The 72,089-nt window shown below is 40.8% G+C and overlaps 1 protein-coding gene across 12 annotated transcripts; it reads left to right on the top strand.

Moving 5' to 3' along the window:
• The first annotated feature begins 27,239 nt into the window (after window positions 1–27,239).
• Window positions 27,240–45,489, top strand: tle3a (TLE family member 3, transcriptional corepressor a). Of its 12 annotated transcripts, none has more exons than XM_037978297.1 (22): window positions 27,240–27,708; window positions 28,285–28,461; window positions 28,987–29,087; window positions 29,266–29,329; window positions 30,639–30,683; window positions 34,776–34,838; window positions 35,054–35,128; window positions 36,678–36,704; window positions 38,280–38,481; window positions 38,869–38,876; window positions 40,299–40,421; window positions 40,784–40,834; window positions 40,914–41,066; window positions 41,537–41,669; window positions 41,770–41,945; window positions 42,056–42,129; window positions 42,231–42,480; window positions 42,774–43,021; window positions 43,150–43,297; window positions 43,405–43,555; window positions 43,760–43,836; window positions 44,132–45,489. In XM_037978297.1, exons 2-22 carry the CDS (start codon window positions 28,438–28,440, stop codon window positions 44,237–44,239), a joined length of 2,301 nt encoding a protein of 766 aa, XP_037834225.1. In that variant the 5' UTR covers window positions 27,240–27,708; window positions 28,285–28,437; the 3' UTR covers window positions 44,240–45,489. The 12 variants fall into 12 exon arrangements, with proteins under 12 accessions (XP_037834225.1, XP_017261529.1, XP_037834224.1 ...); XM_017406040.3 differs by having other exon boundaries at window positions 38,277–38,481; XM_037978296.1 differs by having other exon boundaries at window positions 36,675–36,704.
• Window positions 45,490–72,089: the final 26,600 nt, after the last annotated feature.

Below are 72,089 nucleotides of genomic sequence, written 5' to 3'. Positions count from 1 at the left end.
GCTCAGCGCCCGCTTCACAAATTCAAGGAACATTCCCTCGCTTCAAAGGTTTCTCCTGTGCTTTTTCATCTGTGTGTGTGCACCAGCCCACGGCCAGAACCACAGATTAATATTTCAAAACATGTTTCTTGCTTCCAAACCCACCTCCTCCTCCTCTTCCTCCCTTTGCCCTCCATCACCCGCGACCCCCTCCCTCCCAGCATCATCTCTTTCACATGCAGCCCATTCCCTGTTCACCACTTATTTTCCTCTCTCAGCCCCCACCACCCAACCCCTCCCCCACCTGCTTGCACGCTCGCCAAAACGTGTGATGTTTTCCCACATCTCGTGCTTTGCTGCTCCGCTGCTCTCTTCAATCCAATCACCAAGACAGTATGTTTTATGGATTAATAAGAAATGATCCTGCAAGGTCCAGTCAGGCAGCCGAGGCGCCAAAAGCAGAAGGATGAAGCAATGAAATACAAGGAGGGGGGGTAGAGGGGCAGGGGGCCGTCTGCAGTCGAATTTTAATGAGTACCAAGGGGAATATCCTTTTTTTTTGTGGGGTATCCTTCTGGTACACCGCTCTAAATCACTGTCACACAAACAAGGTATTCCCATCATGCCTCTGGTTTGGCTTGGTAACTGTGTCATCCTGTGGCACAGCCACCTCACCAGCACACCTGCTCTGCTACCCTAATTGAACAGATGATCTGCCAATTTGTCATGTTTATCTTCAGAGGCGTTCTGGCGTCAATGCCCTGCTCTGCTCAGCCCCCTCTGAACACAGTGCAGATGTTAGCAGGGCTTTTTTTTTCCTCCTTTTTTTTTTCCATGACAGATCTTGTAGTCATTACTGAATAATTCATTGCTGCATTAATGTCTTTAGATAGCATCTCCAGCATCTTGCTCTGCTTTTTTGGCTCACTCTCTCCTTTTTCTCCTCCAGCTCCTCACAAGGGAAATCTTTATTATTCTCTCCTCAGACAGCAAAATATGCGGATAAAAGATAATTGCCTGGCTTGACTTAGCCATTGATATGAAAATAGGATTGAAATTATTCACTGAGGTTTAAAGGTTAGTTGAAGGTTATTATTCAGGAAAAGGTGTTGCAGAAAAAAATTGCCTTTGTGCAGCCTGGGAGTGGGCCTGACAAGACATTTCTGAGAGGCTAATATGGTGTGCATGCTGCAAAGGCCATTCAGTAAATAAACAGAAAAAGGACTCGTGAGATTTTAACTCTAGCGAAGTCAATTATTCTGGAGCAAATTAGGGCTCACTCTGTGCATAAATACAATATGCTCCAAATAGGATTGTGAGCTTGATTTTTGAGCACACTTCAGTGTCTTTTATTCAGCTTTTTTTTTAAATTATTATTCAGTTTGTCCTTTTATTCAGCCTTCCATGCATGATGGAATGCAATATGTATGCTGTAATGAAGAAGGAGAGGCAGCTTAATGTCTTCGATCCGTTGCATGCTTATAGGCTTGTTATGGTTCAGATGGACTTTGAGTACAGGCTTAATAAATTACCTCCGCCAGCAGTCGTCTGATATTTCTGCTTAACAGCTGCTCTGATGTCTGTGGTTGGCCCGTCGCTACTTACGCCAGTCTCCATTACCATGGCAACTGGAGGGGACGTATGCAGGTAGCATGCTGGAAGCTAGAATCTGGAAGAAGTCATGGTGAGCTGTTTGATAGCAGAGAGGCAGACAGTTGTCAGGCACATCTGCTCCTGCACCATACGCTGAGGCAGCGGAGTGGAAATTCTGTCAGACTCATGGTTTTTATAGATTTACAGGCTTTGTTTGTTGTTTCGATGTGTTTCCATACATACTTGGTAGACAACTGTGTTTGAGTATATGGCAAACTCTTCAAGTACAGATATTATGTTGCATTATTACCATCATATACTAACAAAGTGATGCAAACCAAGAAATCTTTGTCTACGTCACATTCATTTTCAGGCTTCTGCCTTCGTCTGGGTCTTGTGAGTCTGACTGGGTGATACTTTCATGTAAATACACCAAAGAAGAAGTGAGATGAGAGGCAGATAAGATCACACTCCATGTGGGAGGATGCTGAAGTTCACACCTCCTCTTCACCTGCTTCCTCATGCTCTCATTTGATCCTTTTTTTTGTCAGCTGAGGTTGGCTGTCTTCATCCAAAGATGCAGGTGGGATCACTCATGCGTTCACAGTTAGTCGAAACTAAACCTTTTCTGCTTTAAAAATAGACTTTATTCAAATTTACATCATTATAAATGCAATGTGTTTCTTCAAATTCAAGTTAGTCAAAATCATTCAGAACCATCACGTTTAAAAATACACATCATTAAGCAAAGCTCAAAGATATTTTTCTTTGAAAACAGGACACACAAATGTCTGGAACTCTGGCTTTGCATTTTGTCAGATTTTATTTGTAAGTACTATTGCTTTGTACTTGTCCTTTGACATTTTTGGCACTTGATTCTGATCTCAGGTGACCAAAGGAGAAAACTGTGAAGATTAGTTATTATTATTATTTATTGTGGGCTAAAACATTCAGCAGTGGTTCAGTATATCTGGCTAAAACAGGGGCAAGTCATGGCCTCCATTGCCAATAATAGACAACATGCTGTCAGTTACTGTCTTCTCTTCTGCTTCAGGTCTGTAGTAAAGATCCCTGACACCATATCTCTTTCTCTCCTTTGGTCCCTGGAAAGAAATTGGATCTTGTTCTCAAAGCTAAGCACTTCAGGATGAAGTTTTTTAGAAGCCAAAACGGCTTGTGTGATTACAGACAGATCGATACCTTGTGGTGTCTCCAGCCAGCTCACCCTGCTGGCACGGGAAATGATGCGATCCATGCAGCTCTGACATTGACAAGCCCCAGGGAGGCAACAGCTTCACTTACCAGAAAAATTCTCTCCTTTAGCTCGGCTGAGTAGCTCTGTCCTGTCGTTGTTATGCTAGCGAAACGGTGACATTTGTGTTATGCTGATGGCAAATGCCTTTCTAATCACTTGCCTCAAGCAAAATCTGAATTTTCATCAACTTTGATGGACAGCTCCTGAGGAATTATCATCGAGAAAATGAAATCTTTCCTGACCTCAAATGCCACGACTGCTGCCTCGCCCTGACAGTGTCCCACAGTGCTGGTGACAAAAGCTGCAGACACTCACATAGTGTCCCCCCTCCACTCCCAGGCTGTTGCCCTTTAGCTGTTGTGTTGCAGTTCGGAGGTTAAACCTCCTGACTTTTCTCATAGATGTGGGGAGGCCTGGTGATGGACCACATCCTCCCCCAAAACCTTGACAACACAGACACAATCCACCCAGGAAGTGGTGCTTATATCCATGTCAGAGAACAGCAGCACTTCAGGGCAGTGTGTTTTTTTTTGTATGGCTGAGCCAGCTACTTTTAAACCCAAGCACTTGTATTGACCCACCTCCCATGTCTCTACCTCTCTGCCTTCATCTCCCACTGTTTCCTTGTTTGAAACAATATAGCCTGCCTGTTGTTATTGATTCCAGAAGATTGGACCCTAGTAAGTGCTCCTTCGGGTTTTGTGTTATATTAAGCAATTGTTCCAACAGCAGATGACAGGGCTGAGAAAGTTTTAGCTGACTCTAAAAGGAGATTTCAACAGTTAAATAAACACTAATCTAAAACATTAACATGACAACTAAGTACATATTTTGGTACCAACCACATAAAATATACAAATAAAAACATGACTTTTAAAGCAATAATTCAGACTTTATGAGATCAAATTTATTTCAGACCAGATTGTTGAGCTAACAACTAGTCTGAGGGAGACCAAAACATGTAGTGGCAGTAGCAGTTAGTTGTAGCACTTCCAACCAACAAACTGGCAGCAAAATAAAAGTTATTAAAATGCCATTTGCATATACAACTATCTTATTTTTGAGACTGGCATTGTTTTAGGACATCACCAATCCACATCATTCAATAAGCTATCTTCAACAGGTAAGATTGTAATTGTTCATCATTTCGACAGAGCTCCACTTCAAAATATCTAATAGGTACAATTAAAACAATTTAAGTTGCGTACTCCTAGACTCACAGCAGATCTGTCCATGCTATGAGTTTTGTTGGAATTACTGAAGCCTAACCCCATCCACTCAGCCATGCTGAGTGTATTTGTTCAAGTGTCTTACCTGCACAGTCAGTAGCAAGACATTGTCAGCAGTGCAGGGGTAGTATTGCATGGAAGGCTGTTTTATGGACGTAAATGCTCCATTCATCCTGTCTGCCAGCACCGGCCTTCATTTCCTCTTCTGTCACACGCGTGGTTAAGACCAGCTTGAAGCATTTATCACAAGGCCAGTACCTGGAGGGAGTTGGGCAGGGTGGGGGTGAACAGTCGGGTGGTGGAGCTCAAGAAAAAGAAAAACTTGCTTTTTGGTTCGCTCACAACAAAACCTCTATAATGCTTTTAAAAAAACATCAGCTTTGGAAATCCCCCTTCAGACCTGCTGTCAGACCTGCAAAACAAATTTTGATGTTCATGTAAGTGATGACATTAGTTTGACAACTATAATGCATCATGCGTCCAATTCCATTAGCAGTGAGCAATAGTCCGTTGTTTTCTATAGATTTTGTGTATATGCATGTGTGTCTGTGTTATTTTGGTCAAGTGAATCCCATTTGATTCCATTTATAATAACAACAGGTCATGCTGCAGTTGCATTTCAGCTGAGAGGTAATTTACTTACGGCATGCCCCTTATTAGAAAGCAATTATAATTAATAATAAGTGGGTGATTCAAGAGCTGATTTAGTCCTTAAAGCACCCCATTTCTGCTTCAAGTGGCCAGTGTAAGAGTGTGTATCTGGTGTGTGTCAATGTCTGTGCTGTCTTTTTCAGAGTTGATTGTCAGCCGCACACCATCGCCCTCACCTCCCACTGGCCTGCTGCCAAGCAGCGACATTGTCATTATCAGTGTGCCAGAGGCTGGGTAAATGTCATTATTGTAGCTTGTGGATTCCTCCCGGGAATCAGCAGCTACCCGTTTAATTTCTCTAACAGCCTGGGAAATATTTGTTGCATCAGTAGCCTGGTTCATGGCAAACATCTATCGCCGCCACGCTATTAACAACATAGATCATTTACATAGTCACAGAGCTAATTTTCATAATGCTCCCTTTATTATCAGAGGAAGAAATTAACCCAGGAATTTATTTACACACCCACTGCAAATGGTAACAGTGTGCTAATTGGCTGTTAGATGATTAATAAGCTTATAGCACATGCTAATGAATGGTGCACTCACAGTTTCAGAGGTGCTCAGGCTCTGTGCTTGTGTTTTGGCAGCTTAATTAGACAGATAATTATGTACTTGTTGCTTTTACTTTCAAGCAAATGCCATCAAACATTTAAAAAGATTAAATTGGCTCGTGTGGCTAAGCTTGTGTTGGTTCTCAAAGTGATATTTTGCTGAAAGTGGCTACTAACATCAAGGTTTGTTAAATTTCTGCTTGGTATATATGGAAACAGTTGACTTTGACAACTTTAATGCTTGAATGAGAAAAAAATAATGAAGAAATTACGCATTATAACCAAAAGAGAGTGGTAATTCATTGCTTTGGGAATACTTTAGGAATGCATTGCATTGTGGGATTCATTGGTCATCTGGGTAACGACATCTTGGTAGGCCTTGTGAGCGGTGCTGGAGCCTATTGATGCAAATAGTTCAAGACTCGCAAACCTATTGAGTCTGCAGTTTGCAGATGGATGGATGCGAGTTACAAATTTTCATGCTGCCAAACTTTGCGAACACAGTAATTCAGATAATGGAAAGTGGAAAACAACTTGTCATGTCCCTGTCTATATGTGTTTTTAGCAAGCCTGGCTCACTTACGCTGTTACGCTAATGTGCAAAGAAACTATTAATAAAATTTAGATAAAGAGGAGAGTGACTGATTTAAAACAGTGAGCTCTCAGATCAGCATCTCTGTTAGGCAATGCCTAATAAAGCTGTTCTTAAAAACTGTGATGAATGATTATAATATTGTCTCACACTATCAATAGATAAATAGCAGAAGAAACACTTTTATTACTGTATAAACAAATAAAAAACAATCAGTCTTTCCAGTCTTAGATTCACACATGAGCAATTATTTCTTTCTTACACACAAAAGGAATGGGAGTACAAAGCTGTCTTGTTTTTGTATTGTTGCACTTTGCCACAAAACAACATTTTAGCCTGATTACATGTCTAAATAACTAGAAATATAATTGATAATAACAGAAAGCAGATCAAATCAGCTACTTGCATCTAATTTTTACCTCAAGGCATGAATAAATTGAACAAAACAATAAAGCCTTTTGTTTTGCATGCTGAGTTTTAATGTCATGTTCTCACGCTCTATAATTAAAGCAGGTGTTCTTGTGTTTCCATAAAAAAATAATGATAAAGCACTAAAATCCCTTGCATTTAACACAAGCCGTTTCTGCTACTCGCTGCAAACAAATTAAGGACTAGCCAAAGTCATCTATCACTCTAATCTCTGAAACATTTTTACAATTTTCCAACAATAATTCATTATTCATGCTGCTGTTGAACCTAGAAGCTTGTTTCCACTTATTTAGAAGGAATCATAAAGCAAAGACCAAACACTTTCTGTTGCAAGGGCTGAGCTTGTCTCAAGAGGCTCTTTTCACGGCATTATACTGTCGGGTAACAATCTTTAACGTGCTGTTTGCTTGTCTTCCTAAACCAGGATGGCATGAAAAGCCTTATTTTATATTTAAATGTGTGTTTTCTTAAAACATAAAGGAAAATTGCTGCAGTTTGCAACTTCTATGTGAGATCCAGTCTGAATCACCTCAATTTTTTTTGTCTAATCTGTACAGAATAAAAGTCTGAACCTGTCTGTGTAGAAGCAGGGAAACTGGCAATAATACTTGATTTAAATAATTTTTTAAAGAATCTACCTCTGCCACAGGTCAGAGCAGGAATTCTCTGTTATAATCACAGATTAAAAGAACTATTCACAAACAATTCCACTGATTACCTCTCTTTGTACGTTATGTGTTCACCATTGAGTCAAATTCAGGCACAGGCACTAAAGAGAGCCCCCTGTAGGAAGAGCAGAGCTGTGAAAACACTGACGTTAATGTGGCTCAACTGTTTTGAGCACCAAGTATCCTGATTGTTTCAGCTCACTGTTTTCCTGACTTGGCCTGAATCATGTTGTGCATAAGCACAAACTGAAAGATACATTTCCATGATTTGCAGCTGATTTGTTTTATTATGATTTTTATGCTGGGTTAACACTGTATGTTATCCAGCAGACACAAAATTTAGTCTATATATTAGTTACATTATAAAAACACAAACAATTCATATATTATTTGGCTGCATTTAAGTTCATATTCATTAAACTGCAGTTTTTATTACTTTTTCTCATACATAAGCATTTGACCTTTACTCAGAGTTCATGCAATGCTAATCTGAATGCTGATTGAAGACTCCAATATACTGCCTCATTCCTTTTGCAAAGAAAGATGAATACTTCAGCTGCAAGCCAACAGTGTTTCAATAGGCTTTTGGCCTGCTGTCAAACCTCCATTTGTGAGTTTAAACGATTGGTGAATTTCATCTTAATTACAACAAAGTCGATCCAAGCCCAGAGTTCATCCTCATCTTGTTCGGTTTGCCAATTATGGATGTGGCTGGCAACACCGTGGCTTCCACTTCTCATTTCTCAAACTCACATTGTCCCTGGAGCAGAGAAGATTGCTACGTGCCCGGCGTCTTACCGCTTTGCTCAGAATGAAGCAGATGAGATTACTCTGTGTGCATGAAGAAGGTTTCACCTAATATCAACCATAAGCCTGCCCCATGCATACTAATCACGTGGTTATGCTCTTTCATATGAACTAGCTCTCACCTTCATTAGAGTATAAAATGAAACATACTTTTTTCACTTGATTGATATTCAGGGGAAGTGAGAGACTTCTGAGACTGACAAATGTGGCAAAGCTCGTCTCCCCACCTTCGGTGCTGTCAGCAGTGAAGAAAACGCTCACAACAGAGCACATTAATACACAAGAAGTCTGGCCAGAGAGTCAGATTTGCTTGAATTCAGTTGCAGTGAGAACTGTTAATTCATATATTCCCATATCAGATTAAATTTGCTTTCTTCATGCATGTTGCTGAAGATAATCTGTTCCAGAGCTCAGAGTTATGATTATCCCGGTGGCAAGGACAGAAATGCAGACCGGCTATAGCAGCCCCGAGTAATTAAATTAGCCCTGAATGGCTAATTGGATCAATTTAGTAGGCAGACACTGTCGAGGATAAGAGTAATCATCTATGCAATAGCAATTTTTTATTGCTCAGACACATCTTGTAGAAAGACAAGGTGTGATCCAGAAGGTTAATGTAATTACTGTCCAATTCTCTCACTCACTGTGCACAATAATGCTAATTAAACTAGGATCTCTGGACTATAATGAAGCGTGACAACCCAGGTAATGCTGATTATAGTTTTAAGGACATGACTGAATGGTCTTCCTTAATTCTTCATCCTAGGCTTGGTGATAATGCTGCACATAGCCTCTTATTAACCACACTTTCACAACTCTACAGGCTTCAAAGCGTTCGATTTGCTGCAAGCTGAGTATATTTTGTTCTTACCTGCGTGCCATTTTAGTATGATGCGTTTTAGCCCAATAAACCAGTGATTTACATTTTATTCAAGGCGAGTTCTCCTGGCTCAGCGAAGTGTAAAGCAATGTAATGAGAGAGAGAGACTTGGCTTATTCGTATTCATTAGCAGCAGACATTAACATATGATGCCCATGACAGATCTGTGATGCATGTTTTATGAATGCAGTTAATGGCACACTGACAGCACGGCGGGCCATAAAGGACCAGAGCAATCCACCAAATGAAAGCCACAGAGCAGTAGGACGATTATTGATTCTCCCCTGTGTCCTATTGATCTCTGACGTTTTCATCTGGCACAGAGCTGCTAATCTGCTGTGTATTAGAGAGACACCCACAGTGCAGCCCATTGACTCTGCTATCACTAGGCACAAAGCTGGATATCATTAAATCCTCATCACTTTGTTTCCCCGAGCCAGCCGCCACCGACAACTGAGTACTCTGCATGACCTCTGAATAACCACTGTCCACTGGCTTGTTTATGGCCTCAGCCTCTGGTGCCTGACATTTACAGCCTCTTTTTTTAATAGGCCTGTGTAACAGCTTTGCTGTACACAGATCTGATATTGACCGCTGCCTCAAAGAGTGTGACTGGGCATGGTTTTACCCAATCAACTGAGCACATATAGTGAGCCACCCACCAGCAAAGGGAAAATACACTCTTGTTTTGTCAGCAGACAAGAGCTATAAGTGCCAAGGCAAATGCAGAAAACAGACTGCAAGCTTGTAGAGGACAAAAGGGCTGAATCTTTTTCTAGACGTACACATTTTCACTCCTACACAGCAGTAAAATTAGTAAAACAATGTCTTCTTAGCGAACAGCTATTGTTGAAAGAAAATCAGCAGCCTTTTAAACTAAAATGTCTGAAGCTGATGTCACATGTATGCCTATGTTTTACAAACACCTAAGAGATAAATATAGCCACTGTGAGATCACTTAGTTTATAGACTTCAGATGTGAAGCCTTGAGGTTTTAATTTTTTTGTGATTTAGGAAACAAACACTGGTGCAAAAGATGGCTCTAAGGATCATAAAGCATAAATCAAAAACCTTTTTATGCACTACTTTATGATTTAATGTATTAAAAAGAGTGAGTTTTATCAGCAATATTCTTTTGTAATATTAAATGTGTTTTGAAGGTTCAACTCACTTTCAAAGCAATGATCAACCTGACATTTTTTTTAAATGCATACATATTGTCTTCGTATTTTAACTATGAAGTTGCTTCTTCCATGCAACTGTGTGTAAGGTGTAAGTTTGTAACAATTTTGTAGCATAGTTTGCAAAGTAAAATGTTGGCATATTTTTGTGTCTAGAAAACATTGACGGAAATGTTCTCACCAATCCTTAACCAACAGTCTCAAGTCCACCTCATGGAAAACTGACCATTGCACAACTTGAAATGTTTTGTTAAGTTGTATTTTACAATAACCTATGCTCTTTTCTTTAACCTAATTGAATAGTATTTTTAGTAAACCTAACCAAACAATAAATAATGTAGGAAAATAAAAAAATAAAAAGATTGTCCCAATGGATCTTGATTTATAAGGCACACATTCTTGCAACAGTAATTTTGACAAAAATGTTAAGATATCACTAGGCCTAGGTTTTTAAAAACCTAAATAGACACTTTTTACTGGTGGGTGAATTTTACTTTACTAACAGAGTTGTTTGGTTATTTAATTCTCCTCCTGAAAATGAGTTTAAATGTTCTAAATGATGACTTTCTTGTTGCGGCAAAAAGCAATACATGAGACTCAAAACTCAACTTGTACGTTTTTGTATTTATTATTGATCAAACCTGATGAGGTGAGACATTCTCACCACCAGCATTTGATGGTGGAAAGACCTTTAAAAAGGGAAATGTTAAAACGTTTGTCAAGGGAAGGCCACCAGCTATAGTCAGAGAACAGGTTTAAAACAGAAAATGTGCAAACATCTGGACCAGTGAACAGGCAACATGATCTCAGTTCAGATTTTATTTTCCATAACACCTATCACAAATGCACTATGTTTACAATTTTTGCTTTCAAAATTATAAATTAAAATATTATTTGCAACTCTTAAGAGATAAGGATCCGCTTAAAGACGTGGAAAGTCAGAGCATGAAATTCTAACTCTTGATGTTTCCAAGCTGCAGGATGGGAGGAGTATCAGAGAAGGCTAAAAAAACAACGTTGTGCTCACACTACAGGAGGATCCACTCTCCTCCAGAGCAGCAGGACAAGGACGGTTGACATAAGGATCGATGATGCTTAAGGTGCGGGGGGAGGGGTGACAAGGACAGGTGCAGGGGAGCACCCTACCATGGTCCATTAGAGAAGGAGTCTTCCTGCTGAGGGCAGACAGCATGATAAACAGCTTCAGCTCTGATAATACTCCAGCTGATCAATAGCCGGCCCGTTCGCCCTCCCTAAGGGACAGGCAGAAGTAGCAGCCATGACAGCTGACCCTCAGGTCATATGTCTGAGTCTGTTTCTCTGCGTTTGGGATTGTGTCAGGACCAAGCTGCTCACACACGGCACACAGACATGGTAAATGGCGAAAAGACATCACTGATACGGATGGAGCATCACACTGACCTCCTGACCTTTCTGCCTAACCTTATCTTTATACAGCAATAAAATCCACCAAGCATGTCCAATTAGTATATGCATGTCCTTCACTTAAGCTCTAATGGTTTATTCATCGATATAGATAGCAGACATTTTCCCATTCTGGTCTGCCATTTGCACATAAGTACTTTGTCCCACCTGCTTCTGTCCAGCTTCAACAGTTACCATCATTTAGAGCAAGACCTGAAGTGATTGGTAATTAATTTAAAACTGATTAATCATTTCAGTCGTGTAACTAAAAATATTTTGAATGGATATTTTTTTAATATTTTATAAATAAATCGTAAATGATCAAAAAGCAGAACAATTACCAAATTCATTTGTAATAAAATAATTATGAGGATCACTATGTTGAAGTGAACTAGAAAGTAGGTGAATTACAAGATGTCACTTTTCATGCCAGAGTTTTAGACTGAGATCATCTTATGTTGAGAAACGAAAACATTGTAGGAGTTTTGGTCAAACCTTTAAAATAATGTTGCACACTGTGCACTGTTAGCTCTAAAATGTAATCTGTTGTAGATGTACAACCAATATTAATTTCCTAAAAGTTTCGTTAAAATCCTCCCAGTAATTCATGAAATACAGTATTTTGCTAACAGACATGCAGAGTTGACTCCAAACAGTTAATGACAAAACTTTAAACAAAGATCTCGTGCAATCTGTTATCAATTAGAACTTGTGTTGGTGATCATTCTCATTTACTATCACAGTTATAGCCATTTTTGTGTTTTTAAGGTCAGTTTGGTTGTGGCAGCCATCTTGAATTAGGTTGACTCCAAACATTAGTCAGTTGTAGATGTACAACCAATACTTACTTACTTTGTTATAATAACTTTTGTTGTCACTATGAGTCTCGATGCTGGATTTTTGTTTTAATATAAAATTGGCAAAAAAAAAGAAGACAAAATTGAACTGGTTTAGTAATTTTCTTTGCAATACTGCTGCACTGTATTGTTCCTCTTCTTAACAAAGCTTTACTGCTTCTTAAACCTAACTGCAGTAGTTATTTGCCTAAATCTAGCCAAACAGCAACAGGAAGTGAATGTAAAGAGTACATTAAAGTAAAAGACATGGAACAGAATCACCATTGTGCTTGGTTGAAGGCCTTGCATTAATACTGCTACATGACTATTACCTCCTGGGCCAACAGAGCACTTCTTTTGGCTCAAGATATTCTGAGCAAGTGCAGCCATGATCACCTGAGAATTTGTGTTCCCACCATGAGACACCCACTAACTTTCTGTTTGCATTGTTACTGCGATGCCATCTAATCATTTTAACACAATGTTTGCCATCAACACTTGAGACCATGTCAAAGAGGTTAATTCAACTAGATCAAGTTGCAGCAGAACTAATTGCTCTCAGGTATATTGTGAATGATACCTCCAGTACTATTAACCCCAGTACACTGGATCAAGTGTGTGTCCTAAGACTGAACTAAGTCTGTATGGTGCCCAAATTCGTGCCACCACAAGTGATGCTAAATCAGTCAAAACGCTGGAACTATTTCCAAGTCTCAACCCTAACTGACCATCCAGACGCAGAAAGTCTATCTAAACCTGGCAAATATTACTGGTCTAAAATTGGCTCAGGTGTAAACACAGCTGAGTGTGCAGACACCTCAGTCATCTAAATTTATCCGATTACTTGGATTCCCGTAACTAAAGAAAATACTGACTTGCCTAATTAATTTATTGTCAAAATAAAAATAACATTAAAATGTTTTGACATAAGAACATGTCAAGTGTATAATCTTATAGTAATCTGCCTCTTTTGGGGTAAAAACAAGCATGTAAAAAAACAAGAAGAGGAAGAAGTGTTTGAGCAAGTGGTTGCAGTGCTGCATCAGTTGAAAGATGTAGATAAACAACACGATCTGAGGCACATGCACGCATATACACACACAAACTGTCACTCAGTGAGTCAAGACTCCACGTCTGCTCTAAAGTTCTTTCTTCTTGATGTGCTTGTGTTATCTCACAGCTACAGTTGTGGCTTCAATGGTGGTGAGACATCCTGACTTGGAAAGTGAGACTCCATATCTTAAGCAACCCCACAAGCCATAAACCACAGGCAGCAGCTTCTGCAACCAAGCTCGCTGTGACTTCAAACGCTAACAAGCTGGAATAACATTTTGCTTGGGGTGGCTTCCCTTGACGGCTTCCAGCTGCTGGAAAGTTGATGGAAGAAAGACGAGAATTATTTCAGGCTTTGTCGCGTTTGGATAAAACCTAACCACACTGTATAGAAGCTGTGGGATCACAGAATTCGTTGTTGCTGCTTGTTTCTCTGTAGATCAGCACGAAATCTGTGGTGAAATCAATCTGCTGGAAAATCAATACCCATGCCTGAGTCCACATCCTGCTGTCAGTGGTTCTTGAAAGCTGCGTGAGGAATTAAAAAAGACACTTTAGGAGGAATGTGAATTGGTTTATTAAGAATGGTTTGATTAAAACGATGCAACAAAAATGAGCAACAATGCTCCAGAGCCAATTTTTTTTTTTACAATTTAACATAAAAATGTTGTCCCAAAGAGTTTCTGCCCTTGTGATTTGCTAAGATCTGTTTCACTATGTGTAGGGTGCGATTTCAAAACAGGAAGTGTGGGGTGATGATGAACTTGCAGTGTGACCCAAAAACATCCTCTTTGCAGCCATACTGAAGTGCAAATGGAAAGACAAACTTTAAATAAAATGCAAATATATGGACACCAAAGGCTCTTTCTGCTGAATCACCCACTCACAAATGAACACTAAATATGTAAAAGTGACATTTTCCTGAACTCAACAAGTCTGAACAGATTGTGCTGTCACAGGTACAGTGTTACTTCACACCTGTAAGATGAGGAAGTGAAAACACAAGTGAGCAATGGCGTTTCACCACGGAAAAACAAGAAGTGGGTGGAAAAAAAGTATATGAGAAGATTTTCGCTCAGAATAAGAGTTTGTGAGCTGTCAGCAGCACTGCTGTTTAAAGGTCAAGTAGAGTGAGTGTGAGGGTGTGTGTGTGTGCGTGTGTGTGTGTTTACTGTGTCTACACTTGCTAAGACGTCAGCTCCGCTCGGCTGTGAAAGCTCCAGCAGAACAAATCTATCACAGATGCACCAGCGGACAATCTGCTCAGGGCTGCGATGAAACTCTAACCCTGCCTCCATCTTGCCGTATTATTTTTTACAACCGTTTTGGCCTTTCTCACCTCGAGATCAGTGTGTAATTCAACGCTGAACCAGATCAAGTTGCGCTGGGGCTTTCAGCCACACGTCAAAATTAAACATAGGTTGTCAAGTTTGTAATTAAACTATAATTCTGTGGTTTCCTTAAAACAAAACAATAGGATTGTACGACACATGCTGTCTATCCTCATGAGAAATGAACACGAGACCACCCACCTCGACATGAAAATGAGGCAGGAGGGCTGTGGTAGCAGCCCAACGAGACCCCTCTAACCAGATAAATCTGCTTTCATAAACCACATGAGAAGGGCCTACATCTGCAGAACATTTCAGACGACATTTGAAGTTTGTGCAGCTTACAATTTAGACATCAGAGAGCTGTAAAGAGGTGGAAATTAGGGATTTGGGTTTGGGTGATGGAAAGTTTTGTGGTTACAAGAAAAACAGGATGAGTGAAACATGGTCATTCATCTGGGCTGGGAGGATTAAACAGAACACCTGTCTGTGTGTCGTTCCTCTGTCTGTCTGTCTCCCTGTATCACAGTGCAACAATCTGGAAGACAAATTGTGATGTTTGATCTCAAACCGAGCTTGTCTTCATCAATAAACACGCGCCTTGAGTATGCAGAGTGTTGGTGGTGAATCATCTTTCGCGTGTCTTCCAGACAGTTTGAATTAAGTTAAGAAGGCTGATGCTGGTGTTTTTCGTTTTGTTTTGTTTTTTTTCTTCTCTCCACATGGTTTTGATTTATAACTGCAGGTCAGACTGCATTGCACTAAAAATAACAGAGGAGCAGAGGCAGCACTCGCAGCTCTGTGATTGTATTGATTTTGATAGCTAACCGTAGTGTTTGTGTGGCTCAGGGCGTATTTTATCGAGAGCGGTAAAATAACAAAGGAGATGGGCTGGAAGTTCTCTATGTATACCAATCAGAATTTATAAATTGCTCCATTACCTTTATTTCCCTTGGTTACTCTGGGAACATTAGCAATCATTCTCTCGTGGGCTTGGCTCATAAAACTAATAATCTGGTGATTTAGTGCCTCATGGCATTGTGCACCCAGTCTAGCCCACTCTAATCCATTCATCTTGCCACCTATTAGTTTTATTTTGGAGGGGCAAATTGCTTTCCAAGAGAAAATAGGTCAATAGGTGTCCTTTATTAGAAATTGCTAACAATGTAACTGTTTTTTTTTTCTCTTTTTGTGCATGTGCTTGGTAGAGTAGTGAGCCTGATTATCATTCTATTTGCATACTGGGAGGTTGCCTCAATTATCTTCTCCGGGCTGCATGACAAATTGCGAATAGCCAAGGTTATATATGCAATACTTAATTTATTCTGCATTTGCTTCAGTGAAAGTGTGCGTGCGTATATTGCTCTGTGCCTGTGCCTGCACATGTATACATACAGTTGGGTGTGCAGCAAAATGACAACATTGTGACTGTCAGCATTGTTCTTTTTCCTCCTGATGTGTGATTGTGCAGACGGGTGTCAGTGCTGTGAGCTGTGAGAACTTCTGCTGCATGGTATGGTGGCTTCAACCCACTGTCCCATTAGCAGCTCCCAGGGGAGAGAAAGACCTAGAATCTGGGGAGACAGACCCAGATTAGCTCACAAATCAATGCCCCTGGGACTGAGGCAAAATAGTGACTTCATCACTCTGAAACTTCCTGTCCTGTGATCCGGCTGACGGTGCAGTTCAGCCACATTCACTTTCAGCTAATATGAGTTGGCAGCTGACTGGGGCACAACGCAGTCCAACCAAAACTGCCTCGGTTATTCAGCATCTGTATCACTACAGTGAGTTTGTCATTTCAGTGACTTAATATGTTTAATTTGTCTACGAAGCAGCATCTAAGCTATTGTCTTCAATAAAGCTTTAAAAACAAGATATGCTTGTTTGATATGATATAAAGGCATACAATAAATTACATATGATATGATATGATATGATATGATATGATATGATATGATATGATATGATATGATATGATATAATATGATATGATATGATATGATATGATATGATATGATATGATATAATACACTTTAATGTACCATTGGGGATTATTTTCTTTCTTTTACTCAGTACTGTCTCAATAGCACAAAAATCTAACAATAAAATATTAAAGCTGATACATAACACAAACATAATCCACCAGTAGGACACGATGTCCAGATGTTCAAAAATATATAAAGTTTTGCATGAACCCTACTGCAGTATCAAAAAACACTTCACATTTTATTTAAGACTTGGAAACATTATTTAACATTTTGATGAAGTGGGGGATTTTTTTTTAAATGATTCCATCTGCATTTAAAATTAATTTAATTTGACACTTCTAGTAACACACAGGCATTCATTCTTACACTGTAACAGAACAAATCCTGCTCTGTTTGCTGCTTCTACTCAGTGGCTGCTGCTAGCTTTGAGGTAGTTGTTTGTGAGGCTGACGCTGGGTCTGTAATAAGGCCTCTGGATGCCTCCCTCCATCCCTCAGAGGTCTGTGGTCACACAGCTGGCCTCATCTGGCCAACCACGGCAACCTCACCACTTCCCCTCCCTGGGTGGGATGACAGTGAAGGGAAGGACGGGCGAGGGCCTTCACCAGATGTGGCCTGTCTGTCTGTCTCTCTGTCTGTCTGTGTGGCAGGAATGTGGTGTACATACATGGATAGGGAGGCTTTTGGACAAACAGAGGAGGTGTGTTTATGTATCCTAAAATGAACCTCATACAGTCATATGGCATCTTGGTCCACAGAGGGCCTACATTTCAGCTGCTTCTGTCAGAACATACACCTCCACACAGCTGCTGTATAGACTTTGATTCAAAGTGAGACATGCTGTCCACTAATATCAATATCTGTGGACACATCGTGCAGCTAACAGTAAAAACAATGCTCAGAGGGGGGAACTCTTAGATTAAACAAAAGATGACAGTTTTAATTCTGGCTCCTCTAGGGACTCACTCTTTCCCACAGTGTACCCTGATCCTGCTTTGTTAGTCTATGAAGGGTGGAGGGGGATGCATTTGTCGCATGAAGGGAGTCGTCACAGTCCCCCAGCTGCCGGCCTCTGTCCCTCGCAGGCTCTGCTGATGTAATCAGCCAGACTGAAACTTACATCTACACAGGAAGCACAGATGAGATATAAGGCCCCAAAGGCAGGCTTATCTGCTGCTATCAGAGGGAGAGGAGCCAAACCACCTTTCCTTCTCCTCCTCTCCCTCCCTGTGTCCTACAGCACAAGCCTGTTGCTCTGTCAGACTTCGGCAGATTTGTGTAATGACATCAGAGGGAGACTGAGGCCTGGCGACAGTGGCCCAGAGGCGCCCAAACCATAAACCTAATTGGTGGCTGTCACAAGTTAACTGCATAGCAAATTTCCACATTCTCTCTTTGCTGCTTCATTATTTGAATGGTTGTGAGTTGTGAATAGATGTTTAAAACAACTTGCATCATTTGTTAACAGATTCTGGAGAGCTATAGAAAAGGTAATTTAAGTCCTATAGGAACAATTGACCTTTATTTCCTACTAAGTGTAGCTCAGCCTTTTCACAGCTTGTTGGATAGTTACCTTTATCTCGAAGTGTTGATTTTTATGAAGATGAGCGCAGGTGAGAAGAACATAAAGGAAGTGTGAAAAATATTTGCCTTTTTTTGCTTGAGGACCCATTATAGCAAGGCTGTCAGGATTTCATTGATATATATTCACTGTATGCAACCAGAGTATCTCTGTCACAGGGGCCCCTCACTACACCGCCACATTCAGAAATACTGCGTTTGGCCCAGCAAATCAGCCAGCTCATCAGACCAGGCTTAAATGGCTTCCTGACCTCAAAGCAATAGGGGTCAACGTGGAGGAAAAACATCACACAAGAGCCACAATTGCAGCCCTCAAACATGAAAAGTCTCTTTTTATTTTTGACAGGCTTCCCACTTTTAATGGCTGAGTCTACGTGCTGCATAAACAAACAGTGAGGCTCGGTCTGTGCAGGCGGCCAGCACCGGTGGCTTCGGTGGTGAGTTGGATTACAGGCTGCGATGGAGCTGTGGTTAATATGGCACTCGCTGAGCTCTGACTCCAACTCTGTGACAGTCAATCGAGCACTCTCCCACTTTCTAACAGCTCAGTGGTGAATGCCACATTTCCAGATGTCAGAGCTGTGGCTTCTGCAGCAGCCAATCCGCTCTTTATGTTCACTTAGGTGTAAAATATTTCCTGCATAAGCTGTTTAACATAAACAGTGATTTTATGTATTTAGACACCAGAAGACTAATGCATTATGTTCTATTCATGTAATCCACACCTTCACATCAATCTTTTTCCTGTAGAAAGTCATATTTGTGTTGAAAGAAACAAGCCTCTGTTTATTCAGTTCAGCCTAAAAGAGAATTTGTGTCTTCCCGTAAAAGCTGAACACAAAATTTGAAATTCCCTGCAATAAAATTGTATTCACATCCACCACATACAGCTCCTGTTTGTGTTGGTGGGTGTGCTGCAGCTGTGATGAATTTCCCAGCGTTAGCTCCACCCATTTCGGAGGCAGTGCATCCTCTTTCCAGCAGTGCTAATGACAGCAAGCTTAATTAGTGCCAGCAGATCCCCCCACTAACTGTAACTTCATTATCTGTTGTCAACAGGCCAAGCAACACTGCACATAAACAGAGCTCATTATGTCTCTGCACTATCTTTTGTCTCCTCCCTGCTCCAGAATCTGACGCTATTTATCTTGATATCTCTCTCTCTCTCTCTCTCTCTCTCTCTCTCTCTCTTTCTCTGTGTCTCTGCATTTGCATATATAAATCTTGCGCCATAATGAGGGTCCTCCAGATGGGATGGATGGGAAGCCGTAAGGTCATTTTTCACTCTCTGCACAGACTGTAAAGCTGCTAAGTAAGCCAAACTGTGGCTTTCTTTAAGCATCCAGTTGAAAAAAAAATACAGATGACACAGCTGTGAAATAAAATTTGGCAGTTTTTACTCAAACATTGAATGCTATGGGTACAATAAATGGATAGCTCAGATGTTTTGAAGTGGGGCTCTGAGAAAACATTATGAACAATTAATATCTTACCTGTTGTAGATAGCTTCTTGAATGTGCAGTAACAACCAAATCGCAGTTTACAAAGGTATAATTTATGAGGCAAAAGCTTCCATAACTACATTTTCCTCTCTCTCGTAGTATGACTTCTGTGTAAGATTATTTGTGTTGTCATACATCCTTCATGCATATATTATTTTGCTCCAAGCTCTGTTAGGTTGCAGACAGAGAGTTAACCCGAAGCACTGTTAGATTCTTGACAGGCGTAGTTTGTCAGTCTGAGTTCTGAGACTTCCCTAGTCAAAAAAAAGGGCCTCTTGAAGCGAGCCAGTGAAATCTGCAGGAGCTATCGCCATCAAAAGCCTTTCATGTATTCTGGCTAAAGGAAGAGAACGGGAAGAGGAGAAATCTTAACCAGGTACATTGTGCTCTTTGTTTACCCTTTCTCTTACCAATCTGGTGCACAGATGGCCAACAATTATTCCTCTGTGTGTTCACTGCCGCTGGCGAGCCATCAGCTTTTCAGATTGGTGTAATCCTTTATTATTTATGATTGTCTGGGATTTTTTGGATCAAGATTGAGCACAATCTGTTGAATAACCGAGACTAGCAGAAGAGGGAGGGGCGAGCTGAGAGAAATGAAACGCAAACAAAGAATGTGGAAACTGAGAAGTCGGGGCATACATAATGAAGATGTGATGCTCACTGTTAGCAGAACTGCTCCTGAATCCTGCACACTTTAATCCCATTAACACTGACTAAATATACCATTTGTTTTAAGCTTGCCAGTGGTGGTGTTTATGCTAATAGCCTGGCTTCTCCAGGCGATTTCAGAAGACTTTTGGAGGGCACTGGCTAATAATTAGATTCAATAAGGAAGTCAATTTCTATCCTCATTTGAAATAAAAATAAGAGGCTTAGTCTCTCATAGGACAGTCTTTAATTTGTTGATTTGGTCTCACTTTCTCTCTCGGGGCTTTTCTTTCTATAATTCTTTAACCCATTTATGTCCTTTTGAACAGGACAAATAATGAATAAACAGAGTGAAAGCAGCATTCTGAATCATATAATTTTAAAACTTTGCTCGCTCATTCTTCTCTGTTTGAAGGTTGCTGAATGATGAATATCAGTGGACACATCTGAAGTAAAGCACAAGCTTTTCAAACATGGGTTTAAAGATGGGAAATATCATCCTTAAAGTACCTCCTAATTTACAGTGTGGTTTTATTCTTTTCCTGAAGCTCAATATTTGAACTTCCTTGTGTCAAATCACATATTTCCCAGTTTGACAAGACAGAAGATTTTTCTTTTATTAATAGGAATGTAATTTTTTTCTCTCTGTGCTTTTTGAAAATTTAATGCCAAGAGATAAGCCTGTGAGCTTGATTTGTGAAATCACAGTCAGTCTGTCCCGGTCCAATCTTCAGGCTTTTCTGACGCGATATGAAGATATTAAGCATTAAATTCACAAAGAATGGACTTTACAGTAAGGTATGAAACATCTTGTGTCTAGATATTAAACTTGAAATAAAATCATCATCCATCTACATTCTGATTCAGTTTTCATTAAACAAAAAGGAGTTTTTTAAAGGAATAATAGTTTTTTTTCCTGAAGTGGGCTTTGATGGAGTGCATATCAGTAGTTAGTATCTTACCTACAGCAGCTGGCAAGCTGAGCAAGTTCACTCTAGAGAGTCAGGTTGGAAAACTCATGGAGGAGTCAGGCTAAAACTACTCAGAATATTATCTGTTCAAAATCAAATTTGCTCCATTTAAACAACTCAAAGTAAACTGAAACTCTTATTTTTTCTCTTATTGTTTAACCTCTTAAAAACACAACTACTCATCTATAGCCTAGACTACATACTATTACATAATAATACATTTTTAAACGAACATGATTCCTTGTGTTTGTTCTAAACAAAACAGTATTTATTAAGAAATAAAACAAGAAAATCACTGCCATACGCATGTCAAACCAATAGGTGGCAATAATGTTGAAATTAACATTTTAAAATCATAGGCTGTAAAATTGTCCAGTCTCTTAAAGACAGAATACTGTGAGCATTCTGTAACTTTTTTATTACATCATTTACCATTTACTTTCAGTAAAAATCATTTTCAGTCCACAACCAAAGTTTAATGGTGACAGAGTCAAGATAAGTCTACATAGAAATAGTGGTAAAAAAAGGAGAAAAAAAAAACAGATCCTGTGTTGTTTGCTGCATGCTGAATACATACTTAGATTTTACTGGACTTGTAAAATTGCCTGTGGTGCCATTATTTTTTCCCAAATCTGTATGTCATGTACACACACGGATACATTAAAGGCTGAGTTTTCAGAAATCTTCACTCAAGAAAACATTTGAAAGTTGTGTTTGTGTGTGAATGACAGATGCCAAAGCAAAAAGACAATGTTATTTTGTAAAATTTCTATGTTAGCGTGGACAGAGACTAAAATGCTAAGTATATTTTTTCCCTGCAAAAACCATGTCAGACACAGATAAGTGTATTTTTATAGGCCCTGATAGTATCATGTAGGTGATATTTTTAAGTGTAGGTTTTGAATTCTTCCTGCATCACACTATCACTGATATAAAGATGTAGACCTGATATAAGTTTGATAGATGGTGCAGTTCGGACCTGTCCATTACGCTACAGGCCTCATCATTCTGGCAGACTGCTGGGCGCGGTTCTGCCAAGCTCATGAGCAGAGGTTCCAGCTGGAGGAGCTCTCTGATCAGACAGCAGCCACCCTATAGCCTGCACTGATAACTTCCTCAGCTGTCTATTATTCTTCTCTACCCAGTCAAGCTTTTTATTTCCCATCCTATCCACTCACTCTGTGTCTCTTTTTCAGCTTAATAAAGGAATCAAGCACCCCTCCAGCGCAAGCAGAAATGCTGGCCACTGGTGAAGGAGTCATTTTTAGTGCGCATGTGTCAGTCAGCAGGTATACGAGCACTTGTGGAGTCAATTTGGCATGGAGGAGTAGAGCTAGGACTGTGTGCCAGGGAATATGAAATGCTTCTCAGTGAGGCAGAAGTGGTGAAACGCTGCATGACAGAGGCTTGTGGGCTCACGAAGAGATTTCTGAGTTACTACACAGCTCACATTGTCATTATGAAGCTGATCAGCTCTATAAAAGTACTTCACATTTCACTCTGATGAGGTTTGGCCTTACCTATACCTCTGTTTGATGTGAGTGAATATAACGCTCAACATTCTCTGACCTCAATAGAAACAGAAATAACACTTTTTCCTGCAAGAGCTGTAACCCTGACAACATTTTTTTTTCTGAGAAAGTCATGTGAAGTCATTCCCATGCCATGTGAATGAAATCATGAACCAAAACTTAATTTAGGCCCAAAAGATTTTTTTTAATCACATTAGCCATTTAACAAACTGGATTAGAGTAACAAGATCTTTGTTGCGTGTAGCTTAAGGTCTTCTCAATTAACTGATACAGCTTGATCTTCTGATCAGTTTAATGTCATATTTTCACAGAATGGGTGCCTCCGAAATATAAAATGCGTACAGAAGCGGATTCTTCGATGGAAGTAATTTAATACACAAGGTAAACTGCCTGCAACTAGGTCTAATCTGTAGTTTGTTATGAAAATGGATAAGCAGTTTGAGTTAAGGGTCTGTTGAGCAAGCGTTCAGTGTTGCAATACAGATTCTTGATTATACAGTGTGAAGAGTACGTGTTAAAAAAACAAGTTTAGAGGGACTACTGTCTGCCAGCATCACTTTGCTGAAAATAGCTGACTGAATTTAAGTGGATAAGAATATAGCTGGCAGCCATCTGTTTTTTTGTGCAGTGGACACAACAATAACAACACAGGAAGAAGACTATATTATATACAGTATATGCATGAGTATCAAAGGTGAAAGGACAGTTTATGTGTCAACTGTTGATTTCATGAATTAAAAATGAGCATTTCTTGATGGAATGCATATACAGTAGGCATTTACATTGCTTTCCAAAGTTTGAAGCAAAAATGTTATGTGCAATCTGTTAGTACTTTAAATGTGTGATGGGGATGACTCCCAGCTACTACCACACTAAATTTTAGCTCAGTCTCTGTATAACTGAGACTGAACTAAAATTTAGTATTTTGGAGTTTTTTTTTTTTTTTTTTTTGCTGAGGGTGACTAGCTGTGGAGGCTGTTTTGAATTAGGTTAACATCAAAAGTTAATGAGTTGTAGATGTACACCTTTTGATTAGTTTCTGAGAGTTTCATTAAAATCCATCCAGTGGTTTGTGAGATATTTTGCTAACAGCATGAAAGGGTTGACTCCAAAGACCTCACAAGGTCTGTTAGTGCTCAGAGTATTTGTTGAGGATCAGCTGCAGCTACTACTTCACTAAATTTGATCTCTTTATCTGTAAAATTGACATAAAATAAACAAGACATTTTTGTGTTGGCCAAGGTTGATGAACTGTGGCGGCCATCTTGAATTAAGTTGACTCCAAAGGTTTAACAGTTGTACATGCATATCCAATAATTACCTTTTGAATTTTTCATTATAATCCATCTAGTGTTTTATGAATATTTTGCTAACAGACAAAGGAACCCAATTATATGATCACCCCTCCTTCATGCAGTAGACAATAAATACGTAACAGGCTGAACACAGAGTATTGCCGAGGTTTTTCTGTAAATTATTTCTGCAGGTTTTAACTGTACTAAGAGCTAAAATCCTTGATTTTTGTGACTAAGCTGAAAACTGAGGACCTCATGGCTGCTACAGAGATGACCTGATTAACACACATTGTTAACAGCTTAATAGTTTTATTGTTTACCCTCCACCTTTCTTTAAACTGCCATGTGGGTTCATAGGTGTGAACAAAGTGCTATGAATTAAATCAATTCGTTTTATGACAAATAGACAGTAAAACAAATAGCTGTGGTTTGGTTTGTTTATGTGTTTTGGTGGAACGTTTTATGTCGCAAATTTCCCGTGAGAACAGACCCTATCAATGATTTGATAGTCATCCGATACAATATTTGCTAATTTTAGCGTTTTCAGACATAAAATTGCTCTGTAGATTGAAGCATGTGCACAGGGAAGTGACTTTTTGAACTGAAAGTTGCACCTGTATTGTTCTTCATGTCAGTACTTATCAGTGAAGGTTGTTGATTACAAGGAATATTAATTTCAGAGTATCAATTGGCTGTGTCCTGCCAAAAGCCTCTTTGTGTTTTGCAACACTCTTCATATCTGCTTTTTTTTTTTTTTGTCCTTTGATAAGGACTCTCATCCTGTTTTCATTGATTACAGTCTGATGACTCATCCTGATAAAACAAAAACGGCGATTCATCTTTTCACCGCATACTGTGGGCCCTTTGTTGCATGGAATGTGTGTGCCTGTTTTTGTACATTTTTTTGCTCCTTGCCTGTGAATGATGTGCTGCGATGCACGGCATGTGTGTTTATTTGTGAACGTATGGTATAAGTCTGCAAATCTTCATGCAAACAGAACGCCATAACTATAAAATGTTGAGCTACTGCATAAAAAAAACTCTGACTTTTGCAGTAGCAGCTCCTTTTCTGCTTTGCCAGCTGCAAAGTGAGCAGGCATAAAAAAGGTCATTTGTAAATTACAAGTGACCTGATTTCAATCAGCACCCTCACCATAATTTCCACTAAAATACTGCATGTGAGTGGTAAAGTATTGCTACCTTTTAAACAATATGACCCCAAACAGATTGTTCAGTTGAAGAAACAAAATATTTGCTTTCTGGCTACATGTGAAAAGTGAGTACGGCTCAGTTCAAAGCGGCAGGACTGAGGACAATCCATGCTCTGTCAAGAATTAGAGCCACCTCTGCAAATAGACCTATGTGTAATGCCTCAGGGTGGGAGTTTTTTTTCTCCAAGGCTGGGGTTTCCGTGTAAATAAACAGTGTGGGGGTCTCAGTGGGCGGAGGGCCTCTTCTCCCTGGGGTTTGGCCCAGCCTTTTGTTGCCTTTAATCCAAGCACTCTCTATTGAAAAGCATGAGGGGGTGCCTGGCTGAGATTAGCCTGCCAGCTCTTGTGTGTGCTTGAATTTCTCACAGACTGCCCCCGTACTTTTGGAAATAACACAATTATCCCACATCCTCAAGGTGGCTGACGAGAATGACAAGTAAGACGACTGCTGGGCAATCTCAGACCTTGGCGTGACATAATGAACTTAGCATTCCCCAAACCCTGTGCTATGCGCTGAGAAACATGGCTGTTTTTGCACTTAGGTAACTTTATACAGACCTGACTTATGGCATTAGTTTAAATTTACTGACGTGGCTATAATTAAGTTCAGCATTGTGGAGGATTATATTTTGTACACGAGAAAGAACACCACGTGTGTTGGCTTTTACTAATTCATCAGCTTTGAATTGAAGTTAAACATTAAAAGGCACGATACAATGAACCCTAATTAGCCTACATCTTTATGGACGTGTTTTTCTTCATTTCAGGGGCTCATTATCACAACTGAAAAATAGCTAAAGCCTTCTTACATCCATTAAGAGAGCAAAAAGGTTGCTTTTTTTTACTGGAAAAAAAACAAAGTGCCATATAAAACATAAAATTAACATCACGTCTACTGTTAGAACAGATCGATTTGGCTTCCTGATAAAAGTAAACAATATTCTTTTGTCTGCTTAGCTACATAGGCCCATATGTAAAGGAAAACTACAGGTTGTAATGTTACAACTGTTTGCATGCTTCCTTTCTTCCTTTGTTTAATGTAAGCTCTCATTACCACGTGGTGGTAACAGATTGTTTGAACTGGAGAGAAAAGCCATTCGAAGCTAATTAAGCAGCCATTCCAGGCTCTATTCACAGGCAGAGGACCGGGGAGCACAGGCATTTGTCAGCGCTTGACCCCGCGTGGTATTGATTGACAACGTGGCGCCGTGAATGACAGGCTCGACGCCAGCGGACCAATGGGAAGCCGCCGGGTAAGTGCGCCGCGCTCCCATTGGACGAGAGGCCTTAAAGCCGCAGAGGAGTCCCCCACGTGGGGGGGAGCAGAGCTGAGAGCCTTCAAAACAAGGCTTCAGACATGGCTGATGTTCATATCACACAAAGGCAATCATCTCCTCCCCCCCTCCCCCCCCGCTGTGTAACTATCACCCAAATGCTGATAGGTAGGCGCGCGGATGTGTTGTGCAACCATCACGAGACGCTTTAAAAGTCGAAATTTATGTTAGAGACGTGGCTTCACTCGGGTAAATGTCGACGATCGATTGGTCATTATTGCGCCCTTCACGGTGCGTTAGTGGGGAAATTAAAACGCGGGTGTTTCGGATTCCCACTTTATTTATTTATTTATTTATTTTAATTTTATAGCCGCGTGTTCCACAGACAAACTCTTACATCTTTCTCCCCCTCCTTGTATAGTGATAAAAAAAGTGCTTGTTGCACCGCGCACCTCCATCCCACCCTCCCACGGTTCTGTTGGTGGGCTCACACACACACACACACACACACAAATCATTATTTTTATTTTGACTAGGGGAAAACAAACAAAAAAAAAAAAACAAAGCAACCCCCTAATGAAGCGAGGATGTGGCGGCTTTTCGTGCCGTCTCCGTCAAATTTGGGTATCATCGTCCGCCGCTGTTGTCGTAGCTACGCGGTGGGACGGACGGCTGATGCCTTGTGGATCCGCGGGATGATGTCATGTATCGCTGCACCCCACGTGGGGGCCGTCGCTCTCCGATAGGCAGATGTGGCCGTATTCCTCCCGAGCATAATGCGATTGGACAGATAGACGCTTTCACGGCAGTTCAGCCCTGCTGCCTGTGTGTGGCAACCGGGGGTAAAGCCGGACAACTGGGGGAAACGCGAGATTGTGGAGAGTGCCATGTTACGCTTTTAAAGAACCTCTTCGAGTCAGAAGACAGATTTTGGAAGCGTATATGTGTATTTTTTTTAAAACCCCCCGCTTATTTTATTTTTTTATTTTTGGAGGGATTAACTAGCCGCAGAAGGGCCACATTCCTTGGAGGTTCAGCGCTGAAGAATAAAGTAGTTTAATCGAGCCCGACCGCACCGAGCTCTCTCCCCCCAGTCTGGCTGGGTCCGTTCTGGAGGATGCTGCGTCCACATTACGAGGGATTAAACGCCTGAATCGTTGCCTTCTGTGTTAAATTTATTTTTGATTTTTTTTTCTTTCGGGAACAGAGCGGACGGAAGGTGAAGGCGCGCGTCTGGGTATGTACCTATTTACTGTTGGGTTGCTTTCTCGGCTCTTTTCCCCTTTTTTTACACATACAAAAGGCGTGCGCTCGGCTGCGCGCCGCTTCCATGGTTCCGTGCGGGAGTCAAAGTAGGAGGAAGCCAGCTGCTGTCGGTCGTGGCTCGCCTGTAGACGTCCTCTGACTCGGGGCTTCTGCTTCATTTTTGACGAACATCAGTCAAGCCTGGACTCATAAACAGATGAATTTGATCCGAGCGGCGAGGGGGGGAGTGGGGGAGGGGGGTTGGTGGAGTGGCGACTTCAATTTAGGCTGTTTCTGCGTCACTTTAAATTATTATGATTTGAGATTTCCCCCCCCCCCCCCCCAACACTCCTCATAATAAGTCGCTGACCACAAACCGAAAAAGGTCACCAAGAAAGCTGTTAGTGCTGCTTTGTTTTTTGTTTTTTTAAACACGAGCTAAAATGCTGCAATAACTGTGGGTTCCAGTTTGGTGCTCTGAATGATCGTTGCCGCTGCATGAAGTTGGGTATTTTGCAGCTGTAGGTTAAATCGCGTCATTTCTTCTATCCCCCCCTCTACAACACAGGATTTTCACGACCTCTCCTATACCCCCCCATCCCCACCCTCCCCTCACCGCCCCTGTCTGCTGAGACTGCTGCTGCTGTGGCTGGGAGCAAATTTCAACCATTTTGCCAAAGGACCTGCACGCTGGAGAAATAAACAAAGGATACATTTCAAGATGTATCCACAAGGCCGACATCCGGTAAGTGCCTCCTTTATCCTAAAATGTAGAGATGTGCGTGTATGTTCCTGTCTCCAGAACAGCCCCCCTGCAAAATCACTTTCCGCCCTTAACGCAGGTCATCCAATTTTCTTTACTACAATGCGCTTCATGCTCCATGAGAATATGTTCTTAAATGAATACAGATGGTGTGCATGCTTGGAGATATTTACTCAAACGATTCTGCTGAATGTGAGGACAGGTGGTGGTTTAAATTCATATTTTTCTCCCCCCCCCCTTCCTAAATGAGAATTCATATTCAGTGTGAAAGCCTATTCATGTGGTGTTATTAGCAGCTGGAGGTGTGAAGTAAGAGACCCACCTCTTTGCTTTGGTAATGTCTTACTGCAGAGGAGATATTAGTAGCTATAATGTGGGCTCTACTCAACGGCATCTCGTGGACTTAGTGCAGAAAACAATGAATGAAACTTTCAAACAGGTGAATGGATTGTTGAGGTTTTCTTTTTTTTTTTTTCAACATTCTCATTTTTGTTTTTTTGTTTTTAGGCTCCACATCAACCTGGCCAGCCTGGCTTCAAGTTTACTGTAGCAGAGTCTTGTGACAGAATTAAAGACGAGTTTCAGTTCCTGCAAGCCCAGTATCACAGGTAATAATTATCTCCAAAAATATGAGCCTGCCTTCATTTGCTATATTGGTTGGTAAAAGGTTATTCCAGGAATGCCAAAATACCAGTCTTATTCTTTTGTTGGGTGTTTAGGTGTGAATGAGTTGCTGAAGTGGTGTTGATGCTTGAAAATGACACCTTTTTTATGTTTCTGCTTTAGTCTCAAGGTGGAGTATGACAAACTGGCCAATGAGAAAACCGAGATGCAGCGCCACTATGTCATGGTAAGATTACGTTACAACGAGGAGCAATTATGGCACCAAATTGCAAGGCTTGTTGAAGATCTAGTTAGGGTGGCGTGACACAGGGCTATTGTGATCACCTATGTGGTGGTTAGGGCGGGCTGAGTGTCAGGTACGGGCCTGTGAAAGCCCTCGGGGGTGGTGGTGGTGGTGGTGGGGGGGTTGATGCAGCTGGTCGTTACAGAGGAGCTCTTTCTGACAGGCAGGCAGTGGGCTCCATTATAACCCGCCCCCTGATCTCCAAGGGTTGACTGCAGCTTTGCCCTCTGTGTGTGCTGATCTGATTATTCTCCTTGGAGACTCCACGCTCAGACATATGCACAGCCATAAATTAGGTGTGAGCTGCTGGTGGAGGCCCAGGGGCTGTGTGTGTGGGAAAGCGCACCACTGTAAACAAGATGGAGGACGAGGAGGCTGCAGTTAGATATATTTCTTTTTATTTTTTTTGCACTTTTATAATCCCTAATTATTAGCTTTTATTTTAGCAGCCTTGAAGAAAAACATAGGTGTGCCACTGACGCATGAAATGAGTCCAGACATGACGCAATGAGCAGCTTTCTGGGGAAGTGTACTCTCTTGTCCCGAGTAAACACACACCAGGGGTGATTTAAACCAATAGATACAGGCTCAAATTAAACATTTTTTTTAGTATTTTCATTAGAAAACAACATGTCAGCCTGACAAGGAGGAGGTTAGGTAAACATGTAGGGAAGTATCCCACAGCCAGCACCGGGTGTCAGGTTACACTATGGCTGTAGGGCTCTGATCTCAGACAGAATGGCTCTCTTGTTTGAGAGTAATTTTCGAAGAAGCTAATGGACTGAATAATGCATTGGCCTCATCAAATAGACGCTGACTGGAAAGCCATTTGTGCCCCGGCTGCCAATTGTGGACTCCGCGGATTACATTTCAGCCAGACATACTGACCTGGCTGGAAATATCAAGAGTGTTGAGCAATCGCGTTACGCTAAGTAAACAGACATCATGGAGATCTGAGGGCTTAAGATAGTGATCAATACATCTGACCCTTTCTTCTCTGCGCCTACTCTACAAACAGCAAAAAAATTGATTTATTGGCTGCTCGCTGTCGGCTACTCAAAGAAGTCTTTTTCTAGTCTGATCTTAGTTCATCACCTTTCAAGGTTTTTTTTTATCCTAATGGCCAAAACCGTGTGATAATCTGATTACTGCAGGGATCAATCCCATTGATTTGTGGCTGTATAGAGAATACAGAATCATGGAGCTTCCACATGCTTGCTATAATATGTTGTTTCTTTGCTTTATTTTTCAGTATTACGAGATGTCCTATGGGTTGAACATAGAGATGCACAAACAGGTATGTTCCATCTTCTTCCTCATAGTTTTCCGCTTTATTGATATTTCCATATGTCAGGGATAAATTAAAGGCAGGAAGAGCTCTGTAACAGCAGATGAAGGTGTGTGTCATCATTCAAACATTTGTTCTCTGGCATATTTTTAAAAGTTTACAAGTCATAATGCTTTGATTCTTTTTTCATATAAGATTAAAGGTAGACTTTGACAAGCTCTGTCTTTAATGATTAGAAGAGACAGAATTGCTGATAGGTCAGTGTTTCTTCCTTAGCGTAAATGTAATTGCAAGAGCAGAGCAAAAGTCATTTAGCCATTTACTGCCCCCCTATCTTCATCAAAGTCTCCTATCTTGTATTGCTTCACAGATCAATCATAGTAATAAAAGTAAAGACTGTATGAATGAGTAATCCTTAGATTCCGTCACATGCTGCTTTTAAAACATTAGGTCCGTCTCTTCCACTGTGACTGCCTCGCTCGGTTAATGACAGCACTGGTGTGGTAGGGTGATCCATCAGTGTCTGGGCTGTGTGTCGCACTGCCACATGTCTGTCAGGCCTCAGGCCCCTTTGATAGCTTCTGTCAGGCACTTATCGCCAACCAGAGGGAAGAGAGAAGGAGGAGGGGGTGGGGTGGGGAGAGGAGAGGAGCCGGAGACAAGGAGCAGAATAGAGTTGGGGGAGGAGGGGCAACAGTCCAGCTTTGTGTAAACAGGTTAATCGACTGATCCATTTTAGCGCCTGACTTTTATCAGGAACCTCAACAGAGCTGATGGAAGCGCTTGAATAATTCATCAGTGGGGCTCTAACCTGCTGAACGGCGTGTTTGTGAGCAAACAGTGCGGGCCCCATCCTCACAGTTCCCCCCACGACTCCCCTCCCCAGCATACAGCTCAGACATGGGGGAAGAGGAAGAAGAGGAGGAGGAGGAGGAGGAGGAGGAGAAGAAGATCGGGAGTGGTTAACATGCAGGGTTGAGGTGGATTATTGGATGCACGCAGGGATATTATTTTCCTGCCAGGAAATTTATTCCACCATGAGGAAACGCATTCCTCTAACTGTGCCTTTTTCATTACCGAGCAGGGACATAATTCAGGTTTCAGAATGCACACACCGGCATAGCTTAGATGGACTGATGTGGCAGAAGTATCTGATTCCCCCACTACCACTTTGTCAGCCGTGGCAGTAAGTAGATGCAAACGGCCAGTTTTCTGCTGGGTGACGTCAGCTCGTAATTACCATCATATGGTGCTTGTTTCCCAAAGCTGGACAGGGTTTGGGGCTTACATGTTAGTCAGGTTTGGCTGTTACCTGTAGTAGCAACAGACTTGTACCTTCAGGAAGCACTTGCTTGAAGCAAAGTATCTTCCATGTTCAGTGCCAACGCAAATGTGAAGAGCCAACAGACTGTCTGCATTGGTCGAGATGTGCAGTGAAACAAGGTTGAAGAAACTGTGACTCTCCCAGCCACCGATGCTTTCATATCCTCAATCTGTCATGAGTGACTGGACTGCAGCATAATTTCAGGGTGTAAGCCTTTTGGCTGTCAGATCCACTTATGTAAATGGAAAGTTGCTGTGTTTAAGATGTGCAATAACCGAGAAGGTCCTGTTGTTGTTGTTTTTTGCTCAAACAAGTTTATTGTTTTAGGATTGCCAGCTTGACAGCTGTGTCTGACAAGGTTAATCAGAGTAATGTGTCTATTTAGACAGCCTTTTGGCTTTACTCAGATCAATACAGATAACTCCAAATGCCAATTAGAAATTTACTCTGGACCTGTCTCAAATTAACAAAGACTGAGGCTTTGCGCAACATTTCAGTTAAGTGGAAACATCTTTATCTGGCCTAGACAAGCTGATAGTACTTGTCTGAGTCTCTACTTAATCAAAAAGTTGGGCCTTCGGCCATGCTGTCAGTTCGGACAAATTGCTGACCCTTTGAATATGACTAGCCGAGTATTGTTTCTAGATGAATGCCCTGCTTTTCCTCTGTATTTAATGCTCATCAGTGTTTCGAGTCCATTTTCCCACTGCTGATAACAACAGGCAAATACCTCTCGGCACACAATTGACAAGCCAGCCTGAGAGTGCTCTTAAAGTGGTGCTACACAGGTCCGAGTACCTGTAATTGTGTAGCAGCGGTGCAAAGCTGGCCTCTCAAGGGCCAAGCTGTCATCTACTTAAAGTGACAACAGCCCCATTTTTATCTGCCAGCAGAACAGAAAAAAAGGAAAAAAAAAAATCCACCCAGCACTGGACTGTATCTATTTTGACAGCAGTGGTGAGCTGAGCTAATGCCTCTGCCGTGTATTTGCATGCTGCGTTGTGAGAGTAGAGACTGGCAGTTGTTTAGGGCACAGCAGCTCTGCCACCTCCTGACCTCTCCCAGCCAGCTGTCACCATGACACTAAGCTACAGAGGAATGGACCGGGTGCTCAAGGCCCTTTCTACAAATCCTGTCAAATGTTCGACTACTATTTACACGGCTTATCTCGACAAACATGGATTAAACGGGCACCGGTAGCTTTTCAACCATTTCTGAGTGTCGACTCTTTCTAGAACACTTACAAAACTGCAATAATACTTATCCCCATAAAATTCTTATCTAAGGAGATCACAGTTCATTCTCCTTATCATCGGAAGGCAATAAGCAAGTCGGTGTTGTTTTACGGACTCTTGTACCTTCTGCAGTAAATGCTACCATATATTTGTTGGAGATTTTTATCCCTGATCCCAGGCCTCACTTTGTTTCATCTGATATTTCATCTTCAGCTTGTTGTTTGTCCTGCTCGCTGGCTTGCCTAGCTTTGCAGCTAATCGTGTTGCAGCCTGGGTCAGCAGGTCTTGTTCTGTTGGTCATTACTCTCCAATCTCTCTGGCTCTGCTCAGAGGTAATATGTCTGGCTGCCAAAACTGCCTGGCATTTCTACCATGTGTAATAAATAAGCTGGCGGTCTGCAGAGTACATTGTATGTGTGTGTGTGTGTGTGTGTGTGTGTGTGCTGCTCCAAAATGAAAAATCAGAGAAGATCCCTGTGATGTGTTTGTGTTCCGCAGTGGCCCTGGGTTGAACTGCGGCTCATAAATTCCAAAGATGATGTAGCTTTGGCCCTGTTATTCTTTTTGCTCCCAGTGCAGATCTCAAACCTGAAAGTCTCATCTCCCGACAAGTGGAGGGGGAAAGAACGAGCTGGCTGTGTTTTTACAAGACGAGGAGGAAGGGATTGTGGGGGGGGGGTGGATCATACCCTCCTCCCATTGCTCTTTTTATCCACCATTCATTTGCTCCGTTCATGTGATTGACAGGCTGAAAATTCAATTTAATGACCTGCCTCCGAGCACGTAATATGATTTTAAAGCCTGTTACGGTCAAGCAGAGGTGCCATTTGCATAATGATCCCCAGCCAGATAGGGCTGCAGCCGTTGCCATGGCAGTTGGTAGACAAGCAGAAGAATGGAGGATAGATGGGAGGCTGGGGGGCGTTGTGGGGCAGGGGGCTTGATTGCAGTAAAAAAAAAAAAAAAATTGCACAGGCTTCATACTCTAAAAAGCAGAACTTTTGGAAACAACACTTGGAGCACAGACCGCTTGCTGTCTTTTAATGGTTATTGATCACAGATTTGAGGTCTGTTTCCCACAAGGTTATTATGGTTTGTTTTCTTTGTTCACTGTGATTTGTAATGTCGATTGTCCAAACTGTCACATGTAAGTAAACAGTGCAGGTTGAAGGCTTTTCTTCCTGGGTTGTGGTTGTGCGGTCTAACGCTGAAGTTAACTGCAGGACACTGTAGTTCAAAGGAAGGAGGTGCCGAGCGAGCAAGGATCCTCTCGTCACACAGGAGAAGCAGTAGCAGTACTCTGCCTGCTCATATCCGTTTAGCATGGAGTGCACTCTCAGCACAGCTGTGCTCCATCCCCCTGGGCTCTCCTAATGTTTTAAATATTTCAAATGTCAATATCATGCTGTTTAGAGGATGTTGAGTCAAGCAGTTCTGATTGCCGGAGTAATTGACTTAATCGGTGTAAACATTAAAGGCGGGGTTATGTGAAGTCACTCTCTGTTTCATCTTATTTTTATACATTTTAATTTTTTTTTTCAGACGGAGATCGCCAAACGACTCAATGCAATTTTAGCTCAAATTATGCCTTTCCTGTCACAAGAGGTAAGTTTTTAATAATATGACCTCCAAACAGTGGTACAGTTTTTATTGTATTGTAGAGACTATTTCTTTTTTAAATCAGGTTAAGTAGTTTTGAGTAATTGTGTGTGTAAGTGAGGGGCATTTACTCTCGTTTTATGGTTCCTTGTAGTGCTATTAAAATTAAATTGCAAGTTGGGCACACCTTAAAAATAATTTCTTGTAAATTCTTCCCACAGCACCAACAGCAGGTTGCTCAGGCAGTGGAGAGGGCTAAGCAGGTGACTATGACAGAGCTGAATGCCATCATCGGGGTACGTGGACTTCCCAATCTGCCTCTCACCGTGTGTATACCCCCTTTTTTTTCCTTTACTAAAACTTGGGTAGGGACAAACCTGCACATACAATGCTCTCAGTAGTACATGATTGCAGCATGTTTTTTTTTGTGAGCTAAACGTGTTGCATAAATAATGACCGATATTAATGTTCATATTAACTTATTTTCCCATTTGATTTGAATGATGACCTCTAATTACATATATGAGTGTAACTCAGATGGTCTGTTTCTGCAGCTGTGGTTTCAGTTGCATCCTCCTTGTCTTGTTGTGCGTTTACAAATGTGAGCCTGAGAGCTCTTGAGATCCCCTCCGCGACTCATACTGCTTTAATTGGCTAAGGTTTTAACGAGGAGCCTCATCCCTCACTGTTGACCTGGATAGCTGTGGGAGTTAAAAGGCTGAAGCTGAGCAGAACACAGCCGACTTTGCAAGCTGGCTGAGACAATCCCAACAGCAGTCTGCTATCGCAGCACAGCACTGAGCGAGCAGTAATGTTTGCTGTCCTTTTCTGCTTCAAAACACCATCTGTTCCTCATTGATCAGCTCTACTCATCCTGCCCTGCAGAGGCAGAAATGATTGGTTTCAATGCTCAGACTATCAATGATCTTATTAGAACAGTTGAATCTTTATTATGCGTGAGAGGCAGGTCCAAAAAGCTGACTCAAAGACTGGATATGGGAATTCAGTTGATGTCTTTTGCTCTCTTAAATATGCCTGAGCATCTTGAGATTATGGAAAGTTGGTGTTTTACTTTTTTGGTAAAAAAAAAAACAAACAAGCAGCAGTTCTGCCTAAGAATAGTCATATTTGATTTGAAGCTCCATCCTGTCTGGCTTTCTTATTTAGGACATATGATGCATATTCTACTGTAATTTTGCTGTGCTTTCAAATTTGCAGCTGTGATTCTTTCTGTGCTGGTCTATAATTCAAAGCCGTCTTATTTAAAAGTTGACCTGAAACATGTTTTGACCTTTTCCATGTTTTTAGTATATCACTCTGTGTTGAAGCAGGGTTGTTAAATGAAACAGCAAGGCCTCAACCCAAGATGCACCGGCTAGTCGTGTCAGGGGAGGTGAAAATGTACCTCCTGTATGTTTTACGAATACTTTCCCATCAATTATTTATTAGGGAGACGCTCTGTAGGCATGCCAGAATCTTCATGTATATTGTAACGTAAGGTGGGGTGAAAGAGCATGCCAGGCAGACAGGCAGCATCCAGGAACCAGCTGCATGTCTTATTGATGGAGCTGTGGGCCATTAATAGAATGCAACTAGGGCAGCTGCTCGCTCTGAGAGAAATCTGACTGCTGGTGCCTCCTGTTTGATTCGAAAATGCACAAAATATTCAAGTCAACAGTAAAAGGCTCACCCTTCTGCATACGATCAGCCACCTGGATTTTCTCCCACCGTTTGAACATTTATTTTAGCCTCTATGGCCATTAAGTGCTGTGTAGTATTTTGAGATTGGAGAGAAAACATCTGTAGTAGCTCTGGCCTTGACCACTCTGTCCTCCTTTTCAGCAGCAGCAAGCTGCCTATCCTGCTCTCATGGTCAGTGAAATCCATTTATATTTGCCTCTTTTTTTTTTTTAACAGACTTGGTGTGTTCACATATCTGGGCTTGAAGGGCTTGCGCATGTTGCATGGCACTAACTGTGCCCGAGTGGTGTGCCTTTTACCATAGCTACTTTGTTAGCACACCTGAGACAAGCTAAAATACAGCTGCTCAGTTTGCCTGTGCAGTTTTTATTGTTGCTACACTCGGTGTGAGGGTAAAAAAAGGCAAAGAGTAGGTCTTTATCTTGGATTATTAAATTAGAAGAAATGGGCCAGACTCCTTTATTTATTTATTATTGTCTTCATTTATGGCCCTTTAATGAGGGCTCTTGCTGATCAGCCATGCTTATTACCCATCAGAGCCTCATTAAACACAATGAGCAAGGATGTCTCCCCCCTGCCAATGAACTGGCTCCTTAATTTCCCTCATGGACACAATATTATAGCACACTCTTTGGCTCTCTCGTTTTTACCGTTTTCCAATTTAGTCCACCTTAATTCCAGAGAAAGGAAAGAATGAAGTAAGACAAAGTCCACCTGATATTTTTCAAAACAGAGCTAAGTGCTTTTTGTATTCCTGCCTTTTGAGCCTACTGAGTTTATCCACCATTTTGTTCTACATGTAATTCCATCACATAGTCATTACCAAATTCCTAATATTCGTGAAATGGCCATAAATGGCCCCTGATTAAAGTTTTGTCATGTAAAAGAGAACGAGTGTGTGCTGTAAAAACAGCTGAATTACTCAGCTGGCTCATAGATGGGATAATAAATTGCTGATGTTTTTATTGGTGTCTCAGCTAAGTATTATTTAACCTTGCTTTAAACTGCTTACTTCCATGCTGAGTGCCTTTTAACTCCCATTTATTTCCCTGTGTCTTTCAAATATTGATGGTGAATATTGGAGGCTTGACTGAGTGCCAGCGTGGGACCCCAGCTCTTGGCTCCCAGGGCTGCCTTTTTCAGACGCACACTCAGAGACTGAGGGAAGGAGTGCCAGCTTCTGGCACTTAAGAGTTCCCTCAGTCTCTTAAAGTTTGGGTGTGTGGGTGATTTATGTGCTGTCAATCCAAGAATGTGCATGTGAGAGCGGTAAACAGACAATGTTGTGTCTTTTGAAGTGTTTTAAAAAGCAGGTAGTTGTTTTACCCTGAGGCTGACAGCTTAATGTTCTTTCAGATGATTGCTCAACTCAATGATGGTACAGGAGTGCTGTGACACTGCAATATGAGATTTTGCCAGTTTAGCAGGAGTGAAAGGATATTGGCTGTGCTAAGCCATGGTTAAATCAAACATAACTTTGTTGAAAAGTATTTATTTTTACATTATTGCCTCTCGTTAACTGTGTGATTGAATATCTAAATTTCTTGTATTATGCACTGGGTGTGTTGAGTAGAGCATTATTAATACCTTGACTATGCACCGAACAGGGTGTATGCCACTCTGGCAGTAATAGATGTGTGTGAATTTATGTAACCTGATCAGCCTGATGAGTAAAAGTTTCTTCTTGGCGTTTCCCTTCAACCCACTTGGTGTTTGTTCGTTTGTCTCTCCATTGACTTGCAGCAGCAGCAGCTCCAGGCACAGCACCTCTCTCATGCTGCTCACGGGCCTCCAGTTCAGCTGCCACCCCACCCCTCGGGTCTACAGCCACCCGGCCTCCCCCCTGTGACAGGTTCTGGGTCAGGCCTGCTGGCGCTTGGGGCTCTGGGCAGCCAAGCTCACCTCCCAGTGAAGGACGAGAAGAACCACCATGATCTCGAACACAGAGGTAAAGACGTTTGTTCAACTGGACACATTGTAAAGTTTATTATATAGAAGTTTATTCATTTGACCTCGATGGAAACAATGTTAAACAGAGTCAAACCAATTAAGTGTGAAGTGCTTCTCACTCTGTAGAACAGAATTGTAGGGTGAGGAGCACATCCTGTCTGTTCACATTCTGTCTGGATAATGAGCTGGTGCATTCCCAGTCCATGACTACATAACTTATTCAGCAGCTCCAATACATGTTGATAAGAGGAGCCTTGTGCCCTGAAGCTGACTCACACATGTTCAGCTAGAAGTGTTTGTTACTTTGTACTAACTGACATGTTTTTCTCTTTGCTCTCTTGGTTCCTTCATCACCTCTTCTGTCATCTCGATGTCACTGATACAGAAAGTACGGTGAGTTTCCAGAACCACAGATTTTGTTTTCCCAAGCCCCTGTGATTGTCAGTTGTTCAAATCATTGCATTGTTATACTCACTGCGGGTCATTGCTGATTTTATATGTTGTTGTAATCTGTGTTCAATAAAATGATTAATGGGAAATGAGGTTTGGAAAATAAATTCTGGGTTTAATCCAGAAGGGAAATGACAGCTATCATGCTGGAGAGATTAAAAGCTTTGTAAATATATCAGAATTAAAGGAGGACGTGAACCCCCCCCCACCCCCCATCCTAAAGGACTTATTTGATCTCCTCTTTTCTGTCTCTCTTGTTTACCAGCTCTCTTTCTTCTCTTTGGTATGGGATGAATATTTATACTCACAAATGGAGAGTTTTGTTGTCTTTCTTTCCACACTGTCTGCTGAAATGTTTTATTTTAAATGCTGGGATGTCGGCTGACTAGTGATGAGCCTGTGAGATTGTGTTTCTGTAGGCTGGGACCGGTTGAATGGGTGCAGTCATGTCTGAAGAAATGGGAACTCCTGGGGCGATTAGCAGGCCCGTTTTGTTTCTCTCCTCTTGTCCCAGGTCATCTGATAGTAGAGTGGTGACTTTGGTTAATGAGTCACGCTAAGCATCTCTTTAAAGGTCAGCCATTATGCAGACAGTGGCCCTTTGCCCAGGCTTCTAGTCCATCCGCCATTGTTCTCTCCTCTTGTTTTTGTCCATATGGTTGCTTTGGTCCTCTGTTGAGGGACGGAGAGATTCGGGACAACTTGGCAGTTTGCAGGCAAATGGCAAACTCCAGAGAAAGCTTTTGGACATCTGCCCAGTGCCTTCCCTTCTGTTGGCGTTTGGAGTGAGCTGTCCCAGCTTGTGTAGGCAGGTTCCATGAAGAAGCACCAGCCAGTCCCACTCCGCCGTGCCCACTGGCAGGATATAGATTCTCTTTCTTTATCAGAGCTCAAAGCCTGAGCTGACATGGTGCCCAAGTGTGCTGCTGCATTCAACGCCCAGAACCCACAGCATATAGTTTCTCTCTGTGTCCCTCTCCCCCTCTTTCTCTCTCATGCTTAGCCCAAATGACTCTGGAGAAAAGGCCTTCTGTTCAGTCACAACACACTGCTCATGTCCCTGTGAGGCTGTTTGTTGTCCAGTTATGAGGGGGGTGCTTTCAATTCAGATAACAGCCCATTCTGTTGTGTGGTCAGGCACAGGCTTGTGTGTAAGACTGGGTTTGGTTGGTGTCATGGTACTGTGTGGAGCTGGCTCACAGGTTCCTTAGTTTTTTTATTTTTTAAAAATGAATAAGGTATTTTTAGTGTTTGGGTTGGCTCAGTGTGTTCTCTGTAAGTTTATAATGGATGAGTAATTTGTTGGTTTCTTTTGCAAGTAGAGACAAAGTGGTAATAAGAGATGTTTTGGTTTTCTATTTGCAGAATAACTCGATATCGCCGTCAGAAAGCTTACGAACAGCCAGTGAGAAGCATCGCAGTTCTTCAGACTACAGTCTGGAGTCTAAAAAGCGCAAAGTGGAGGAGAAGGACAGCATGAGCAGATATGTAAGTCATTAAAAGAAGAACCCAACATGATGGAACATGTTATTTATCTGGCAGCTATTTGACCTGTTATATTGCCTATTCAAAACACAAGGGTGGAGTAAAATTGGTGCATTTTAAATTCTTGCTTATGTAGAGAAAAGATTTTGGCAGGGAACACTGACTTCCTGGAGTCTTTGTTGGTTGCCTGGCAACCTCACACTGACAACAAGAATCCAGGAAGTTGCTGCTTCTGGCTTCAAGCTTATCCAAATCTCAGCAAGAAAAATCTCACAGAGCTACAAAGGCCCCCCCACTGTGAGGCCAGATGCGTATCTGAAGTGTATCTGCTTATAGGTGACAGATTTTTCTAATTATCTTTGCAGGACAGTGATGGAGAGAAGAGTGATGACTTAGTGGTAGATGTATCTAATGAGGTGAGCAGTAAAGCACATGATTTTCAAATGGCGTATTATGTGGCCATTACATAAACATTTGCCTTTTTTTTTTCACCAGGATCCTGCCACTCCACGGGCAAGCCCTGCCCATTCACCACCTGAAAATGGCATTGATAAGCCACGCCCACCCAAAAAGGACACACCAAACAGCCCTGCGTCAGTGGCATCATCTGGAAGCACGCCATCCTCCAAGGCCAAGGAGCTCAGTCATGTAAGACAGCGAGAGAATTGCAGACAAACTAGGACAGAGAGAGTTTTATAATCAAATTGCAGAAAGAGAGCAAAGGGATATGTGCAAATACATTTAGAACGTTTTCTACTGTGGATTAGGAATGGCTGCCCGTGCTTTAAGTGCATGACTAAAATGTCAGGGATAATATTGTCCCACATCAGGATCAGTCAGGTCTTCTCCATTAATAGCTCAATGTATTTAAGTATTCCAGGATTTTTGCCTCTGCCTCACCGAAAGATTAAAGCTAAAGCAGTAAAGGGATGAAAACGGCCCCATCTCCATTGTGACCATAATAGGTTTTAGAATAAATAGCAGTTTATGGCTCTGCAAGACTATGAGGGTTGTCAGAATTAGATTGGATTAGGTTCAGCTTGCTCTCAAATTGTCAGTCTACACAGTGCCTGGCTTCTAGGATTGTGAATGTGCTTGCTTTCTTGTTCCCTTGACAGAATGACAAATCCTCCACGCCTGGTCTCAAATCCAACACCCCCACCCCACGTAACGATGCTCCCACCCCTGGCACCAGCTCCACTCCTGGGCTCAGACCCATCCTGGGCAAACCACCAGGCATGGAAGCTCTCGGTTAGTACCATTCTGTGTCCCTTCTGAGATAATCTTTTACCATTTTTCTCCAAAGTACTGCTATGTCAAAAACAAATCCATCTCCTGGTTTTGTCTGTAGCAGCGCCAGCTTTGCGTACCCCTCTGTCCATTGCGGGCTCCTATCCCTCCCCCTTTGCCATGATGGGCCACCATGAAATGAATGGAGGCCTGACAAATCCTGGGGTGTATGCTGGTCTTCACATCTCCCCTCAGATGAGTGCTGCAGCGGCTGCAGCTTATGGACGCTCCCCCATGGTAACAACTTCTGCTGTACTTAGCTTAATCTAAAAGAAATGCACATAGTTTGTGAGATTTTTTTTTAAAGGTCATAGGTCAAAAATTGATCAAATCTTGTTGTTTTCCAGGGTTTTGATCCTCACTCCCATATGAGAGCCCCAGGCCTTCCAGCCAGCCTCACATCTATTTCTGGAGGCAAACCGTAAGTTTTTCGCCAATGGCGTTACATTCATCCATTTTTAAATTCAGCAACAATAACACATACATTTTCTTCTCTCTCCCCCCACCCCCCTCTTCCTGCAGAGCTTACTCTTTCCATGTCAGTGCAGATGGCCAGATGCAGCCTGTGCCCTTCCCACCCGACGCCCTCATTGGCCCCGGTATCCCTCGACATGCCCGTCAGATCAACACTCTCAGCCACGGTGAGGTGGTGTGTGCTGTTACCATTAGCAACCCCACACGTCACGTCTACACTGGTGGCAAAGGCTGTGTCAAAATCTGGGATATCAGCCAACCCGGCAGCAAGAGCCCCGTGTCCCAACTGGACTGTCTGGTAGGGCCCTCTGCTAATTCACATTTTGCTCATTGGTGACATTTTGCAAATTCTCTTTTTTTTTTTTTGTAATTTATAGCGTTTTGAAAATGTGAACGGCATGAAATAATTGTGTAAATTGAACAACCTATAAACTTGTCAGCTCAGTCCAGATTAGGTGTGAGAATACCCTTGGGCTGTTTTATTACGAGGCCACCATTTTCATCCTGTTTTCTCAAGATTTGTTCCTAATTCTCCCTCTTCCTTCACTGCCCTGAACATGTATTGATTTGGCTTTGTCCTCTGTGCAACAGAACAGGGATAACTACATCCGATCCTGTAAGTTGCTGCCTGATGGTCGCACATTGATTGTTGGAGGTGAGGCCAGCACATTGACCATCTGGGATCTGGCCTCGCAGACGCCCCGCATCAAGGCTGAGCTCACCTCCTCGGCCCCGGCATGCTACGCCTTGGCTATCAGCCCCGATGCCAAAGTCTGTTTCTCGTGCTGTAGTGATGGAAACATTGCCGTTTGGGACCTGCACAACCAGACTCTTGTCAGGTACGGGGGGGGACATAAAATTACTCCCAGTGTGTGGGCTTTGGCCCCTTAACAGAACTGCTTATGTGCAAGTCGTTTTTAAAGAGCATGTCAATAAATGTTTGTGTGCCTTCTTACTTTGATTGCAGGCAGTTCCAGGGTCATACAGATGGTGCTAGCTGTATTGACATTTCCCATGATGGCACTAAGCTGTGGACAGGCGGTCTCGATAACACCGTTCGCTCTTGGGATCTGAGGGAGGGTCGACAGCTGCAGCAGCATGATTTCACTTCACAGGTACATCCCAGAGGAAATTCACAACCTACAAACCTTCACACATCATGAACAGTTGTTTTTCTTTAGCTCCTGAACTGCCAGTAATTACAGCTCTGTCCCGTCCTCAGATCTTTTCTTTGGGCTACTGTCCGACTGGAGAGTGGCTCGCTGTGGGTATGGAGAGCAGTAACGTGGAGGTGCTCCACCATTCAAAGCCTGACAAGTATCAGCTCCACTTGCATGAGAGCTGTGTTCTCTCCCTCAAATTTGCCTACTGTGGTATGAATATACACACATTAGAGAAATAACACAAAACAATGTCTTTTAAACAGTTAAAAAGTCAGTATATGTTTAGTGCTAAAAAGTTTTTGAATTGTCTATTATGCATTCATAGTTAAAGATGTGATAACTTTTTATACAAAGGGTTTTTTTGAACATTTCTTAGTTCAAGGTATCTTAACTGCACTTGTGTTTTATTTTCAGGTAAATGGTTTGTAAGCACTGGGAAGGACAATCTGTTGAATGCTTGGAGGACTCCTTATGGCGCCAGCATATTCCAGGTATGCAGATCGATACAGTCTGTCTGCAGCCAGGGAAAAGTATGCACAGCTGTCTCTGAGAGGAAGGACACAGTGACCGCCGTCTCATAGCACTATCCTATCAGTGAAAACTGAAACTGAGATATTGACCTGACAAAGAAGTCTTTTTGAGGGCTGTCAGGCCAAAAACTTGATGCGACTGCAATCTCATCTTCCTCTATAGTCAGCTAATTGTCCTCATTTAACACTAAATGGATTTGAGTGTTGTAACTGGCTCCAAGACTAAAGTGTTTTTTGTCTTCTTTTCCCTAAACAGTCCAAGGAATCCTCATCTGTCCTGAGCTGTGACATTTCAACAGACGACAAGTACATCGTAACAGGCTCTGGAGACAAGAAGGCCACTGTTTATGAAGTGATTTACTAGAACAGACTGCTTTGGATTCGGAGCATGGTGATGCTCAGGAACAGTAAACTCTTCCTCCATCCATCTCCCCTCACACAGTCGGCATGGATTCTGGATTCTGCCTGCGGCCCAAGGTGGAGGGCAGGAAGTTTGGCAGTGCCAGACTGGAAAGGATGGTGGTGCGGTTTTGGCCCTGGATTTTGTGTCATTCACCTCTGCCCTCCATCATTGATACAACACTTGTACAGCAAGTGCAGTTTCTGAAGGCACTAAGAAAAAAAAAGTTGCTGTTTTTTTCTGTTTGTTGGATATTTTTTTCATCCTTTTTATTGTGGAGATAAAGTTCCATGACGCAACTAGAAGCGGCGCTTCGCTTTGGAGCTTTTCCTTGGAGGTCCTGTGAAAAGTGTACATAATGGAGTAATAAATGGCCTTTTATAGATTTATATTTTGGTGTCCAATTTCGCTTGTGATGGTTCTTTCTTGTTCTGTCTATGATTTTCTGTCCCCTTCGGGGATGGAAATTAGATTAGGACTTTGTAAGAGGATATTCTATTTCATTTTTTCCCCCTCCTCGGCATTTTTTTCCCTCATGTTTGTTGTCGAGAACAACCTTTTCGGTAATCCAATTTGGATTATTTTTTTCCCTGACAACAGCTTTTTTTATTTTGCTATTTGGTATAAAACAGTCTTTTGTCCCCTGGATTCTAGCAGTAGAGAACTCTGGAAAATGCCCTTTTTCAAACTGGAAGAAGGAGAAATTCATAGTTTCAATAACATTGACCCTGCTCAAAGAAGTTCAACTTTTAAATAAAGATCTGTCAACTGAAGACCGACTGCTTTCATGATCGAAATGGATAACTAACAACTGGAGGACTGATGGTTTTTACAAAAAATATGCAGCAGTGATTTGAGCTCAGTCTGTTGACTTTACTGTTGTAAGAAAAATCACCACTCCACTCAGCAAAGTCATCAGTTTGTACACGTTAATTATTGCCTTTCTCATTTTGACGGCCTGTGACTGATATTCAAGACTTAATTGGTTACACATATAGGTGACAAGGCAAAGCCATTTCCACATCTGGCATTCTGGATATACTGTTTGCTTTCTTCAGTATTTTATAATATTCCACTTCAGTCCTCTCAGATAGAAAAGGCCTCTGCATAAACACAAATTTACTGTGTAGCAAACACTTCAACACCCATAAGGTCTGTACAGTAGACAGTTGTTGATAAATCAATAAATTGTTTTTATATAAAAATAATCTTGACTTGATTGTTGCATTGCTGCTAAATTAGGATTTAAAGAATAGATGATTATATTTTGTAGCATTAAGAGAGGTAGGCTAGACTATACAGTAGATACCACTGACATATTTAACTAAAAAACAAAAATACCATCAGAATAAGTGTTGAGCCTGGAAATGGGGGAAAATGCTAATCTGGATTTGTTTAAATTAAACAAAAATACCTAGCATTTATATTTTGTTTATTCATTTGAACATTTTTATGTATTTAATTTTCCTACATGTCAGTCTTTTTAAGTAGGATAAAGTATTACAGGCTTCATGTTTAAAGTGACATGAAAATCAACTGTGTACACTGACTCACTGATGATCTCTTGGCTCCGCTTCTGTTCTGGAAACCACAAATGTGTCCTTAAAGTTCTCGTTTCCTTGAATGTTGTTACTGTAGCAAGGGTTCTCCCTTACCCGAGTCCGCTTTTACAGTACACACAGTATTATTCACAGGCTCTCCTTGACAGTGAATGGAAGTGCATCAGCAAATGGCTGTAAATGCATCCAGAGCTGACATCTGTCTCAGGAGAACTGCAGACATAAGCGGAAGGCATTCTGGGTGCTGTTAGAGAGGCTGCAATACGGACCTCATGGTTTGGCTGGAAGTCAAAAAATTACTGAGCTCACATTAATATTTGAGGGATGAATTTGGCGTAGCTTTCAAAGTCACAGTGTGCCCCAGCCATGGTCACTGTCAGGTACAATCTCCTAGGTTTTGTGTGGTGGCACTATGACATCACTTAGCCGTCTCAGAGTAATACAATAAGGCAGAAGTTGCTATGCAGTGGCACTTCAGAGAAATGACGTAAACACTGCTCTTGAGTTCTGTTGAGTGGTCTTTTGGTAGCTGAATACTTCTGGGTAGGATGAGGTGAATGACCCTGTCCATCCACTCCAGAACAACGCTCTTCTAGGACTCTGTGCTTGAAGCAGTGAGCCCTTCATGAGGCAGTCTGTTCAGAAATGTTGTTGTTAGATTATAAAAGCGGGGCCGGATGCTTTCAGCATGGAGCCAGCCGCCATGCACCGCTCTCACGGGCTCATTTGTTAAAAGCTGTTGTCTTTCGTTTCCCATATTGGTGAAGTGTGTAGTTCCTGTGCGCATTCGGAGCTTAAGCTCCCGGCTCAAGTACAATTTTCTTCCTCTTCTTAATCAAACAGTGGAATATCTGCAGATGAAAGGTTGTACCTCTCAGTGCCTAACGGTGGACACCGAGGGGGTCATTGTCTCGCCTTCCGCTGATCTACGTCTCAATAGAAGGCTTTCAGCAGGTTCTCATGCAAAAGCCCGTGCTGCTCTCGACTATTTAAAGAGGGGCAACTGTGCAGACTAAGAAACTAGAGTGGCCTACAAGTGCTTTGCAGGAAACTCGAAACATGAGAGCATATTCGAATCCCTACTCTGCTTGGATTGTTAGAGGAAAAACTTATAGACCATAGAGAAAATCAAGACGAGTATGTAATATCAATATGTGGATGGTGTGAATGTTTTCCTCTATGTTCTCCTTCATTCATTACATAGAAAATTACTTTTTCCCCCTTTTCTTTTAAACAGCGAGGTTCTGGCACCTTGCTGATATTCAGAATAATAATCCTTTAATCACCTGAGTATTGCCCGTCCAAGGTTTTATCTGTTATGGATGTGAAAGCCCCCAATGCCAAGTGATTACAGCATTTGATCTGGGTAATAATGTCTTCACTGCTGCCCTGCCTAGGGCCCAGAGGCAGCACAGCTCTAATCCACTGTGTATTCTAGTGGAATTGTATTACACAAAGACCACCAGGGTTTCTCCTCTGAAAGGGAGGGGGGGTTGAGGGGGCTAAAAGAGGAGGTTACCATGGAAACAAGCTTCTCTGGCTCTCTCTTCTTATGCAGACACACATGCACACATATACACATAATGCAAGCGCACTCACTCCTGGGACAGATAAGCGAAAGACAGGTGGTGTGTTTACTTTCCATGGACCCTCCAATCCCTGAGCAGGCTGAGCCCTGATAACACGAAGCCTGTACAGTCACCAACCACCGAAAGCAGATAAGCACTCCAGCAGAGCAGAGCAGTCATCGCCCTCCAGCCAGGATGAACAAACCTGGGAGACCCGGATTCATTTGGATTAGGGTGGATTGCTGCTGCCAGTGTCGACGCCAACCCCGCCGATGCTGCTGCTGCTGCTTCTGCTGCCACCGCTGTGATCAGACTACTGATGTTCACAGGACTTTCTACACAAGAACCTGATGTTGCTCTTTACCCTCTGGAGAGTTTAGTCAAAGGACATGACCACACCAGTGGACTGGATGCTATTTTAGATATCGAGGTCAAGGGGCTGTCAGCACTGGGCACGTTTGTGTCACTGCAGTTAAAAGGTTTTGAAACTAGAACGAGTAAATTCCTCCTGATGTGTCCTGAAGAGAGACAGCAAACCTTATCACCATGTTGTTTCACCTTTGACTCATGTCTACTCTGTTTGTAATGGCTGTTTTCAAGAGGAAGGCTAAAAAACTGTCAGGAAATTCCTTTGTGTTTGTTCCAAGTCTCCACTAAAATCCAGTAATTCAACACTGGTATGGTTTTTATTATAATGCCCTATAAAGAGACCAACAACATGCTCTTTGATGTTGAGATCAAGACAACTACAAGTACTACTTTATTATGTGCAATATGCTAAGATGCTAATTATCTTTCCACACACATTCTGTGATTAAAGCACAGCTGGAGGTGCATAAGCAACATGACTAATTACAGAGGAAATGGTGATATTGAACTAAGGTGGGGAGAGCTGAATTTCCCTTTGGCCTCTTCTTTGCCTGAGTTGATTTTTAATTTACCCTTGAAAAAACTGATTAACAACTCAACTAAATTCAAAAAAATGAAAGATGTGTAACCTCTCACAAACATTACAGGTTTGTAGCCTGCATTTCTAAAATAATTGATACTGATTCAGCTCCATGTACTGAATATAAAGCACGAGTGAATATTTATTTGCAGAATTTATGATGCCCTATTGTTCCACTGGGGTTCTTAGAAATGTAGGATCAGAAAGGAAAATTAAGTTTGTTCGTTTTGTTTTTTGATACTGAGTGATACCTACAGTAACAGCAAAATGCCTCTGCACACATAACACATTTACCATGAACTCTCAAAGCTTGGCAGCTTGGGACACTTCCTGGAGGAATATCATGAAATGTCTGTTGGAATAAGTGTAACTGAATGTTGACGATGGTTTAAAGGCTTGTAAAATAGCACTCACAAGAATTACTAATTTTCTGAGATTGGAGTTGTTTTAGGACAGCAGCATCACTCAGATTTGCTGTTAGATCGACAATCTGGTCAGAAAGAAACTCTATTTTTCTAAACTGAGGTCGTTCAAATAGCTGTCTGCCACAAGTAAGATATTTATTGTTCAAAACATTTTCACTGAACCACGTTTAAACATCTATCCTTTATTAGTTCAACAAAACATCTTCCCAAACATTAATATTTACTTTCACACTTCTATTATTTTGATTAAGACTAATATGGTGGTATTTTTCATGTAGCTCTTGTCTATATGGCAACAAAAAAAAAACATCCACAGGACAATAATAGTGCTTCACTTTTTTATGAAAGATTATATATACATAGACATATCTTTGGATTATAATTAAAAGTTTTAATAAGTGTCATAGTGCATATAAGTCTAACAAAACTGTTGTTAAGGTTGCAAAATCTTCAAGTCTGTAATGTTATCTTAGTGAAGGTCACCTGTCATTTATCTTGTTAAAACTCTCAATGCAATGCTGGGCTTTTTCTTGTAGTTTATATGAGAATATTCTTACTCAGATTACCTCCCCACTATTTAAATTTATCTTTTTATAAGTGACCCAAAAGAAAGCACCTGTATAATAATGACATTAAAAGATGACCATCAGCCTGCCCTGCCTTCAGAGTAATTTGAAGGTAATTAGGCATTAGTTATAACTTTAAAAAAAATACATTGACCTTTGGTTTGAATTATCTTCTGCTACTAACTGTGACATGAGCAAATAAAATATTCAACTTGGATTTTAAAATACAGGTAAGTTTTTCAAGTGGTAACATCATTTATTCAAAAAGAGATTATTTAGTGTGTACCTTTTTCAGGGTATACATCTTGATGTCTGCCTCTAGCAGCGTAATAGATTTATAGGGTAATGAAGGAATAATTCTTATTATCTGAATAATGTTACTGTGTCCTGCTGTAATGGAAGAAGGTGGATGTTTTGTCTCTCTTACAGAGGCAAACCATCCACCTCATTTTAGTTGTTTGCTTTTATATTTAGCTTTAATGCACAGACTGTTACAGAAAGATTAGCCTCACTATGTTTTCATCACAACTTAACCCATCAGTGTGCCTAGATGTTTATGGAAGCTCTCACATGGTGCCAAAGTGGCCATATGTTTTGTTTTGTTAGAACTCAATTCTACCCAAATATTTCGATCACTTTGTATTTTCCCGACAACAGAGTGACCTATTTGTCGTCATGCGTTAAATAGGTGCAGTCAGTAGGTGTTACACATTTTATTCTCATTGTAGACAAACACTAGTAGTCTTTTCATTGACGTTTTAGTCAAATGTACTCGGTTCTCTTAATTTTATTTATTTGTTTGCACAAAAGCCAAAAATAATATTTTTTATGCAGAAAATAACGGAAAAAGGAGTCTATAGCATTAGGGAGTTTTGATATTGTTCAGTGTAAAATAACAACAACTATAAGAGTTGTTTAATAATTTTGTCTATAAAATCTATAAGAAAGTTAATAAATTATTGGTGAGGCTTTTTGTTTATTTGATATTAGTAAAAAAATGGAACTGCTTGTTCAGAAAACAAGCTCTGCAAAATACAAAATTATAAAAACACATTTCTGTAAACTTGTAAAATTGTTGGAATTTTTTTTTTGTTGTTGTTCTGGTCCTGATCCCTGTTGATCTTTTTTCTTTTTAAAGTTGTTCTGATAAAACACTATTTTTATTCTCCTTTGGTTTATTGAAGCATCTGTCATTTCCAGTGATCCCACTGCGCCTGACAAAACCAGAGCCATGTTAGATTGAAAAGACAGAGGAGCAATCTTTCAAATGGATCTCTTTTTTTGAAAATATATTATGACATAATTATGTTTTCTTCCTAAAAGCCCAGGGGAAACCTGCCTGTCAAATTGCAGTCCTTTCTTAGCTGCCCGGCCTGAACAGAAAACAGCAGTTGTGTGTTAATAGAACCCAGAGGCACTCTGAAACCTTACCCATTCTGCTTTACGCTCTCAGCCAGGAGATTAAAGTCAGGGAAACATTACAGGAGGCTGGATAATTGCCCCTGTGTCTCCCCAGCAGACAAAAGGCAACGCTCTGGCAATTCCCTCGGTAAATTGTCAAGAGAGGCTCAAGGATCCTTCAAGGCTGCAGCAAATTGTACAGTGCTGTCTAACAAACTACCAGTCTCTGGATATTATGAAGCTTCCATATATCCTTGGCCATAATGACAGCTTGCACTGCTGTAATAGAGTGCAAGCATGAGATAGCTTTTGTGAACACGCTTCCGATAGAAAAATTACTACCTTGACTCTCAGTCTGTGCTTTTCATTTTTGCTTTTGTTCCCATTTGTATTTTGATTTATTCTGCTATCATTTTTTTTACCTTCATTTCTATTCAGAGTCATTTGTTGGCTGCTGCCACCAACAGATGATTGCAGCCTTTACTCCTGAGAGCCACTTGATCCCTTGACAAGGAAAAAAAAATCTGCAAGCAGTTAATGACTTGCCATCCATGCCCAGTGTTAAGGGCGTCTACAAATTAACAGACTTTTGTCATGGCTATCCTCTTCTCTGCTCTCTCTTTTCTACCTCTTGCCACCACTTTCTCTCCTTCTGCACCCCTCGCCCCTCCATCACCATGCCCTTCCTCCTGCTCTTCAATTTTCTCCCTCTACCTGCCTGCTTCATGCTCCAGCAACTCAGGGAGCAGCTCTGTCTGGCTCTGGCTCTGAGCAGCAGCATTCATCGTCAGCACGGTTCATGTTTAGAATTAGCCATTTAATGAGAACAAAAGGAATTAATTGGCGGTTTAGGCCTAATGAGACGTCTGTGAAATTAACAGGCCTCATCAATAGAAACAAATAAAATCCTTCAGCGTTTGTTGTTGGAGAGCATTATTCTGACAAAGCTTTTGACACAATGATGAATAGCAGGTCAGGAGAGACCATCTGTGCTTTTTTAAACCCCTGCAGGAGGGGGTGGGGGTGGGGGGTGGAATGTGGGCTGGCTTGAAGAGATGGTGATAAAAGAGGGAGCGAGGCAAAGTGGGGGTAGGGATGGAAGGGAAAGGAGAAAAAAAAAGCTGAGAAAAAAAACACAAATTCACCAGCTTTATTCATCACCCTTTAGCATGATACCGCTGTCTAACCATGGTTACAAAGGAAATAAAAAACACGAGCATTAGCATGTGAAAGGCACTGGGTCTCTGACTATGCGTCCAGAAAGCCAAAGAGCTCTGATTTCGAGGGATATTTAACCTCCATTCAGACAGCAACAAAGGCCTGGCTGTCGCGCTGAGAGCACTGGTTCAGCCTGATTGGGGCTCGGGGAGGGGGAGGGTGGGTGTAGCGAAGGGGACAGGCAGGATCACAGACCTCATTTGTTCCCCCTCTTTACTTTAGCCTGTCTCTGTTCCCACTGAAGAGCAGCATTTCCTCTCTATGCTGCCACCTCCCCCTCCACCCTCCCTCCTCCTCCTCCTCCTCTGCTCTCAAAGTTGTAAATGTATGACCTGAGGAATAAATTGGATGGGAAGGAGGTGAGGAAGCAGCACAAGAGAGCAGTAATACATCTCTATCATGTTGGGTGACCTTTATTTACCGAGCGCTCAGCAACATCTTTATGCGTCTGCCTGGCTTCCTCCTCTTTTAATGGCCCCGGCATGAAAGATGCGGATGTGATGGAGGTGGTTATCTGCATATCCTCAGCTCAACCAGTGACTCAACCCTGCCGCCACCGCCGCCGCTCTTTGGCCACCCAGCAGTGAGGCCAAGCCCTGCCTGTTTGTGTATCATGGAGAAACTGTTTGCTTTCTTGTGCTGATCAAATAAACAGGCCATGTCTTTGGGTTGAGGGGGGAGGTTGGTGGTGGGGTCAGAGGAGTGGTGTTGTTTAGCTCCATGGTTGAAGATAAGGAATTGTTTGATGCGGTGGAGAGAAACGAGAGCGATTTAGGTCAGCTAATCTGATTTACACAGAGATGGTCTGGCCATTGCAGGGAGCAGTAATTACATAGAGGGATTAAGCCGCCCCCCCAACCAAAGCCGCCAACCTACTGAGAGGAGAGAAGGGGTGTCGGCTTAAAGGCCTGAGAACTGCTCGAGTATGTTGCTGCAACAACAACAGATTGAGCAGCTCTTGGTGCAGATTAAAAATGGCTGAGATTGTGCAGAAAACAAAGGAGGCATTTGGCAAAGCTAGAATGACCGAGCTTGTTTACATGCATTTAAATGTGCTGGGTTTGATCCTGCAGCGATCAGAACTTGTTTTCTGTGGCCAAATATCACAGTTTAGGGATATTTCACAGTGGATTGCAGACATCCAATCTCAGATTTTCACGGTGGCTCATGAAAGTGCTGTTTTTAAAACTTTTGTGCTGCTCTTGAATTGACGTTACACAGTTAATCTGGCAGAAATATTCTGATATTCTTGCAGGAAGTGCCTCAGGCTGAGCTGGAAGTGCTACAGCAAGCTGCTGCTGCTATTTGTGTTTGCAAATCCCCCACCCCTCCCTTTCAAAGAAAGAAAAATCCTATGTAAATGACCATGTAATGCAAAACTGACAGCTGTGTAAAAGCCTATAAAATAACCTGCCATAAAACTTTTGTCTTGGCCCTGCTCAGAATAACCATTAGCTTTTTCACTATGACCAGAAAACTACATAGGTCCAAACTGAGATTGTTCAATCTACGACAGGTAAGATATTATGTGTTTAGAACCACACTTAAAATAATGTTAACTAGCGCTTTAACTTTTCACTCACATTTAGCTATTTTTCCCATTTATGCAGAGCAGATATTTAGAGCCCTTTTTTGTTGCCATTTGTCTGTGTATTTAAAATGCACAGCTGAATAATTGCACTGCCAGAGCCGTCACTTCATCCAGAGGAATGACTTGCACGCTTGGCTGCTGTTTCTAAAGTGTGCTTGGCTAATCCACTCATTGCTTTGTGCATTCAATCCTGTGAACCATAGGGCACCCGCTCGGATGCCCGTGCATAAATTACTGCCATGGAACATAAAGTGCTGGGAGGATTTTCCTTAATGATCGCCAACGCTTTAAATGCTTCTGCTTCAACAGTCGATACTGCTCAGCCCATTCAATTATTCAGCGGTCCTTCCCTCATTAACAAAATCCTGACCTTGACATGTCTGCCCTATTTCTCTCCCCTGACAGACTCGGCTCTCCAAACGACTCTGTTTGCTCTGATATTGGCTGGGAAATCCATGCATATTGATAAGTTGTTTGCAGTGTAATTGAAAATGTCAGTTATGAGACCCGTTCAGACAAAGGTCATAACCGAGAATAAAAGCTGACAGGCTTATGTATGGTAAATATATAGTGGAGGAATGGAGGGAACGGTGAGACAACAACAAAACGTGTTCTGTGTTACAAGCCACTGTAAGCTCACTGTATGACAAATAGACCAGTAAAATAGAGATATTTTAAGCTGTTCTAAACCTCAAGTCATTACACAACTCAATTTTTTTTTTTTACATAGTTTTATGGATTGGATCGCAGTCACTTGATTGAAATTCTAATCTGTTTCCAAAGGTCAAATTGTTCATCATTCATATCTCATGGTCTGGTTAAACATCCACAGCTCAAACACTCGATAAGCTTTATGAATATGCTTATCAGATGGTGTAGCTCATAATGGCTTGAGGAGAAGCAGGTGTCCTGTGGGCGCCGCCTTATCCCAGTGCGTGAGTGACATGAGAGGTGTCAATCAAAACCTGCCACGCTCAGAGCCATTCACGATCCAGCTGACTTAATCTGCACCGCAGGAGCATCATCCAAGGTTAAAGTGCTGGCCACTATTTCTACATAAACAAAGATTTGAACCTCAATCCCCAGGAGCCTCTGCTGGCTGACCCCCCCACACCCCCACCCATCTCCATCTCAGACTCTGTCCTCCTCCCATAGGCAGGGTGGTGACTGCCTGCTGGTTCTTTAATCGATTGCTAATGGGTTCAATTCCATCGTTGAGGAGCTCCTTGGAACATGGCCCTGAGACTGAATGAAGTGGAAATACCATTTGCGGCTTTATGAGCCGTTATACTGCAGTGAGAGACCTCTATTCGGCATGCTTCATAGCGCGGCTGAGAGTTTTGCACCACCGCTTGATAGTTTTTCTTATGCAGGCTCCTACTGCTTTCGTCTCACTGCTTCCCATTTACACTGCGCCCTAAAGCATTTACATCCACTCAATCTGCAACAAAATAGCTTTGCTTTGCTGCATTTTTCACCAGGCTTTTGATATGTAGGGTAACTATATTAGTATATCTCCCTCATACACCAGATGACCCAGCAGATTCAGTTCATTGCTATACGCTGGGATAGTCATCAGTTTTTTTTATCAGGAGCTATGACCCCGTGTAACTCAGGCTTCTGGCATCACTGTGTCTTATTACCCACATTGTGAGTAGAGGATAATTTATGAAACTGCAGTTGATGCTTTACAGCAGTAAAATGTTTACATCTCTGCAGCAGGAGAGCGGGTGCCTTATAGTCCACCCTTACAGCAGAGCTCTTATGAGCTTGGCTGGCTGAAATGCAAAGCTAAGCAGCCAACGCTGTTCTACATTTCACAGCCAGTCCCAGCAGACATGTGCTCTTTGAAGCATTCTAGGCCAGGAGTCTTGTTTGTTCAGTATTTCCAGAGAGGTGAGTGAGGAGGGGGGAAAAAAGCAAAAAAAAAAAAGCAAGCTATTGTTTTTTTTCTTTCATGACAGCAGAGAGCAACATTCTTTGACGTCTCAACAGCAAGCCTTGTATTACAGCACTGCTGCCAGATGCCTTGATACAATCAGCCATGTCAAACAGGAAGAAAAATAAATGCTTCATTGAACTAGAGGTTATCGTGTGGGACGGAGGAATGGTGAGGAAGAGGGTGGGAGGGGTGAGGATGCTGCTGTGTGGGTGTCTGTGGGTGTCAGCTCACTTGGGTATGGTTATTCTCAACCCCTCAGTATGTGCCCTTTCTTAGATGTGGTGTGAATAATTAGTGCGCCTGGCCCAGATTGTCTCATCAATGGACATTTAATCTTCTGAAGAATGACGAGAAGAAAGCTGTAATCAAGGAAGCCAATGATTTCTGCGGCGGACCTGGTGCCAGCAGCTGCAGTGGGGTACAAAGCACATGTTTGTGTTTGTTCTTTCAGGCTCATCTTCCAGCGCCAAGTAGAGTATGACAGGATTTACATGCAGGCTTCTAATCTTTGTAAGCGAACCTGTTTCGGGATGTAATTCACATGGTATGTCTTTTGATTCGGATTAGTCCAGGCAATCCTCTTACCCGCGGCTCAGTATAACTTATCAGTGACAAGGCCGTCTCGTGGAGCAGTGCAAATCCTCATATCCACCCCTCCCAGACTTCCAACTCGTAATTCTAATCTGTCCAAATCTGATCTGAGACTTTAACTTCCAAATACCTCTTGAAAGCCAGGGCTCAAACTGAAGTTCATGCAAGGTCTTTGGATTACATAAATTGAGGTTGGGGATTTCCAATATGTTCTTATGTTTTAGAACAGAGCAGGATGTAAGCTGTGGTGGAATTTTATGATTTTTCTTTTTTTTTTTTTGCGTGTTTAGTTCTTTAATGTTCATTCTTAAATAGAAACATCATTACAAATACAATGTTCTAAATGTCATTTGATACTTGATATTATGCCTTTTGCACGATTTCTATAAAAGAAACCTAAAATATTTCTTTTTAAGTAATTGTATCCAAACAGATTCTCTCTTTTAGGAAAATTAAACAGAGATAAATGATTAAAACATGAAAGGAAAAAAAGTTTTCTAAACATTGCATACTTTACCTAATGGCACACTTTAACATTTCACAAAATATTTAAATGTACGAGTCACGTTCCTGATCCTTTAAGGTTCTTTATAATTCAATAAACAGGATTTAAAGTGGAGCATACATGCTCCACTTTTACTGCCTCAGCTGGAAGGCCACAAACGGGTTCTTATTAAACGTCGCAAGATTATGCCTTAATCTCGCTGAACACATGTTGGGTGGAATAAAAGCAATTTTATTTCTGAAACAGTACTCCACACAGCTCTCTCTCCCTCCATAATCTTATCCGGGCTTCTGCCACAGAATGAAAAGTCTTGCCAAAGCCGCTGTGTGTTTTTCAGGAGCCTCAGAGTTGGAGGTCCTAATTAAGCGCCATAACACATTAACATACTTGCACCCGAACTGAAGTGCACCTATACAGCCCAAAGACAAACTTGGTTTGCAGTCAGAGAGGATTTGGGGGCCGTGTACTCTGCTAGTGTGAGACAGTGGTGTGAAGATGATGATAAGCCAAAGCTCTAAATCCCAGACTCAGCTGTCTTATCTGAAGCTGCTGGGCTGTGCAGCATGCTTTAATGGAGGCGGCTCACTGTCTGAGCTTTAGCTCCAATCGCATTAAGATTCCCCCTCACCTCAACTGGACTTGTTTGTTGTCAGTTTTTTTGATTGAATCTTGGGAATTTAGGATCATCTTGGGTAAAGTCACCCCGCAGTTTGATTCCTTTGACTACTTGTTCCCGGTGAAGGAAAGGCCTAATTTAATCTCCTATCATGTGAGAAAATGACAACAATCCTGCTACTAATTATACAACAGTGCCTTAAAAAAATCTAATTTATTAGTTTTTGTCAAACAAAAGATTTGCCTTTTTGCCCTCACTGTAGGAGCAAAACGTTTGATTACAAAAAGCAGAACAAATAATTTCTTACACAAGTACTGACAAAAATAAAATCAAGTTTTATGTAAAAAAAATAGCACTTGTGTCTGATGACATGAAAAACAAATAGCAAACAAAGTTTTTTTTAAATGATATTATGCTGTCATTTGATGTTCAGCTGATCTTAAAAACTAGCTGTAGGTCAGTCATTTTTCCAGATATTGAACTAAAATTTGGTGTGGTAGTAAATGAGACTGATCCATGACAGATATTCTGAGCACTAACAAATTTCACAGTACCTTTATTTAATATCCTTATCTTTATTTATTACCCGTGGCCTTCAGGTCAAATAGAGCTTAAGTTACAAGGGCTTCTTATCTTCCTCTCTTCAGTTACGAGGGCTTCAGGAGGGTTAAAAGTCTGCCATTAACTATTTGAAGTTAACAGTCTTTTAACAAAATATCTCATGAACTAGTAGATCGATTTCAATGAAACTTTCAGGAAATAATCATTGGATACACCTCTACAACTGATTAACTTTTGCTTTCAAGCTGGCAAAGCTAATCAACATTAGCCAACACAAAAACATGGCTATAATTTAGTAAGATTTAAAGATCTTGAGTAGAAATTTGGCCTGATAGTAGCTGAGGGTCATTCCCAACACATTCATCAAATGCTAAGAAATTACACAATATCACATTAGATATGCCACTTAGTGTTATTTTCAAGGTTTGACCAAAATGGCTACAACTCTGTAAATTCTCAATATTAGATTATCTAAGTCTAAAACTCTGGTATGAAACGCAGCGGGTGATATACATTCCTTCACTGCTATGTCTTTAACTAATTTATCTTTTTTTTTTTTGCATTTTCTGTTATTTCATTTTAATGCATGACCTAAAATTGTGCATCAAAACCAGCTTAAAGATTTAATATAAAACAGATTATCTGAAATGTCATATAACGTAAGATATTTGGCGATGTCTCTTTGAATCTCAGAGTCAGTTTGATGGGCATTTTTATTAGTTTTGTGTTGCACATCCTGAGTACAGTTTTATTTAGGAGCTCCTGACTGGCACGTTGGAATAATGCTGATTCTTGGTAGTCTGCTCTGGCAGTGCTACAGACATTGTTGTACTTCTTATTGTTTATCGCAGCCCTCCCTTGCACACCTCCCCGCAAACACACACACATAAAAAATGTGCACGCCTCACATCCGTACCCCAATGAGTCCCAGTCTGTTTACTCAGGTGCCTGCTCACTCACTGCAGTGATGAACTCCTGTGCAGACTTTAACACTCTGCTGCCTCTCAGGCAAATGCCAAAACAAATCTTGTCATAATTAGCTGTAATCCTGCTCATTACCGTCTGCTTAATTATCCTATTAATAGCACTTCCTGGGAGAGCTTGTTTGCTACGCAGGCAAATGTTTGTTCCTAAATTAGCAGACAAGAAGACAGCTCCATTGTTCAAACAGCAGCTTTGACAAAGCAGAACAGGCAGGATTAACAACAGACAGAACGGGCCACAAGCTCATCTCCGCTTGGAGCTGACAGGCAGGGAGGAGGCAGCCCGGGCCAACAACAGCACTCTTATCCTTCAAGCTGCTGTATAATCTACATAGTCAAGTGCACACAATCAGCACAGGCAACTTGTCATATCAGAGCTGCAGCATGCGATGAAAAAAACATGAGTGACGAGAACAGAACCAGCTACAGGTACATAAGGAATAAAACTGCTTATGCCACGTATAAAAAATGTTTTTATTTGTATCTAAAGTGTAGGAACTTTCTCAGATAAGAATCAATTAGGAATTATCTTTAAAATACAGTAAGAACAATAAAACTGAAATGGAAAGCCAACACAAAATAATACATATAAGGCATCAAATAGAACGAGCACCATGTCATAAAGTTTCTGACTAACTAAAAACCTGTTTGAGCTGAAAAGTAGCTTCTTCAAATAATAATTATTACAGATAATGCAGCGTAAAAACCAGAAAAGCTCATTCCACTGTTGAGGTGTGACTGCATGAAAACATCAACAAGAAAACTCGTTGAGTTTTAAATTGGGTTCAAAAAAACGTTAGACGCCCTGAGGGTCCAAGCTGAAGTGTGAGGCTTTAACATGTTTATCTTCAATAGGTGGCCCCTGGACCATATCTAGTCTGAGAGCTCATTTGACCTCAGCTAAAGAGGAAACATGTGAATTTAACATGTTTTCCACATGTGATTAGATTTAAGAAAAAAAAAAAAGTGGAACAGTTAGTAAAATGTTTACATCTCTGTAGCAGGATTAGTTGTATTAACATAAAGCAAAGCTTATAAGATTAGTTGCCATATTTAAGAAAAAAGGAAAAGTGGGTTCCTGCATTGTCTGATTAGAAGCATTTTGCCCTTAAGCAAATCTTTCCCTTTCTTTGCAGTTCTGGAAAACAAGCGTTTGATCATTCAAAACCCTAAAACATCAAACATTTAAAACAAAACCCAGAATTAACTGGTGATCAATACAGACACAATAAAAACAAAAGTTATGTTTGCCCTTCTCTTTGTTTCAGTTGCTGCACAGTTTTATATTGTTTGTGGGGGATAATGGTTTTCATTTTACAGTAAAAAGTAAAACTTGCATTACAGTAATCTAAACAAGAGGATGAATAGTTTAGACTTTGATGTCAGCCTTCTTCAACTAAAGATATTTCACAAGCAGAAAACACAGTTTCAGACCAGCTGTTTGGAATAATTGTTGTCAAGACAAAGATCGATCAAACACAACTCAGATTTGATCGGACAGCAGATGGTAAAATTTGTTGCCTAATTTCTGAAACTCATGCATATTTGACTCTGACAGATTTTATTAATTTGTGAGTCAGGAGCATTACAGAGGCATCCCAAGACATCCACCCATCTAACCTCATTAAACTGCAGGTAATAGGACACTGATGGGGACTGTCTGACTTTCAAAGGGAGACACATGCCTTCTCCCGGTCTTGTAAGACGATCAGCTCATCGCTGTAAAAATGAAGTGGATCTGTCTTATCCATCAAGATTCCAAACAACACTCCAGAGGACAGCTTTTAAAGTAAATAAGACAACTGCTAGGAGTAAGGTGAAGACCAGGCACATTGAGCTATGCACACTAACCTAACCAGACTCAACACCTCACGCTCCAGCAGACTTATACATTATAAATGACCCCCTCCTCCCTCATGCACCAATCCCCTATACATACACAGAGTGCCATAGCTGGAGTAAGCAGAGCCTGCAGCACTGTCAGCCCATTGATGTACAACACTCTGCCCTTTGTTCGTTGTACACAAACACACTTTCCACATTAATATTTCACAGGAAATGTACTCCGTGCTTGTGATTTAAAGCCTTTTCTTGTTAACAATGCTGTTTTCTCTATTCTGTTGCACTGAATTATGAAGGCAACTTGTCAGGGAGAAGACATGCCCATTATATTATAATAATACTGGAGATAAATGATTACTGGCAAGCCACATGTGACTTTATCCTCCGCTCCTTGCTGTGTTCCAGTTCAAACATTTTCCCTGAGGTTGCACTTGCAACTATTAGTTGGGAGCATGAAGAAATGTTTAGTACGGAGTGCATGCGAAAAATGCAAGCGAGCATTCGTATTCACACATTATGCACATATGCAGATAGCACCGCACCATACTGCCGATGCATTTTTTCCCTCAGATCTATTTGTTGGCGTGTTGGAAAAACGCACAGCCATGTGATGTTGCTTGTTTGTTCTTGTTGTCAGAGAAAAGGCAGGGATCAATGGATTTTCCCTTGCAAGAGTGAAACATGACAGACATAACGAAATCCTTTCATGAGAAATGAATGAATAATTCATAGGCGCTCTCTCGCTGTGCTTTGTTGTGTCTCATACAGATGGGATTACAGCAGGCTGGATCTTGGAAACATATGAAAGATTAATTTGTGATCTGGGACACTGCTTGCTTACAAAAGGACTAAATAATGATTTTACCGAGAGTGGTAGGAATCTGGGGATGGGTGTGAGGTGCAGGGGTGGGGGGTAGGAGGCACAAAGAGCCTGAAAAAAAAAACAGTATTCAGAATAATCTGACCTGTCAGATATTTAAAAAACTTTGTGTAAACTTGTAGTGCTCTGATTGATTCATGTTGTGTTGCAATTAGGCTGAAAGACATTAGCATTGTTAACAGCGTTGTTATTTTTTAATTGATCCCTGAAGAGTTAAGTGCTTGTTTCCTTCTCGCATACGCAGGTCAGGCACTTTGCAGTTGTAAAACTTCTCCAGCAGCTGTCGAAGACTTTGCTGTCTGGCTCAAGGACACTTCTTCTGTGCAGATGCTTACGTTCTCTTAAATCCAGGCACTCCTGCTGAAGAGCTGACTTCAAATTAGCAGCCTGCTGCCCAAAATTTCACATTAGTGCAGTCAAAATTTCCTGTCTTCAGAGTTGCTGAGCTTGGCATGAAGGGCTGTCTGAAAATAGCTTGAAACTTTTTTTTTTCTAAGAGTCCTCCACTAATTCGCCAGCCAGGGAACACGAGAAGCTGTTGTCTGGCCCCCCACAGATGGCGCAGACTCTAGGGTGGCACGGCTTGATGTTTTTGATGAGCTGTGCATATACAAAAGCAAAACATCTGGAGCTGCCATGTGGCCCCTCCATTTGGCCAACTTCATACCTCCTCGAGCCAGATGCACCCAAACAACTGTGAGCTAAACAGCATGAATGATTCATAGAGGAGGGAGAGGCGCCAGAGACCTGCCAGCTACTTTGATTGGAAATCTGAAAAATCCATGAATATGCAGGAGACATTAAACCCGCTGAGGGTGGGGGTGATTTGTCAAATGATCTGTGTTTGACCAACTTGCTAAAAGCTCCTGGGGTCTAAATAGATTGGAAAACAGTCAAATATAATGTCTTGTTGTCACATTAACAAAATTATTAAGGCTTTTTTATTCTAAACTTTATTAAATTGTGAACATAAACGTGACTGTGGCTTTGTGCTACACTGACCTGGTATCAAAGACAAACACATGCTTCATGCTTCAGCTATTTCAAACTTAATTTGTTTCTAAATTGGAGACATTTTGCAATTTATATTAAATCGTTTATGTAAGAAGCTGTTCGTGGAAAATAATGATCAGAAAAAAAAAGGCAAATAACTGGAAAACTCAGGCAGCCGTTTGCCTCAGTGTTTGAGTTAAATACAATTTCATATATTGTTATGGAAAGTAATCTGGAAACTTATTTTGAGTGTATTGTGAAATTCTTTTAGGGGTTAAATAGGCATAAGAAAGAAATTTATGAGACGGAAAAAGAAGGGGGGTTAAATAGATGGTTAAGCTTAGGGATGGAATAACTGAAAAGGTTTAATAAAATAAGTTCAAGTTTAGAGTTGTACTAAAATCAAAGTTTGTTTTAGGGCTGCAATTATTGGGTGAGAGGGGAGGGATTAAAAAAAGGATAAGTTTAGATGTTTACATTTGCTGTCACGACTGGCTCATTGGTTAGAAGGGTGAGAAATAACAAATACGGTTAGCTTAAGATGCTACAAAATATATGATAATAGATCCCAAAGTTCATTATTCATGAGACACAGTTTTCATCTGGACGCTGCACGCCCTACACAAAACTGAAGACAAAAACATATCACACACTTGATATACTACATATGTTTTAAGGATGTGGGCAATTGTTTCCATGATGCATTTTCTGGTGAGACTGAGCACCTTTATAGATGGATACTCAGTTTTTATGGTTTACACCGCACCGAGTTTATTCACTTTAACTTGAAATACTTAATAAGCATTTTGCCAGTTTCTGGTGCCAATAGACATTACAAAATCTGCCTACTGACAGGCCTATAAACACCTGCTGGAGCACATAAAACCATCTGTGTGGTGTTTGCTGCTACATCAGGAGCACATTTTGAAAACTGACGCTCATACATATATGGCACAAAGAGTAATAAGGTGACAAATAATGTAAATTGTACAATTGCTTTTTGTACATTTATTTAAATCAATGAGAACCTTTTGTTTTCATGATGGTGAGACAACAAGAGATGTTTGCTCAGAGAAGAAGTTGCAGCTTTAAAGGGAGCAGTGGTCATTTGTTCTCATGTGAATGTGCTGTGGAAGTTTTCATGTCATCCTGCTGAGTCATGACCCATAAAGACTGCACACCTTTAATTTATTTTTGCTTAGCTGGAAACATTTTGTCCACTCATTAATCTGCATTAAACAGAACCCAGGCTTCACAGATGGGAAAGAGTTTAAATTATTCCACATCTTGCTGTATACAAACCTTATGTCACCCTGTTTCATTGTTGCTTTTCTTTCAGCTGCTCCTTTCTGCAGGGGTCGCCACAGTAATCGACCTCGCACATAAGCTTTGGCAACTGTTCTACACTGGATGCCCTTCCTGACGCAACCTGGGCTCGAACCAGGAGCCTCGGGCTACTAGACCGAGCTACAGGCCCACAAATCTTACATCAACCTAATTTTTTAAACACATTTTTACTATTTATTTGGCATGTGCAGAGTAATAAAGATGCTTTCTGAAACATATAAACTTCCCCAGACGGTATAATTTTTATTAACAACTTATCACATGAATTAACTGTAAGTCAAACAACACGATCAAAATGTCAGCTAGTTCAGATACAGACATCTTGTTGATGGCTTTTTGCTTGCCATGGTTTTTCTGCACACACAGTACAAAAACAACTAGAGTTATAAATGAGTTCATTATTCAGGCTAATTGTAGATAAACTAGGGTAAAGATTAGTCAAATTGAGTTGTATAGATTTTGTTTATGTAAATATAAGAATTATATGTTCTAATGCAGCTGCACTAAACTTAATGATGACAAAGAAAAATATGTTTTTCCAATCACTCTTATTATTGCTGGTCAATATGGAAAAGGTGAATTACATCTCAGTACGAGTAAATTAGATTCAAAACTATAACATCAACATTTTTATTGCCTGGCATCATGAAAGGAGGCCAATCATGTGTGTGTTTGTCTGACTATTAGCAAAATATCTTGTGAACCTGTAAGCAAGTCTTAATTTAAAAAAAAACTCTCAGGAAGTAGAGCTTGGATGTACGTCTACAGCTGATTAACTTTTGATGTCAACCCGATTAAAGATGCCCGCCACAGCTAGTTGACCACAGCAAACACAAAAATGGCTACAACTCTTTCCATTTTACAGACATTGAGCTAAAATTTGGTGTTCTAGTAGCTGAGACTAATCCACCAACAAATACTCTGAGTGCTAAAAAAACAAGATCTTTGGCATGAAAAGAAGAAGGTGGCACGCATTCATTCAAGGAACTAGTTTCATTTAAAAGTATGCTTTCCTTTCGTAGCTGCTACCCATGCATTATGAAATGTTTTCTCAAAGCTTTTATATGCACTAGGACATAAAAACAGTCATTCAATAAAAATAAAAGTAATAAAATAAAATATCTCGCTCTCAAAAATACACAAATGTAACAGAAGCTGTGGTAAAATGATATGTCATTTTGTAACTTTGGATTTAGATGATTGTAGTATGAATGAGGCAGGGGGCTAATGATGTGTGTCACTGTCTATAAACAGACAAATAAACATGCTGAAGCAGCTCTGTGGAGGAATGTGTTATCAGAGCTCCGACAGCATGTTGTAGACTCAGCACTGATGTCATTCACTGTCTAATGAGATGAGCTCTCACTGCTAATTAACCCATCCATAACTCCCAGTGCTGCATTCATTACCACACAAAGCTGAGTGAAAACAGACACACAGAAGATGCTCAAAATCCATGTTTGAAACACTTAATATTTCACACTGGTTTTAGGCAGTTTATAAAGCATTGCACAGAGATGGAAACAAAAAAAAACAATTTTGTTTTGTAAAAGAAAATCAGAGAATTCCAGTATCATCACAGCGTTTCACGGAGGTTACAATCTAGTTACAAATAACACTGGCCACACGTCTGCACAGCCGTGTGGGTAGGTGTCACATTGACAGATTTAGTGTGAAAACAGCTTCATCATTTCACTCTGACTGCTTCAGTTTGTGAACAGTAACACTGTCGATCTGCAGCTTCTGACAACAGATGGATTTTCTTTCTTTTCATAATCAGAGACATTTTTCCTAATTTTAGCTTGACATCAGACACGTTTGGCCTAACGAAAACTGGTCATTCTTTAAACAGATTTCTAACCAGTTTGCACTCAAACTGATCTAATTTTCATTTTAAATGATTTGTCGGTTCAGTTTGCTTAAATTACATCTTTTGCCAGAGGCAACAAGAAAGTCACCTTTCTATGTTTTCCAATAATTCAAAGCAGCACAGCAGGCCTGCATCACAGAGCTTGTTAGTGAAGTTGTCCCTAAAGTCGTCTGAGGTTTAGTTTTTGCTCTGTTCCGTGGAAAACTATGTGTGATTTTTACTCAGCAGGAAAGTTGTCTTTCATGTTGGCATTCAGGACAAATTTGTAACACTTAAGAGTTGCACAAACTGCCTCAGTGAGAGGAGGTTATTTTCATGGGTGAATCTAGCCGTTTGCATTTATGGGTCCAGTAAATATCTTTGTGTCTGCCTTATAGTGCCTACAGCTCATAAATGAGACTACTGAACCACACTGAGTCGCTCGGGCCTTATGACTGATTGACCTGGAAGTTAAAATGTAATACTTTGAATTTATCGACTCTGTTTTAAACCAACCACCCTGGCTTCTCATTAGCATTTCAGCTCTACCTGCACCTACCAGAATTTGTTGATGTCAGGAAGATTTTGTGGAAGCCAACAGACTAAAAGGTTGATGTCAGGATTTGGATTTTTGTTGTTTTTTCTTTGTAATTTCCTTTGCGTTTTGGGTTATTGTTTTCATGTTTTGTCTTTGTATTGTTTCTGTCTTTTGTGTTCTGTCATCTTCTTCTTCTTCTTCTTTTTGGTTTTATGGCGGTTGGCAAACAACTTATAGGTGCATTACCGCCACCTACTGGTATGGAGTGTGGATCAGGGTGTTCTGTCATCATTCACTTCTCCTCTGTTTATCTCTTGTCTTCCCACCACGCCCATCTTCACCTGTTGCTAATTGTAATCACTCACCTGTGCTCACTTCCCCTAATTACCCTCAGCTTTAAAACATGGTCACTCTCTCCACTTCCCTGTTGGTTTATTGTCTCTCGTCGTCTGGTTCCCTTGCCTTGCCTCGCATTTTTGTTTAGTTTATATTTTGGATTTTTGCTGCCACATCAGCCTTTTGTTTTCTATGTTCATTTAGAATAAATTTTAGTTTTTTTAGTTTGCCTCCTTCTCCACCGGCCTTGACAGGTGAAATGCAAGTAGAAAACCCTTTACTGTTTACTACCTGATGCTGTTTTCATCTTCAATAGGTGAGGCTGAAACTGACCTTTTTAAAGCCACCACTTAATATTAAAATAGTAAATAAACAATAGCATTCAAGAAACTTAATGAGGTTTTGGTCCACTTACATATAAAGCACAAGATTTTGTTTGTGTGTCTACTTACTGTTTCATACTATTTACTGGGTAAAAAATATGTTTTCACTTGCCATGAGAAATGTGTGTAGTTTTTTTTAAATATTGTCAAAAATTGTAATTTTAATTGGTTAATTGTTAAAGTGAAGATTTTTATTGGACACCAGTCTCCTGACCACAAATAAACTCCCTGCATGAAGATGTTCAGATGGTTAGACATGTTGACACTAAATTATAAGGTTCAGATTCTACCTTATCCCAAAAGGACATAAGTCTTTAGAAGAGCAGATCACAAGGAGAGAATGAGTTGGAGTTATATTAGCTCTCTCTGACAAGAGCTCAGAATGCTGCTTCATAGATATCCAATCATTTAAGCCACTTTGAAGCAACACTGGACAATCAATTCAATAGAAATAAAACTAAGGAAAGTACATTTTTGAAAACGTACTGTTTTATAAGTTGACATTATTCACGGCCCAAGATTTTATTTTATTTTTTGTTATACTGTGTTGATAAACACAGATGAACAGCATTAATGTCCTTGCATGAGAGTAAGACTGTGCCCTTTGGGTTGTATTTGTTTCTGGTTTACTGCATTGACAGCAGCTTTCAATTTCCTCCCTATTCCCTTTGGTTTCAGAACTAAGCTGCGTGAAAACGGATTAAGATCATGCTTTGAATGAGTCATCACTTTAAACTACAGATGGAGTTTACAGTTCAAAAGGGATTATAAATATTAAAGAAAGCATTTATTTTTTCCTGTTCAAATGATCGAGTTTTGCTCCAGTGCGTTGCTAAATCTCACAGTGTACACAAAGTCAAAGGATTAAGCAAACATAAATCTTCAACTTCTTTCACATGACTTGGTCTGCATTTGGATTACCTCTGAGTAGTATCCAATTAAATTAAGCATTGTTTTCAGGAAAAGCAGGAAATGCAGGAGGATAAAGTCCACAATCGCTCTGCCGAAATATCATGTGATCAAACAGCTTAAAAGTTTTTTTTTGTTGTTGTTTTTTTTTGGGGGGGGGGGGTTGTTTTTTTTTTTTTTTTTTTTTTTTGGTTTTTGAAGGCAACACAACTGATAAAAACATTGTTTTTCCCATCAAAGTTTTTTTTTCACTTTTTAGAGATTTTTAAGATTTGACAACTTGAAAAAAATTTGAATTGTTTGATCTGACAATATCTAAACGGTTTTTGGTTTTAAAAAATGTTAAGTTGTGCTCTGATAAATCAATAAATCTGCAAATCATTTGAATGTTTGTTTAACACAAAATTGCCAAATACTTACTCCATTCAAAATAAACACTTAAACTAAGCTTTTAGTTGTCAATTATGTGGAAATCTAAAACCTAGTATTTAGGTAAGAAGGAAATATTTGTTAAAGTCAATTATTTATGAAACTAAAATGACTCGGCAAAGTATTTCTAACTGTATTCATACATGATTAAATTAAATAACTCATAAGTTTATTTATACTTTAACTGTTTGAGTTCAAGGAAATCAGTTTCCTGAAATAACTTCTCCAGTTTTACAGTGTAATTAATCTGGATCACTACTCATTTTTAAGGAATAAAAGCTGGATTGTTTAACGGCTTCATCTGTGTGACAATGTAACAATGTTTCTGTTTTTGGTGCCACTGACATGAATGCCATGGATCATGACTCTGTGTTAGGATGAATGCAACTGAATGGACCTCTGTAGTGAGACTGCTCAGTCTTACAGGGAACGTTGTACAATTGGGATATCTTTTTCTCTAACTGAGATGACCTCTTTAACTTATTTAGACCACCATATATCACTGAGGCCGTTTCTGTGTGGAAGGCTCATCTCATGGAGAGCAACAAAGACAAAGGGCATTGTGAAACAGAAACCTCACATCTCATATCTGTTTGGCAGCAAAGTACTGCTTGGGTCGATGACCAGTAAGCACATGAATGGATCAATAGCTTCACTTTGAGGGAACAATCTTCACTTATAATGACAATGTATTGACTTTTTAATAACCGCTCATGTTTCAGCAGTGCTAATCATTTTGCTTCCCCCTGAAAGAGGATCATTAACTGTGTGTGTTAATGGGCTTGTGCATAAAAGTTGATGCATAAATAACTGTCTGCAGTGTTATGTTTCACCTGATAGCTGAATGCTGTTAAGTATGTGTGCAGTTCTGACATCTGACCAGATCAAATGAAAACCGTTTTTGTGGCTGTGAAAATCACCTGATAGGTCACGTTGACTCTTCAGGTCATGTGACCCGGAGCTGCAGCTTGTTCAGAGGCAGAGTGACCAACATGAGCTCCAATGCTCTGACAGACTGCTCTCTATGAATAAATGATAGACCGTCTGTGTGCTATGGTCAGTGTTGGAATGGGAGTATTGCTGACATGGACATTTATCGCTTAGTTGTCTTGTAACAGCTGTGAGCTCTCAATATTCGACTTTAAATTCTTTAATTAAGTGAATGCAGATTCAGCATTTACTACTAGTTTCCACTTCCATTTTTTTGCAACCAAACTACTTCTGCATACTTTGTTATTTTAGCTGTTCATATATCAAAACATTCAGCTCATACAGGAGGTGGGTGCTGGGAATTTTGGTTTTATAATTTTTTTTATACTTTTCAAAATATTTAACTTTATATACAAATATTTCCCCAAATAAATACATTGAGATCTCTTTAGTTCTTTCAAAATCCATGTCTTTGAAATCTGCTGCACCATACTTGCTCTATATTTGTGTTCTTATGCTACATTGGCTTTTTTGCAACTCTGTTACTACTTAGTTTTTATCTAGTTTTTGCCTCTTTTAGAAACTTTTAGTTAGCATTTTGCTTCTTTTAGCTTTCCTATTTATATTACAAAAAGCTTTAGCTTTTACTTCCATATTATGCAGCAAAAAACAAAGCTGTTCAGTACTGTACTGCATTTTTGCAAAAATGCAATTTTTCTAGCTTTTAAAAAAATTTCTTGACAATTATATCCACATCAACTTGCTGGACTGGCACTGAGAGTTTGGCAGGGGTCCCAGACAACAAAGTCTGATGAAAGTTAATAAATTCTCTGACTTTCTCTCTGATTCCTCCCAAAGCAGGTAGTGATTTTTGTAGTTGGCCCAGTTATATATGTATAAAACCAACTAAGACTGGATGCAGCATATGCATGTCTTCTTTTTTTGACTTGGGCGACTGCAACATTTCCATGTAAAACAGAGCCTTAGACAGAAAACTGGAAAGCCATCCTATTTATTTTTCTCACATCCTGCACAGCCCTGTTGAGAGTGACAATAGGAACAACTCTGTGCATATGCAAACAGGTCGCTCTTGTCTGCTGCTGCTGCTGCTGACTACAAACAGTCCAGGCAGAGAGACATGAGCCTGGTCTGTGGAAAAAATATCCTGCTTTCAAGGTGCAGTAAAATAAATTGCCCAGAGAGTGACAAAATCATTTTCTAAGTGCCTTTAAACAGTGGAGAGGTTGGGAAAGTCTATTAATCTACTGACAAAGTCTTTAGATTTAGAGACTGCTGAACTGTGGTATGAAGTTCATGACTGTGACAATCAGTCATGAACTGACAGCTGACAGTCAGATGTGCAAACTGGTACTCTAAATATTACCAGATTAAAAATAAATAAATAAATTTTTAAAAATTAAGTCCAGAAACAGGAAAAAAATACCCACATTTGTAGATTGAAAAAAATGTTAATAACTTTAAAAAATCTTAAATTATTATGTTTTTGTTATTTTTACTTATGAATAGATTTCTGTATTTCTGGGTTAATCTGTCAAGTTTTTCAGAAAATCTCCCAGCTTCTAAAATTTATTTTGTGGCAGCAAAAACCCACACAGTCCAAAGGAGAAAAGCCCCTAAGATGTTTCAAATTTAATTGTGATAAATAAAATCAGAAATTTAACTGATATATGTTCCTGTTTTCTGAATAGGCTTGTCTTCATACATTTTTATGTATAGCTGAATAAAAATGACCCACCTAATTGTTGAATAATACACACAATCCTTCTCCAAAGCTGAAAAAGTATGACAAAACCTAATCTATTTGTGTTTGTTTATATGGAGCATGCTGTCTCTCCTGTTATAGAAAGTGCTATAATACTTGACATAGTGTTTTCTAAATGTCATCTGGATGATGATTTGTACATATAGGTGAGAAGCAAATAAAACCCTGAGAGTAATTTTCCCTCAGCTACTTATGTCTACCTCATTGCAGTATTCAAGAGAGGAGAGGAGCAGGAGGCCCTGTGTTAAGTGTCTTATTAGTGGGAAATGACTGCAGTGTCAGACGTACCCGGGCTGTCACAGTGCAGCCATCATTAGAATAAGCATGAGGAGCTCTTGTCGTGGATGGAATCACATTTTAATCCCCACCACATTATTACTGTGGTGAGGAAGGTCAGCACTCAGGCACATTTAGGCAGGAATAAACCCCCTCGAGAGTTTATGATAATGTCTTTCCTCAATGGGAGATAGTGGTCATATTTTAGTTTCAAGCTTTTTGTAGAATACGGCACAGCTAATGAAGAGCCTAATGTAATGCAGCTGTGCGGGCCGCCATGGTAACCATGAATAATTCAGCCTACTTGTTCTTTGGTATCCTGGTCTCAGGAGGGTTCTGCCTATATTGTCCATTATGACAGGCCATTATCCAGCCTTCAGCTTGCTAGCTCTCAGATGGTGCGCAGAGCCCATTTGTTACCCTCTTGCCCCTGGTAACCTTCAACCAGCTGGAGAGAATGATTGAGATCATACTGTTATATAAACATGAGAGCAAGAGGTGCAAGAGGCAAGAAAACGAAGAGACCTCTCCACACCGGGGAATTCAAGGAGGTCCTTCCATTTCATTACAAGTGCATATTACATTTCCCTCCAAAGCCATCACTTACTCTTTGAATACAAATGGCACCAGCAGACCTCTGAGATGTATTAATGTGCATGTACTGTTTTGAGTAGTTGTAGAGGATTATTCGAGGTCTTTGCTTGCGTATAAAACACACAATACAAAAAAATAACTCAAAAATACTCAAAGATCCAATGTAAAGAGTGGCAACAGTCTGTATCAAAAGCTAGCATATGTACAATATTTGTGATTAGGCGAGTTACGTTTGCAAATCATTGAACAA

This window comes from Kryptolebias marmoratus, linkage group LG11 (genome assembly GCF_001649575.2).
Source record: "Kryptolebias marmoratus isolate JLee-2015 linkage group LG11, ASM164957v2, whole genome shotgun sequence".
NCBI classification, from domain to species: Eukaryota; Metazoa; Chordata; class Actinopteri; order Cyprinodontiformes; family Rivulidae; genus Kryptolebias; species Kryptolebias marmoratus.
This window is presented reverse-complemented; position numbering and strand designations above follow the sequence as displayed.

What these genes read in the sequence shown, in the direction of transcription:
- tle3a (XM_017406036.3), top strand. Translation starts at nt 28,438, where the DNA reads ATGTATCCACAAGGCCGACATCCG. An exon ending in AGGCCAAGGAGCTCAGTCAT is followed by an intron (nt 41,067 to 41,536) that starts GTAAGACAGCGA and finishes TTCCCTTGACAG; the next exon opens with AATGACAAATCCTCCACGCC. An exon ending in ACCAGGCATGGAAGCTCTCG is followed by an intron (nt 41,670 to 41,769) that starts GTTAGTACCATT and finishes TTTTGTCTGTAG; the next exon opens with CAGCGCCAGCTTTGCGTACC.